At 32.5% G+C, this 72,089-nt stretch overlaps 1 long non-coding RNA gene across 1 annotated transcript; it reads right to left on the reverse strand.

Moving 5' to 3' along the window:
* Positions 1-30,896: 30,896 nt before the first annotated feature.
* Positions 30,897-37,108, reverse strand: LOC127732226 (uncharacterized). The gene is made up of 3 exons (XR_007996139.1): positions 36,701-37,108; positions 33,227-33,321; positions 30,897-31,471 (listed from the first exon to the last, which is right to left on the reverse strand). It is a non-coding gene; the product is annotated as an uncharacterized LOC127732226 (long non-coding RNA).
* Between the last annotated feature and the right edge of the window lie 34,981 nt (positions 37,109-72,089).

Consider the following 72,089-nt stretch of genomic DNA (forward strand, 5'->3'; position numbering starts at 1 on the left):
GACATGGATACAGATGATGGGGGGATGGACAGTATGTTGTTTTTATGTCTATGTAATTTCATTTGAAAAACATTATAGATTAATAGTTTGTAAACTTTAATCCTTTTGTATGTGTTCTCAAGAAATTCTTAAATGTAAAATAACCTTTGGTGTAATTAAAATTTAGACTAGAAGCAGAAATTGTTAATTCTCTAGATCTCTTCGAATGCATACATTTTATTAAATATAATGTTTGTGTTAAAGCACTGCTGCTACTTTTTGTTAAATATGCTGCAAGAAATCAGTACAGCCGTGAAGCAGCACGATTTTAAATCAAATGTGAAGATTGAGATAAATATTTTAGTTTTTTGTGTCATTATCTCATTGAAGATTATCCAGAAAAGATATGACGACTCTGGTAACTTCCAGAGAATGTGGACAGAATACGAAAACGGATTTAGTAACGTCAATGGAGAATATTGGCTTGGTAGGTTTACATAAAACACATAACCAATGAGCATTCTAACATATGATTAAATCGTATGACAAGATAGGTCTACCGACTGACATGTGCCATTCCATAATTATTGATTTCAATAATCTGAATGACTTTTTGTGTTTCTGATAGAACAAAACAGACGTTTTTATTTAAAAGCTAAGTTAAACACAGTATTGTTGCTTTGCACACGTGACATTTTCTATCCGTAATATGTTTTTGATTCTCTATTTATCTCGTCATTATAGAAATATTAATATATAAAACAAGACTATAAACGTTCATCCCGTTCGTTCATTGTAAACGTCAGTCATATACGCAATATAAAAAAAAATTTATAATTTTTTATAGTCTATATTAAGGTAACAAACATATTCATCGTTTGACGTCCAGTGGTACATACGAGCTGAGAATAGACCTCACTGATATATATAACAACAAGAAGTATGCTAAATATAAGACATTTGTTGTTGGAGATGCAGCATCACAGTACAAGCTGACGATTGGAGGGTATAGCGGAAATGCAGGTAAGATGTTTGTTGTTTAACATGCACTGTTTCAGTACAAGGTGACGTTTACTGGTTATAGCGGAAATGTAGGTAACGCAATTTGTGTTAGCAATTTAAAATCACAGTTGAAATGGACGGTTTCGAGGTTATAGCGGGAATGTAAGTGAGGCAAGTTGTGTTAGCGGGTTAACACCAGAGTTCAAGCTGACAATTGAAGGCTATAGCGGAAATGCATGCATAATATTTGTTGTTTGAGATGAAACATCACAGTGGAAGCTGACGATAGGAAGTTTTAGAGGAAATACAGGTTGCCAATTGTTGTTAAAGACGCATCTTCAAAGTACAAGTTTACCATTCGGGTAAAGAGCTTAAATGTATGTAATTCTTACATGAAAGCTAACGCCGGGCACAGTTATAGTTTAAATACAGGTTAAATATTTGTCGATGGAGATGAAACATCAGAGTGGAAGATGAAGATTATGGTGATATCTAAGTACAAACTAAAGATTCGGGAACACAGCTTAAATGCAGGTAATTTGATGGAGATGTATCATCAAATCACAGGATCATGGTTGTTGCAGAAATGCAGGTAAGCCATTTGTCACTAAAGTATAAGATCACAATGCCATCTGAATTTTGGATGTTGGGCTATATATCAGTTTATGGTATGTTTTTTTTTTATTTCTCATTGTTGGAACAATACTATGATTTGTAGCTGTCTAAATCTGTATTTTTATTATAAGGCAAAGCGGATAGTTGTTTAAGCTGATAAAGTTTCCTTACCCCAAAAACAGGTGACATTTCGAACGCTTGGATAATGGTTATATATTTCCTGTTTTGGGGCACCAATCGGATTATGGCTTCAATTACGAAGCAATGCTAGAATTTCCATTTATGAAATGTATGATACAGAACAAATACTATGCGACATGTCAGAAGTCTCCTTTATGAAACAATAAATACTTATTTCAATACATGGTTTCGGTTTTGGTATTGAGAACACTATACTTTGTTATGTAATGTTTCATGCATCCGTTTCCTCAATTACAGATTATGTTTCATACTATATTGTAGAAACATTGATTAAATATTCGTACATTTTACGATCAAGTTAAACAAGCTTGATATAATATCAACATTATGTCCTTTACATTATTCTCATTTAACAGTTCTGTTATCTTTAATGTAAATTTCACTCATATATGCAGCTTCTGGGCCAATTTGTATCGTTAATGTTCATGTATTTTTTTTTTGGTTGATTCTTGAAATGAAAATTTATTTATTATTCCAATTTAAGGAGATTCGTTGAGATATCACAACGAAATGAAATTTTCTACTGTTGACAGGGATAATGATTTGAGCATTAGCGATTGTACCAAGGATCAAGGACCATGGTGGTTTAAAAACTGTGCTCATAGTGCCCTAAACAGTCATTCAAGATACAAATGGTACTGGCATCATATAAGTGGTAACTACGTGAGGACGTCGGTGATGATGATACGGAAGGTTTAGATAATAAAAATAATTTACATATGCATTGTATGAAATATTTCGTTATGATCTAGAACAAGATACATATTTAGCTATGCACGCGTTTATGAATCTGATAATTTAAATTATAAAGGAGCTAGGGGAATGTCGACTAACTGAATTAGATGAGTTTTGTTATTTGATATGAAAAAAAGTTTCTATTTATGACGCAAACAAGTAAACCAAGATATCTCTGAATAAAAGATAACCAAAACAACGAACAATACAAAACATGCAATTCAACAAAGATATTTTTACTTATATGGAATCGTGTTTTAAAAAACAGGACACATTTAATGTCGGATTGTGAGATTTTCATTGCGCTTCACATTGTTTAACTCATCTTCAAAAATAATTCGGTATGATCTTGAAGTATAAATTCTAGGTACTGAATACCTTAATAACGTGTAATAGTGTTCCTTTATTTGTTCTTGTAAATTATTACTTTTACTGTTTAGTCTAATTTTGGTAATACCCATTTTACGTGGCTTGATACGTATACATTTCGTCATTGTGTTATTGTGCTACGGTAATTTTTTTTAATTTTTGTCTTCCGTTTTTACTGCTAGGCTTTGTCTATATGCCTTTTTGTTTTGTTTTTTTTTGTTTATTTGTTTTTGACAATTTTACCTATGACGGCTATCATCTCTGTTTGTTTTGTTCACACATTTTTGTCGATATAATGGAAGTTTATGCGTCTGTCATAGAAGTGAAAGTAGCTAGCTATACAACCAGGGTTAATCCACCATTTTCTACATAAATGCCTGTACCAGGTCAGGAATATGACACTTGTTATCCATTCGTTTTAATGTGTTTGAGCCTTTATTTTTATTTTGATTATAGGCTTACCGTTTTCAATTTTTCTCGTAGTTCGGTATTTTCTGTTAATATACTTTGTAGGTATTCATACGAACAATCATGTAACTAAAAAGATATGTTGTGTATACTGCTGAAGACTGTATGCTGCATGTTGTTATGTTGCTAGTTATTTATGTTGTCGAGTAGTTGCTGTCTCAATAATGTGTAATTCTTTAACGATCAAATACATGTACAAAGTAAATATATAACAAGAAAGAAAACATAATGAAATATTTTTGTCCATGTTTACAATGAACAAGCAAAAAAAAATAATAATTATTATTAACAAAAACCAACACGCCTAAAATTATGATTCAAGAAATGAATCATAATACAAACGACCGGACCATATGGAAGGCTTTTAAACAATTGATAATGAACAATTATAGTAAACATATACTTAACTAAATTCATTGGGTGTGTACTGATTGATATCCCTTAAACCGAAAAATACGATTTATTTATTAATTGTAACTCATGTAACTGTCTTTCGCTCGGTTGTAGTAACTGTTGGTACTTTGAGTCTTTATTCCATTTGTTAGTTGTCTTTCATGTGTTGATAGGTTGATTCAAACCTTTTTTCTATCGAAATTTTATTGTTGTACATCTTGTGTGCCAATCAAAACTCATAGACAAGGAAAGATATGTCTGAACAGTAAAAAATATAAATATGATAATCTTAAGATTAGATATAATTGTCAATGAGACAACTCTCCACAAGAGAACAAAAGACACAGACATAAACAATTACTTCATTTTACGATTAGAAAGGCACTTTGACCTCTGATTATAAAAAAATACACCTATACCCATATCACCCACAGCTTTCTTAATCACAAATCAATTTTCTAAAAAAAGTTAACAAAATGAGCGGAAACCAACATTATTGTGTCTATAGCAACTGCTTATCATTAAAAACTAAGCAAAACCCTGTATTTAGTGATGAAGAAGTTTTTGACATCATCAATTTCCTATGATTATGCCTACTTCTAACTAAACAGCAAATCAGAACAACTCTTACAGTTTCCCAAAATACCGCCATCTTTTAAAAAACTGCTTTTACAAATTAGTCAAAATATTTACTAAATTTTATCATCGGTACAAGGACATCATTCGTAAATATAAATCAACATAAAATTGAGAATGGAAATGGGGAATGTGTCAAAGAGACAACAGCCCGACCATATAACAGACAACAGCAGAAGGTCACCAACAGGTCTTCAATGCAGCGAGAAATTCCCGCACCCGGAGGCGTCCTTCAGCTGGCCCCTAAACAAATATATATACTAGTTCAGTGATAATGAACGCCATACTAAACTCCAAATTGTACACAAGAAACTAAAATTAAAAATAATACAAGACTGACAAAGGCTAGAGGCTCCTGACTTGGGACAGGCGCAAAAATGCGGCGGGGTTAAACATGTTTATGAGATCTCAACCCTCCCCCTATACCTCTAGCCAATGAAGAAAAGTAAACGCATAACAATACGCACATTAAAATTCAGTTCAAGAGAAGTCCGAGTCTGATGTCAGAAGATGTAACCAAAGAAAATAAACAAAATGACAATAATACATAAATAACAACAGACTACTAGCAGTTAACTGACAAGCCAGCTCCCGACTTCAATTTAACTGATTGAAAGATTATGTCTTCATCATATGAATATCAGGCACAATCCTTCCCGTTAGGGGTTTAGTATCATACCATCATAACATACATGAGAAGAACATAACCCGTGTCATGCCAACAACTGGTTTTTAAATAAATGTGTTTAGTGCCGATGCAAAGACCCTATAAGTGAATCAATATTAACGCCAAAATATGCAATCTTTAATGACCTGACAACAGTATCGTAACTATATCCCTTCTTAATAAGTCTATTTAAAGGTTTTGTTAGCTTCAGAGGTGAATACTGACATTTTTGTGCTTTATAAAGAATATTTCCATAAAAAATTGGATGTGAAATACCTGAACGTATAAGAAGTCTGCATGTTGAGCTATATTTACGAATGATGTCCTTATACCGATGATAAAATTTAGTAAATGTTTTGACTAGTTTGTGATATCGAAAACCCTGGTGTAATAATTTTTCAGTAATACATAAATTTCTCTCGTTAAAATCTAAAACATTGTTACATACACGAGCGAATCGTACAAGTTGAGATATATAAACACCGTAAGATGGTGACAAGGGAACGTCACCATCTAAAAATGGATAATTAACGATAGGAAATGAAAAATCATCTCTTTTATCATATATCTTAGTATTAAGCTTTCCGTTAATGATATAGATATCAAGATCGAGGAAAGGACAGTGGTCATTGTTAGTATTAGCTTTATTTAAAGTAAGTTCAACAGGATAAATTTCTTTAGTATACATACTGAAGTCGTCATTATTGAGAGCCAAAATATCATCCAAATATCTAAAAGTATTATTAAATTTGTGTATCAGATGTTGTTTCGATGAGTCTTTGCTGATTTTTGTCATAAATTGTAACTCATAGCAATACAAAAAAAGGTCCGCAATAAGTGGTGCACAGTTAGTCCCCATTGGAATTCCGATAACCTGACGATATACGGAATCTCCAAAGCGAACAAAAATGTTATCTAGTAAAAATTCAAGGGCATATATAGTATCAAAGCATGCATACATCTTATACGTTCAGGTATTTCACATCCAATCTTTTATTTGGTAATATGGTTATATTTTTTACAAAGCACACAAATGTCGACATTCACATCAAAAGCTAACCAAACCTTTAAACAGACTTATTAAGAAGGGATATAGTTCCGATACTGTTGTCAGGTCATTAAAGATGGCATATTTTGGCCTTAATATTAAATAACTAATAGTGAATTTGAATCGGAAATAAACACATTTATTCTAAAACCAGTTTAGACATCCTGAATTCTTTGAATGACCTGTTCCTTTATTCACAGAAGGTGACTCAAACAAGAGCTTCTTAGCAGGGGCGGATCCAGGGACGGATCCAGGGACGGGAGTCCGGGGGTTGGAACCCCCCTATAAAAATGGCTTGGTACGTCCCTGCTTTGGACGAATGAAAAGCAGCTACATTTATCTTTAAAAATCACTTTTAGCTAAATAGATTATGTCCACTCACTGATTAATGCAAAGTTTGTTACTATGTTGAACGCATATCCCATCGAAATTGAAAAAAAAGATTCAACAGATATTTATTGACCTTCTTCTAGAAATTGACGATGAGAGGCGGTTAAGAACAAAACATTACGACAAGAGAGATGATTTCAGCTCCATAATTGTGAATTTTCATTTTCTAATAGCAACATTCCAGAAGCGCCTGCATATGGAGTATGTATCTCCGAGATGATACGATATTCCAGGGCTTACATTTACTTTTATGATTTCCGTGATATTGGGTAGCTGCTCACAAGGAAACAGCTAAACCAAAGTTCAAAATGCGAAGTTGAAATTATCCCATCGAAAATGTTATGGACGCAGTTACGAGTCGGGCGACCGTTATGGAACATCTGATTCACAGATTACGACAGATATTTTCAAATCTTTGTGACTACAATCCTGTCCTCTCTGCCTCGAATATGAACTACCGAATTAGACTTATCACTGGGTAAGTAATTACATGAATCACAAGATCGGTGCTACATGTGGAGCAGGATCTGCTAACCCTTCTTGACCCCTTGAGTTCACCCCCAGGGTTTGGTTAGGGTCTGTGGTGTTCAGTCTTTAGTTTTGTATACTGTTGTTTGTCCTTTTGTAGTTTTTTTGTTTTGTTTTTTGTCCCAGCTTTGTCAATTTGTTTTCAATTTATGAGTTTGAGTGTCCTTTTGATATATTTTGGTAATGAAAGATTTAAAAAAAATGTGGTTGAATGTTTAATAATAACGAATTGGTTATATGTCCTCGTGAGCAAATTGCCTTATTTTCGCAAATATTTGTCTTATTTGCTTTTAGTCCTCTTTATTTACTGCGAGACTGTTTGTCGGGATATTTTCATTACTGCAACTAATAACCTTCAAAGTAAACTGATAACATGGGGAGAGTCTTAGATAAGATAAAAGCCCAACAGACGAACAACAGACCACAAAACACAGCACTGAAATATAAAAACGAGCACTCCTTAAAACCGTGAATAGTCTTATGAGGTCTTAAAGATTATTCAACCTTTCATTTATTCAATACCACAACTACTAATAATGTAGTTACATACAAAATAACCTGCATTTATGTTTCTTAAAGCGTATGGTGAAAACACTCAAAACAGCTTTCTTTCGAATAATTAACTAAAGGTGAGAATGGAAATGGAGAACGTGTCAAACTCGATCAAAGTGCAGCACAAGGCCAACGATGGGTCTTCAACGCAGCGACTTCCGTGAAAATGAATGCCAAAAAGCAGCAGCAATATATCTAGTTCGTTTATAACACGCAAAAGACAACTGAGTGTATCAAAACGCTGGTTACTTATTTGAATAATGCTACCGATTTAGTCGCAAAGTGATGTTTGCATTTCAACATGATTTCAAAGGGTAAATAAGTACAACTTCGGAAAAAAAAACTTATATCTCCCTCAATCAGCTCGCATATTTCTTTTCGAACTTTAAATAACACTTCTTTTATTATGGAAAATAATTGTCCTCCCTGATATTGACAATTAGCGATATGCTATCTACTGGCAACTGCAAACACTTGAAGGTTGTTCCATGAACAAAATATATTAGTTGCATCTTAAAATTATGAACAAAATATTTCTTGACTTACAAACAACACATTTATCTAATTTTTAAATGTACAAATATCGATCCCGCAATATATTTTTTTAATTTCAGAGCATGTTTGTCATTTTTGTAGGATTTGTTAAGAATTGCAATATTTGGGAAATATAGTGCTACTAAACATTATTTTTTTATTTAAAATAACTGCATCATTTTATATATGGTTCATATGATCTTCTGGGAAATTTGATCGAAGAAGAACCAGAAAATGGCTTTTTGTTTAATTTTCGCAAAAATTTGGAATGTTTTTTATATGACTTTTGACCTTGGTTTAACAGAAATTGCACCGTACGATTTTTTTTACGACCTAGCAAAACAGAAAGTGTAGATAATAAGCTTTCTCAATTTTATTTCGAATGATATATAATACAGCCGTGTGTTAGGTGGGTGCATTAAAGTCCTTAACTAAGAGACTTTTTGAAAAATGTCACTCGCCTATAGCAATGTATAGTTTTCGAGATATCAGACAAAATACCAAACTTTGGTAAAAATCTTAAAAAGAGCAGAGACAAACGCTAATAACATATGAATGATGAGTCGATTAACAATTTTGGCCATTTGGCCTCTTTGTAGATCTTGTCATGCTGGTCATATTTACTAGTAAAAGTTTCTCTCTTTCTACTATATTACGAGATAATAGGCTAAATGACAAAAAAGGTAAAATTTGTTATTTCAGGGCGATAACTCGTACAAGAAGTTGTCTGACAGATGTAACGTGAACAGACATAAAGTAAAGCTCAACATTCTGAACATTTCTGACACGTCGTATCTGTTCTATTTAAAATAGTATTCAGTAATTATTAGACAACTTGAATTGCCCGCATGTTCTAATTTTTAGCCATATCGGTGTTTTGTTGACAGGCAAAATTAGGGTTATTGAACACATCTTTATAACTAGATACCCCAATGATAATTATGGCAAATTTTGATAAGACTATCAGACGACTTCTTATCGGAGTTTTGTTTGGTTAAACTTCGGCTATTAGTTTCTGAGGAGAAGATTTTTTAAAAAGTTAAATACGACAAACGATGAACGGCGGACGCTGAATGATGAGGTAAGCTCCCTTGAGCCACTTGGTCGAGCTAATGAAAACATATTACAGTGTACCAGCACTGACGAAGAAGGCAGGTGTAACAACAGAAAACGACCATGACAAAGCAGACACATTGAATATACAATTCACTAAAGTATCGACTGATAAGTCATCAACTGAGGATGTACCAATAAAGAAACTAGTGTATTTTTGAAACAAAATAGTTCCTACGCATAGCTGTGATAATATGTGAAATATTTACGCAGTTTTGGTATCTCATGAAAGCTTGGGGACTTGTGATTACTGTAGAACCCTTGTTGAAAGTTTCTTTTTAACAGTAACAAAGGGTATAAATTATAATAGGAGAGGACATTTACTCTGTTGTTCAGACCAGAAGTACATGTTTTTGCACTAACAAACTTCCAGGAACCAGTACTTTCTAATATGCAATTAAAGGTATGTTGAATATTTTGGCACAAGTCAGAAAAAGGTATAGTTTGGCATGAAATGACTGCCATTTTATTTGAACCTAGGTCAAAGCAGTTATTAATGCTTGAAATTGCAGAATTTAACATAGACAGCAAGGGGACTATGAATTAGTGGGTTTATACCAAAAATAAATATCCCAGTTGCAGAGATATAGTACACCAAACAGCTACAATGTTACTAGATTTTGTAAAGGCCTTCGACACAGCTCCACATGAACTTCTTAAATCGATATTATACATTAACGGGATATTAGGTAAAACACTATATTGGATTGAATACTTCTAATGCTGCCACAAGCAAAGTGTCGTCACGGTGGTAAATTGTTCAAAGTCATACTGGTCCACAGTTGATTCTTTGGTACCTCAAGCCACTGTCATGTGTCCTGTGTTATTTATTCTACATATCAATGATATCTTGGATAATATGGTGTTTCGCCAGTAGAAACAACCAAAACGATCAGAGGCGAAGTTTAAATTAAAGTATCTTTTTCGTCATTTAAAAAAATAAAAAAGATCAGAGAATAATGATTTTTCAGTTATTTTATAAAATAACTGCTATAAGATCTATTAGTAAAAATAAAAGTAACTTTCAAATTTCAACTTTTTAGTATGAATTAATATAAATACATGTCTATGTTAGTGTTTTCTAGTATAGTAAAATGCTTAAAACATTATACTGAATGAGTGACAATATTTTCAATTTACTATAATAATAAATAATAAATAACGTTCGCAGTCATTTGAATGAGACTGAATTTGCAGACAAGAATAAGGTGGCATGATATTTAAAACACTGTGGACAATTTGATATTGGTAAATATTAAGACATTACTACGACTAGTATGAAAAGGGGCACTTTGCGAATCGTTTATCCTTGTACTATTTTTCGCAAGTTTCTTAACACCAATTGGTATTTATTGATATTCAAAAAGTCCAGGAGGGCATATGTTAACGCTTTTTTTTACGTTAATTTCAACAACGTACTTCCGTATTGTAATCGGGACGGAAAGACTTTGTTTATTGAGTGATTTTGTCAAATGTAAAAATTAAGTTTACATATATCATAGTTTATATGTCTATATTGTAGTTTTAAATTGAAATTAACACAGAAACAAAGAAAAAATGATGAAAAGCTTTTTTGCCAAAAAATAAATTACTCCATAACCTATCTAGAATATATAAAGCCGTGATCAAGGCATATGTCCATAGTTTTAGGCCGCATGTAGAAATTGTTTTGTGTTGTTGTGTTACTGTCTTATTGACGTGTTTCGCACATCTCTTTTATACATTGTTTATACGCCCGTTTGAGATTGTATGGTATAACGTTGTTCGTCTTTTCTTTCGTTGTCATCATTTCGTATGATAACTCATAAACGCTTTCACCAGTATGAATCTTTGGTGAATTGTTTATATAAACTGACATCAGTTCCTTTTCAATTTGAAAAAAAAATTAAATTTATATATTGGAGTATTTGAATTTCATTCATAAAAAGGGTGATTTTTCAATTTTGGAAAGTGATTAAAAAAAACCGCATTGAGCAGTTTTTTATGAAACTTTGGTGTTTTTTTTTATATCTATTGAGACAAGCTCCATTTAAAGTTCAAATCATGCGGTATGCACTGTAACCCTGGTTTCCCCTTTATCAGTAGATGTGTCATCTTCGAAAACAATGACTGCCTGTAACCAACAACAAAATGATTGTCAGAAAGGTCAACCAATTCCATTGGGCATGTTTTGAGTTATGTTGTTTACCTTCTGATTTTGCCTTTGTCCCCTCCATTACCAGATTACAGTGTGTTTTGGCAATTATACGGTTTAAACTTTATAACTTTATTTTATTTTTGTGCTGTCGGTTCTTTTGCATGTCATATTATGGGAAATATGTATGGCATGAATCTTTCTGCCATGGCATTTGGCGATTTGATTGCAGTTGACTTGTGAACCGCAAATGACGTTGCGTTATCAAATTCTTTTGACGTGGCGTTGTCGCGTCATATTAAATATTGATCTGGTCATTTGAAATATGTTTGATGTGAAGTGTGAAGAGACACTACGCATTGTATTGCTACATTGTGTTATATTTAGTTGCATTTATAAAGGGTTACCATCAGCAAAATAACTATACTACCCAATTAGATATTGTTTTTACTGATCCACATGGGTAGGAAACTACCACCATGTTTGCCAACTGACAAAAAAATTAATAGAAAATAAAAGCTAAAAGCCAATCCAATTAATAATAAGGTGCTGGATAAATACAATTTCAGATTAGCGTGAAATTGGGATAAATATATGTGGGTGAATACTGGTAGTGGATAAGGTTCTCCAACTTCGTTCCTTGTTATGGCATTTTAACTTTTTTTCATTCGAGCATCAATAATGAGAATTTCGTAGACGAAACGCGCGGTTCGCGTTCAAAATAATATGACTGTTATCTATGATGAGTTTTCATATTTCATTGCGAATAGTACATCCTTCATTAAAATACATGATAAGGTCATGATTTTTCTGAGAACGGTTAATACTTGAATAGTTTAGAATCAGTTAGGATACGATTGCTGCACAAATAAATATACTGTTTTGTTGGTTAAATGTTTAACATTCCTGTCAATTTGTATTCTAACCTGAACCCCTCTTCAACCGATAAAATTTCAAAATACCAGCTTTACACACACATATATACTAAAAGGGGTACGTTAATGCCTCGAACAAGTTGAATTATCATTTCTTAATTTTAATATGTTTTGACATTATCTTAAAATAGAATCATATGGTTTTGTAGTTAAAACTATTGAATAATCAATGTTTGTTGTGTTAAGTGTACGAAAACAATGTGCAACATCTGGTTATTGTGATAGTTTATTCTTTTTTGAAAAACTAGTTTACTGTTCTCGTTTGTGTCTTGAAACAGCATTATATCGATATGTTACAGAGTTGTCTTATGTTGTTACTTTTGTTCGCCGTAAATACTTCCTCCGAAACAAAAGACATTTGGGGTAAGATACTTCTATTTTAATCTTACTTTAAGAATACATTCAGAATAGATACCAGGGTCGATAAGCCTAACATTAGGAACAGGAACGTTTATGCGAATCTTCATTAGGTCATTCTATACTAGGGTTAAGTTTACAAATCTGTTTTGATAACAGTGTGTATGGAATATTCTAAAGATGATGAAAATCAAGTGTGCAATGCTTTTGACAGAATAAGGCAAAATTTCAAATTTAGCACCGCATTTGTAATGAAAACAACTAAAAAATGTCACACAAAAGTACACTAACCTCGTTAAATTAGTGTTACATGTAGTACTCAACACTAGTTTTCAACTAATCATTGAAGAAAATCTCACACAGAAACGAAGGAACATAAACTTAACTTGTTATCTTTTCATATAGATTCAACTAACAAAAAACTTAAATTTGATCGACATGAACCACTAACAATTCGAGATGGACGCAGGTGCTCTGAATGCATAGGGATAGCCTGCTTAAAAGTCCATAAATTAAAGCATGGGAATTGTTATCTTTAATACAGTAGATTCATTTATTTCGGTTGATACCAACTTTTGTGAATTGAAGGCAACTGTATTTTAATAGAACTTGAATGTCCTGGTTATCCCAAAATCTGCCTACAAGCCAATGGAAGATTTGTATCCAATGATGTTGATATAAAAAAGAAGATGTGGTATGATTGCCAATGAGACAATTCTCCACAAGAGACCAAATGACACAGAAATTAACAACTATAGGTCACCGTACGGCCTTCAACAATGAGCTTGTATTCCTGTCATGTTTCCCCCAAAATATGACAATTTGATTTTCTGAAAGGAAGGCGTTTTTGAATCTCCGAAAAAAATAAAATAAATGATCGTCCACCAAGATGTTCAGACATATAATACACTTGAAGTTTTCCAATCTGCTGTCATATTTTCAGTATATTAAGTTATTCAATCACGTTATACTTTGATTGCTTTTTTTGAAAAAAAACTTAAATCAAGACAATGAATAACACTCAATGTAGTTCATCCAAATATATTATCTGCTCAAATAACTTACAATACAGCAAAATGGTATATTATTTTACCGATATCATTAGGTACACACAGATATTAAGGTTATCAGACATTTTGGTCTTTATCTTTTAATATCCTTTATTTGAACAAGAAAATTGCTCAAGAAAATGCCAACACGACCATGTGATGTCAAATAATAATCTAGAGATACTCAGAGATATGTATTACCGAGTTTTTACTAACATGAGCAACGTGAAAGTGCCATATGTGAAGCAGGATATCCTTACCCTCCAGGAGCACAAGATATCATCCCCGATTTTTGGTATGGTTCGTGTGGCTCAGTTGTTAGTATATATGTTGTGTATTGTGTACAGTTGTTTGTCTTTTGTCTTTTGTTTCTATTTTGTAAATATTAATGTATAATAGTTTGGCCAGTTAAAGTAATCAGTATGGATATAGCATCTTGATTTTGCAACAATTTAATGTTGCATTCAATTAAAAATGATTGTTTAAATCTGTACATTTACACATTCAACAGGTATGACGTTATTTTGCAAATGCAAGTTCAAGGTCATGTTTTTTCTCTATTTTCAATGTTTTGATTTTAAACAAATATATAACATGTCTTCGTCAGACCGATGTTGCAGTTATATTTTGTATTTCCCAGCTATTTAAATTGCTGTTGGTAAAGGATAATTAAAAGATATTAAAAGTTGTTTCTCGAACACATTTTGGGGTAGAAAGCCAGACAAACCATGTACCCTACATGAATAATTTTATCCAAAAATTACAAAAATCGAGATCGTGTCATTTGAAAAAGCTATAAAGGAAGATTTTATTCCTGATGATTTACAGACCTTTTGTTTATGTTCTAACATCTTGCAATACATTAAAGATCTAGCTTAAATAATGAGCGAGGAGATAGACAAACATTATATCCAGTTTTGGGCGAATTAATGGACAATCGAAAAGCAATATGTCCAACGAAAATGGTCGCTTCAATTATCCAATAACGATTGATAATAATTAAATCGAAAGGTGTTAGTGCACAATGTTTATGCTTTTGAAAAATACAAGGGAAAGCAACGGTTGATGATATTTCAAGTTCAACAGTAACATGGAAAAAAAACATTTGATTTGAAACAATGTAATTCTTTTTTGCTATGACATTGCAAAGCCACGCGAAAATAACTGTAATTAAAAACAAAAAAAGAAAAAAAATGACTGACATATCATACACTACTGCATACACATGTAATCACCCATTTATCAACCATGTATAGCTACCATTAGATAACCATTAAAATTTCATTAAAAACCCATTAAAAACCCCTTAAAGGTACAAATTAAAGACCCATTAAATCAGTGTTCCTTATGTTAAAAACCATTAACTACAGTTAATGGCCTTGAATTTTGACAGTATATAAGCCATTAAATATATATTTAAAAGTCATTAATCAGGACAAAATGAAAGCCATTAAAACTAAAATTTATTTCATGGCCATCACATTGTAGGTTTCAACCCATGAAATTTACAACCAAAATTTAATGCCCATTAAAACAGTTCTATTTAACGCCCATTAAGAAACAATAAGTTAATGGCCATTTAAAAACATGATAGGAAATTAAAACTTAACAGTCATTATAGGTACAATATTAAGACCCATTAAATTAAAATTACCGAAATTAATGGGTATTGGCCATGTTTAAAAGGTTATTATTTGAATGGCTGTCAAATTCCCGTTAAAATACAATTGTCTTGTATTTAATGATCCTTAAACTTCCATTAGAACTAGTTAATAGCTAATTTTGTTGACCATTTGTAATGGCTGTTAAATATCCCATTCCCAGTATAATGGTACCCCCTTCACCCTTCACGTGCAATGTCCACTAGCACCTGAAAGCAGTCCATTGTCTTAATTGTAATGGATACTCAATGTTGACCTTGGCTTACTGATGCTCGCTGTTCATTTTCAATAATTACAAGATTTTCTATATCTCATAATACTTGTTAGGCGTGTTAAAAGAATGTTAAGTGTTTTCTCACCTACTTTATTTTTTTTACAGAAAATACCTACCCTGAGATTTGTTTTATCATTTTTTGTTATATATTTAAGCAATGTTAAAACCCTAAATTTCCTCCCATTAACACTAGGTATTAGTATTTAAATCAAAATTTTGGATTGACTGAAAAAAATGCTTGGTTTGTATAGTACAAAAAAAATCTTGCTTGCTACAACACCTTACGTCTTTAAGCGATTTTCCCGCGAAAAAGCATCCAAAATGAAAGAAAATCGTTGGGAAACAAACGATGAACACAATTTTTCAGTGCACATGTACATGCCATAGTTTTGTTCAGGAGTAGGTAAAAAACAATTTAAAATTTTTAGTACATTAATTGAAAAAAAAATGTTTTATACACATCCAGTCTGTCTTTTTTTATTCAAATTTAATTACTATAAACCAAGTTGAGTTGACCCAATTAGAGTGATATCAAGAAATGAGTAAGTATGTAGATGTAGTGTTATCTCCCTTGTTTTGCTTCAAATTTCATAAATGTTAATAAATATTTCATGTAATGGCAGAAAGTCACACAACTTGTTTAATTTGATAGATGTAACTCTTTTAATTTGTTTATAGTTTTATTGATTTTCAGAAATTTTGATTTGAAACATTTAAAATGTTTATATGCCTATATACTTCTAAATGAATAGTATGTATTGTCTAATTTTTCCTGATATATAACTTATCATTTATTTCTTTAAACTAAGGTGGTATGTTAAGTGTATAGTATTATAATAACAACAGGTACCTTATCATTAGCTCTACAGTGCACCTTTTGTTTGAATCCACAACAGAACTGATCCTGCTACATATACTCATAAAATTAATTTCTTGTTGAGTACCTACTGTTGATGTTATGGGTTACACTTCTTGATATTTCAAAAATATTGGTTCAATATACACAGATCAATATCCTGACCATAAGTGAAAATTCATAAGAAAATTCCATTGATGTCAAATTTCATTGGAGATAATGAGGTTTCCTGTTAAATAGATACCCAATTCATTGCAAACAATTCCAAAGCAATATCATACAAACAAATAATGTTATTGCCTTAGACTAAAAATTCCCTAATTGACAATAGAGCAATTTGATTGGACATCACGATTCAATGTGTCACGTGGTATTGGCGCCATTAGAATTTAAAGGTAAACAAACGGGGTCAGCTGCTTCAGATTGTAACAACATCGTACATTCAGTAACTGAGAAAACCAATCTATTTTAAGTTTATGCTGCCAGGCTTTCTGATGTTGATTTAGTCAAATTAATACTATACAAATTTAAAAATGCCTCAATATATCATATTTTATAATCATTATATGTTAATTAAATTTCAAATATACTTACCTGAAAACATCTTCAGATCGGATTTTTCATTTTGAACCTCCATCAGCGTATTCACATTTTGATGACGTAGTTTATCAAGTACTTTCACATCAAAGTGTCATTCTCGCCCCATATTATATCGGCCCAAAGTTGATTCACCCCCGAAATGGTATTATAAGAAATATATCATTGATTGTCGCATTAAGAAACATTTTCCAACTTGACCAGTTTTTAAAACGTTTTCAAATAAAAACAAAACTTGTATTCATCGGTACAGGGTTCATTCGAATGAACTAGTAACCGCATTATCTAGGACGGTATTACATTGGGTCGTAAATCCCTTATTCTGTTCAGTACAATCACAAAAACAAACAAAAAATGTCACGTTGTCATGACTTTTTACATTTTACATGTTGAGAAAACAACGGTTATGATGGACCATTTATCATTGATCTGAGATTTTTCTAAGTTCTGTATATGCAGGACGACAATTAAAAGTAAGGCACATATGTGAACTTGGGGAAATTACAAATATACAATTTACCGAACGCTTCGAAGGCCAATAAACCTGTACACTATGTATCTTAAGGGTTTACTGATACTGAAGAATCCACTTCTTTGTTAATTTCAACATCGTTATCAGCCTCAGAAAATCTCGTGGTATTGCTGTTGGTAATGGATCTTTCGCTGGATCATTGCTTTTGAATCTTTCCACTGTTTACGGGAGATTACATCTGCTATGCAGTTGAGCCGTCCTTCGATAAAGCATGCTTTAAAATGCATATTATACACCATTGTTTGCAATACGAGCCGTCGAATCAACTGAATAACTAGTTTTGATTTTTGAATAGATATAGGAAGATGTGGTATGAGTGCCAATGAGACAACTCTCCATCCAAGTAACAATTTATAAAAGTAAACCATTATAGGTCAAGGTACGGCCTTCAACACGGAGCATTGGCTCCCACCGAACAGCAAGCTATAAAGGGCTCCAAAAATTACTAGTGTAAAACCATTCAAACGAGAAAACCAACGGTCTTATCTATATAAAAACGATAACGAGAAACACGTATGAACTACATAAACAGACGACAACTACTGTACATAAGATTCCTGACTAAGGACAGGTGCTAACATTTGCGGCGGGAATAAACGTTTTAATGGTACCAAACCTTCTCCCTTTTCTGAAACAATAGTATAACATCACGACATAGAAAGACACACTATAAAATATCAATTAGAAGACTTAATTCAATAAAAAATCGTAAATTAGCACACAATGAACGAATAAATTTGATCTGTGATACCTGAATGCAAATACATAGTTAATAAAAATTATAAGGAATAAATAATTAAGGTCAAAAGTAAATAAACAGGTTTAAACAAAGTTAAAGTATGATACCACTGTGAAATGTTAAACAATATTTAGAAAATCATCACTTTTGAAAAAAACCTGCGTCATATTGAAATTATTTTGAAGACTTTTTATTCAAAATAGCAACCAAAGAACAGTTATCTGTGTGAAACATATTTTTTTTGTCTCTCAATTCGAATGTAAATACATATATGGCCAATAGTATTGGTACAAATTCTTGATTGTTTTACCCCAAATCTCCTTTTAAACATATTTCATAGTAACAACTATTGACCATTAGATTCCAAATCAACACACTGAATAAATTATACATGAAAACATCAAGAAATTATATTTTAAAGTATGTTGCTATTGAGCTTTAATGACAGAAATAGTATCTCTCGCTCAACGCTCAGTAAATCGCTTCCGTTGGATTCCTGCTGGGAGGTCCCTTGCCCTGTACCCCCTGGGGACCCTCAATCCCCTCGCCGAGGTTCGGGCGTACATTTAAAAGTTGCTTAGCTACGCCACTGACCACACCTTATTATTATATTGTAAATGTTTAAAATTTAAATCAGTGTGATAATGGTGATGTTTTGATGTATCTTCAGGGTTTAGAATTACAAATGTATTGGGGCCAATCTGCCAATGGCCACTAAAATTAGGTGCTTGTTATATGGTTATTTACTTATTATTAAAAGGCTTTTCTTGTACAGGAGGTTATATAATATGTTGGCTACAAAATGTAAGCTGATGATAATGATTTTATTAAGGAATTTGTTGACCATTAATGTTTTGAATGATTAATGTCCAGTGAGCAGTATTTCAGCTTATTTCATGATAATTCAAAGTTTTTGTTTTTAATCTACATGTATTGCTAGTAAAAATTTAGAGGTGTGGACAAGCATGATGCAAACAAAATTTGTTAGCTCATGCACAATGGGATGCTTGTTTTTTTTAAATCGAAAAGAAAATAATATAAACCGACCTTCATGAAATCTATTATTTTCTATCGCTATGCATTTTTCTTCCTCGATTGCACATTTCAGATCTTCCTCTAGCATGTTCTCCCACCAATGGTTGATTTCATTCTCAATTGTTAAAAAGATTTTTTGAGTCATAGATGGTGAATCCATTGTTGACATTAACTCATTCAGTTGCGCTAGTCCATTACCACTTGTTAGGGAACCCCATGTAGCTCTTACATTAATGTCGTAATGGTTGCTTCCCTCTGTTTTTAATTTTGGACTAGTCTCCAACACAAACTGTTTCTGACAACCTGTACAACGTGCTGACAGAATACAGGATAAGCCAAAGCTTGAAAGTTGTGATTCCAAATTTATAGCGCTCCCTCCATTAGAGGTAATTGTTATGGCTGCTTAGCAAAACATTGTGTGGGTAGTAATTTCAGTGAAATGGTCTTGCATTGATTTTAAATTTATTAATCTGTATCCAGAGGCAGTAATATTTGTAATTTTATGCTTTTGATACTTTCCTTCTTTACTACGGTATATATAGTAGTTCTTCTTAGAACACTTGTGCCACAGATTTATTCTCTTTGCTTTGTTTCGATTAAATGACCTAAACTTTTTAATAAGTTTTGTCTTAAAATCCTCCTGTACATTTAGGTGGCACTCGAACTCGCTTTTCTGACGTCCACTAAACAAGCTTACACTTTTTCTTGTGGAACTATGTCTGCCAGAAGGCAATCTAAACCTGCTTAGTTGTTTCTTCTTCTTTGCCATTGACTATAGTTAAGTTTTGAGATGTGATATCGAAATATATTTTTATAGTGCTCATAGTGATAGCATGAACAGGTGTCCATATAATTGTAGGTGTGTAAACACCAGAAATTCAAAAATAAAACCATTTTTTTATTACAAATATTGAAATTTTTCACTTTATTTCAGTGACAAGGGTACAACTCTACAGATAAAATAAAAAAATAAATACCATAAAAAGTGTAATTTCAAAACGAAACCGACTGGTGATCAAGAGATCATATACCTTATTTCAGCTGATATAAGTGATCGCAAGGGGTTGTTAGACAAAATGTAGTAACCATATATACCTGACTTATAACTTACCAAGTGGAAGTGTGTAATTTTATAAAATTTCACCCAATATTGGCTTTTAGTCTACTTTCACTTTCTGTCTTGTCAATGATCAGGGTTGTTTGCACTTCCGCCCAATCCGGATATGACTTCACAAAATATAGTTCCTACAAAATCATAAATATTAACCCTTATTTTATGATCAGAAATTGTAAATGGTAATTTGATAAATATATGTTTGTTTACCACATCGAAAAATCAAATCATTTTAGTGATAAAAATTATTAGTTTTGTTTTGCGGATGTATTTAATACTTTGCGGAAACAGCATGGAAGAAGACGAACCAAAACAAACACAATCACATAAAAAATAATGTCATGGTAAACAATTTTATGGGTTTCTGATGTTTAAATCACTGAGTTAGTACTGGTTATGATGTTAAAAGTTATAATTTTCTACATTTTTGTCCATCAATATTGCAAGGATTTTATTTCCTCTCCTTTCAAAGTTTGAAAGCTTGGATTTTCGTCAATGGAAGTCCCGCATTTGACAACATTGGAATTTTATAAGGAAATTGGACAGTGTAATGCATAAAAAAAAAAGTATAGCATGCCCTAGCTTAGATCACAAGGTAATGTTTTATATAAAAAATATGTAAAAAATAGTACGCGTGAATGCGGTTTACTTTTTTTCCTCGAAGGTGTATGAAATCTATAACGGGTAAAATTGAGTGTTTAAAATAATTAATCAAATTGAAGATGTGGTTTGCATGTTTTTGCAGAAGAAACTATGCATGACAAATTTTCATATTAATGTTGAAATAAGTTTATAAATTCCTCACAAAAGTACAATTGAAGTGTCTGAATTTGTTATGATTTTTGGCAGACATTTTTTTTCTGTAGTGTCCACATGAACCTTAAATAGATAGTATGGTAGAGCTATGTTTATTTGTTGAACATGCATCATTCATTCATTGCAGTCTCTTGAATAGTAAATTAATAAATTCAAAAACAGGTCTATGCATTGGTCAAGAATTAAAACCAGAAAAAAATATAATACTAGGTCATGTACATGATGTAGGTAAATACAGTATGAACTTATTTTCTATTGTTATAGAAAAAAAAGAAAAAAAATAAGAGATTTCCTTTAAGAGATGAAACTATTTGTTTATTCAATAAAGTTGTATGCATGTGAAATCCATTACTTCTTCAAGAGTACATTATGAGTATTATTTGACTATTAAATACATAATGTCTTTTTGAAAGTTTCATAAAAACTATGATAACTTTTCATTCATTTCAAATAGTTTTCTCAAACTTAATACCAAAAGCATTGTAAATGTCACATTAAACTGAAAGTCCTTATCATAATGCATACAATACTTTCTTGTGGTTTTCCATGATCCATAATAAATGTAGAAATATATCATACTGCTGATTTTCATATGTTAATGTTGTACTGGAAAATTCTTTATTCCTAAACTTGTCTTTTATTTCACATACATGTATATAACATGCAAAGAATATTCCTATATACATGTAAAATATTGTGAATTACAATATATATATGCCAGTAAGTAGATGCAGTTACATTACCAGCCTGAATTATAATTCTCACTCAGTTCACAGTTTTATGAATATTTCCAAAATTATCTCAATAACTGGCATATAATGAATAATGATATGACCATTTCCTTTGGTGTGATGATCTTACAAGAAAGAAGTGCACAGTCATTTCCTCTTGTGTAATACTTTTATTTCTTTGTCTTCAATGTTCCAGAGTCAGTTTTAACAGTAATAGTGTAATCCTTCCTTTTGTTGTCATACTGAAAATTTCTTCATTCCAAAAGTCACATGTGACATGGCATTGGGTTCTTTCATATTCAGCACTGTTATAGTTTTGTTATATGACCTCAAGCTTTTATCTTTAAAACATTCATTTCACTTTTTTTCATGTATAGATCTAAAACTATCCCCATATATGGTTATAAATTGTCTGACAATTTCCCTGTGTGTGTTGATCTTTAAAAGAAAAAAGTGGTTACTCTTTTTCTCTGATAACTTTTTCCAATTTCAGTTAGTAAAAACTTGTATAACACCATTGCCTCCAAGTCATCTTAATACGGATACTGAAAAAATATGTGTAAACATTTAGTGACATTTTAAAGTTATTGGTATTCATGTTATGATACAAATAGAAACCTTCAGTCAAAATTGTGTGTTCCTAAATATTATTGAATGAAAAGTAAACTTGACAAAAATTTCTACATTGATTTAAAATGAACTTTTAACTTATGAATTTTCTGTAAAAGTACAATAAAGTTTGTAAGCACAACTTACTTCAACTGATATTTACCCATCCCAATGTTTTACCAATCTGTTATCAATTAATATGACTGAATCAATATTGAGTGGGTGTGACTCAATACAACAGGCAACTTACATATACACCTTACCTGGGGGTCTGGATGGTATTTACAGAATAGATAATGATCCTTATGGGCAAAAAGTGCAGAACAATGGGCTAACAATTAAAGAATAAAAAAATGACTAATAATAAAAGAGAATAATGGGGTGGTAAAACACAAATAATAGAGAATAATGAGCAAAATAGATAAAGAATATAGGAAATGGTATAATAGAGAATAAAGAACTAAAGGACCCCCAGCAAGACTCATACATTATAATATTAATACTTACATTGTGTAGACCTCATATTTGATATTATAGAAACTACACTCTTTAGGCATTAACATGTCAACTTATATGTGTCAGGTGTAAATCAATCTGCAAAAGAAGTTACAATAATTACTGAAAGGAATCAAACTAAATTTTATACACACCAGATTGTAAATAAACATAATTAAGATTGATGTGATGCTTGTCAAGATTTGAAAATATCTACACAAAGAAACATAGACTTCAGATACACATTTTTTTATAGTGAATCAATTTTACAAATACACATTTTATATAATTTAATGACTATAAACATAAGAAAAATGAACAAATAATAAAGACAAAAATTTAAATGTACACTAAAAGGGATGATTTAAAATGATAGTATGATGACTAATTTAAAACCATAAAAGAAAAGTTGTTTATCAACTATGGCCATGGTAATAAATAATACTTCTTACATATAACAAATCATGTGCCTGCCTAAGCAATTTTATTAAATGCAGGCAAACGATAGCCATTAGTATGATGCATGCACAGAGTCATATGTATGCATATATTTTTGATATTTTTGGGGTTTTTTTTGTAATATACTAGAAATTGGAATAAACACCTAAATAAGAAATGATTTTGCATGTGCAAGCAGGGCAATCTGAAGATTCATGTTCAGATATACCTAATAAATCTTAAACAAAAACAATGTGTAGGAGTTTGCCTCCAACATAAATTCGAATGATATGACATACATACGAGACAAATTAAGGGGAGAGTTAGAGGGGGGGGGGGGGGTCGAGAGAAGCTGTACTTTGATAGTCGAATTTGGCATATTTATACACCTTTATTGCTAGGATTTCAAACTTCTGTGCTTTTCTACAGACTATAGCTTCATTCATACTCAATCGTGAATGAAATGAATAATGACGGTGCTCGGCAGTAGAGGGCTTGAATAATTTAAAACAAACTTACCTCAAAATGTAAGCAACACACTTCTATATTAACGTGTTTTTGTTGGACTGATGACAGTAACTTCTATCATAACAAGGTGCCCGACCAGCTGTTCGTGACAAGCTCAAAAGTGACGTCGACGGAACGTTCTAGTCAATCACGTGTCGAATAGTAAAGAAAATGACGTCAGATTTAGATTGCGATGCAAACACCGAAAATCATTGCCAAATGTTTTGAAACTGCATTAACCTGCCTGCGCATACGTCAGCATTGTGTCAAAAGAGGATTTTAACCTTACGTCAGCATGGTGTCAAACAATCCTGTGAATATGCACCCTCTTTATCTGTAAAACACTCAGTACAATATAAAATTTCCAGCTTGTAAACTTTACATAAATGGAGCAGTAAGCCGGACTACATGTATGTACTCTGCATGCCTTATATTACCATGCCTTAATCATGTTAATTACCAGAATGCGACAGTTCATGCAGAAACCTGTAATTTTTTTTTGAATTCAAACCAAAATTCTGACAATAGCTTGTAAACTTTACATAAATGGAGCAGTAAGCCGGACTACATGTATGTACTCTGCATGCCTTATATTACCATGCCTTAATTACCAGAATGCGACAGTTCATGCAGAAACCTGTAAATTTTTTTTTGAATTCAAACCAAAATTCTGACAATAGGCAAACATTTCGTACATGCATGTATTAACACAAGGTACTTATAGTTTAAAAGTTGTAAATTGAAAACTGTAGTCATAAGGGATTAGCCATATAAACCCTATATACTCAGTTCGTTAGGGATGGACAGACACGGGTAAAACAACCTGCCCCGGCATTTTGTCGAGGGAGCAAAATAAAAATTAGTCATAAGATGATGTTTTATTTTATAAGGCGTTTGGTGACAAAATCTTTATGAATAAGCAGATCATATTGGAATGGTAATCGGGAGATCTTAAATGTAGCAATGTAAGCAAGCTAACATCTACGTCATTTGGTCTTTGATGGAAAGTTGTCACATTGGCAATCATATCACATCTCCAAATTTTATAACATGTATAATGCTTTGATATTCTCCTGAAATGCAAATGCTTTTTAACAAGTATGTACTAGGAGACTGAAATGTGTTACTATTAAAATCTGACTATTGTTGTGAACATGGGATGTTATAATTTAAAATATATAAAAATTTGCTTTACTACATATACGTATTAATTTTCCAATTCATGGGGCCAACGAATATCTGTTAAAACTAGAAATTAGCAGTACAAAAATACTCGTCCATTTTGCATTAGTCACGTGTTATCTAGGTGTCTTTGATTTTGTGTGTCGTTAATTGTAATTTTCCTTTCGATTGTTTTGCTCACATTTTACATTTGAATAGACGAAAAATCTTTAAACTTCATAAAATAAAATTTTCCCTTTTCAAAAATTTCGTTTTCATAGTTTTGCCTTAAATGGAATCTATTTTGTCTGTCAAATCTTCAAGATCCACGTTGACAATTTGAAAATGACATACATGTACTCATTTATAAAAAAAGACCCAATAATTATCATTTTTGTCATCAAACCTAGAGCATTAATGTGACAGAGTATATTTATACATATTTCATTTGTTAGTATTTTACATTTTATTACATGCCAGATATTAGACTTTATTACTTCACTCTGATTATTTGACCTTTTGATTTATAGTCTATTATCTCTTCACACTTTAAATTGTATGAGACTTCTAGTCAGTCATACGTCATTGAGCAAAGTTGTAATTGTTCCTAGGTTTCGTTGGCTACTACATGAAGTTCATCAAAGACTTCTCAAAGATTGCTCGTCCTTTGACAAATTTGATGCCTACGACTGTAAAAAAGACCAAAGGAAAGAAATCAAAGAAAGACCACAAGCAAAAACCATGGAAATGGAATAGAGAACAAGATAAAGCCTTTCAACAGCTGAAAGGTCATCTTGCATCAACACCCATACCAAGCTTTCCCGACTCCGAACATCCATTTGAGCTGCACACCGACGCTTGTATTAATGGACTTATAGATGTTCTTTATCACACACAGGAAGGAAACCAGCGAGTGTTAGCTTATACCAGCAGAGGGTTGTCAAAATCAGAGAGAAACTATCCAGTAAACAAACAAGAATTCCTGGCGTTAAAATGGGCCGTCACAAAGAAATTTAAGGATTACCTATATGGCCAAAAGTTTACAGACTACCCAGACAACAACCTTCTGACGTACACACTTACCACAGCTAAGTAAGATGCCATAGGACATCGTTGGCTTGCAGCACTAGCATCCTTCGATTTTAACATCATTTATCGACCAGGCAAAAACAACGCAGATGTTAATGGACTGTCACGTCTTCTTGGTATTCATTCCAAACCAGATAACATCTCAGAGGAATCTTTCAAGGCCATATGCAGATAAGTACAACCTGTTGCATACGTAGAGTCTCTATCACACCAACCAGATGCTTTAGACAACGTACCTGATATGCTCAAAGAACATCAAATCAACATCAGAGATGAGCAGATGAACGACTCTACAATAAGATACCGGATAGACAAAGTCAGTAGCAAGGTGAAACCCAGAAAGCATGATGTAACGTCGTCACCATTCTACAACATGCTGTATAATAATTTTGACGAGCTGTAGATCAAGCGTGGTATATTATACAGAACAACTACTGACAACGACACTACCAAAGATCAACTTGTACTGCCAGTGTCTCAGATCTCAACAGTACTCAGATCACTGCATAATGATATGGGACACCAGGGAAGAGACAGGATAACGTCATTAGTCTGGTATGGTATGACTAGAGATATTGAGCACGCAGCGAGGTTAAGGCACATTGAAGGAAAATCAATTAATTTTGGCCATAATTTGTATCTGCATAAAACACGCTTGTTATCACCAATAACTTTGTTAAAAGTATATGCCAATGTCTTTATTTCCAAAAAAACAAACGTGTAAACAGTTTTATTACATTGTAAGGTCTTGCAGTAAAGTGAAAGTAGTCACGTGACCACTAATCCAAAAACAACCTTAGCGATCACAAAAGTGAAAAGTGCAGGTTGAAGATAACCACGTACAAACGCCAACCAAGGAATTCTAGACACTACTAGGTACACTTTATATAAAAACCGCTGTTACAAGTTCAATATTTACGTTTAAATTGAAAATCGATCAACTTTTACGAGTAAAATGGCATAAAAAGGCAAAAAAATACCCTCCCGATGGCGCTAGAAAAATGATCCACAACTATTTTGATTTGTAACAGCACTTTTTATAAATTGCAACATCTGCTGAATCTATACATGTCTGCAACTAAGAGGTACCCATTGATCTTCAACCTGCACTTTTCGTATAAAAAATAGTTGTTGATTGTTTTTAGTTTCCGAGATAAAATACAAACGCACAAAAGACGAAGAAAAGCAAAGACGGAATAAGACGGGCCAACAACCCGGAAACGGGGAAGTTGGGAGTATAAAATTTTATTATTACTATATTAGAGTACCATCGATGAAACATTCGTTTTTTCAATTAATTTCTATAAAAATAAAATATTTGAAGATTTGCTCAAGTTTTCCAGTTTTCTTGGAAGATTCCAATATAAGGATACGAGGTCGTACAAGCTAGATAACAGAGATAAAAATATTACCCGAGAACTGGTTGGCGAACAAAAATAATAAGATAAATATCCTAGCACTACCCCTCCTACACAGTATGTGTTCCACAAATTTTGTATACCAATGTATTAATTGCCAAGTATTTTCATGTTCGAACCTCTGGTGTATCATCGCAAATGGCAGAGGCGGATTCAGGTGGGCTTGGGCCCCCTTGTGGATCAACCATTATATGGTTAATACATACACTTTTTACATGTCCCACTCCAAACGTCGCTTAGTGATGGGGGACCCTGAGTCCCTACTTTTTTTTCAAAATCTGGATTCCACATCTGATCAGGGGTCCTAGTGTAGTTTTCATTTTGCAAATGCAAGTTCATTATACAAATTAAAAGCTACTGATGTCTCTCCTAATACATCAAATATGTATATATTGTAAATCATTATATTATTAAAAAAAAGTTGCATTTTCACAAAGAACTCACCAAATATCATGAATTCACTTGTATTATTTGTTTGCTCTTCGTCATTGATAATGTGTAAATAAATTATAAATATAAACTTCCTACCTGCATATAAATATTCAGATTTTACTTGTTGAATGTCTCAAGTGAGAACTGGTATCAATTTGTAAATCATGATTGGGAGGTCTTTTTGAATTTCTTGTGATTTTTTGCCTCTGAATATTCACCATGCAGTTACCAAGCCAGTATTAATGTACAGCTTGCACTTTTTGATTTTGTCCCCAATGATTTCCTGCATTTTGTTGGACAGAAGATTCCTTTTCATCCCATCTGAAGCAATATTTTTCTTATTTCAACATTTTTACTTGGTAAAATCATTCTGCCCTCCTTACTTATTTTTGTTTGGAATATTCAAAAGCACACAACAGCATTAACATGGGGGATACAATTCCCTTTTCCTAGAATGAGTAACTTTTAATATTAGCACTTACTATCTTTTTGGGTTAAGGATCAGCAGCCGAGACATCGAGTAACCCATCCTTAAATAAATATACCTTTATCTCTCATGCTTTATGCTTGCACTATATCATGGAGAGATAAACAGATTTGACAAATATCGAATGCATTTACGACTAATTTTAATCGCATTTGTGAAAAAAACCCAGATTGGATTAGTTTCAGATACATGTACCTATGCTTCAATCAGCAACCTTGTCATATATATCATCTTAAATTCTCAACATTATAGTATACCATGAAGCTGCAAATAGTGATCTATTTTTTCAGCCGCCCATTACATGTTAAGTTTCTCCCTACCCGAGTGCCAACAATAAAAATGGACAGACACCGAAGAAATAGCCAGAAGTGCTAACTGACATCCAACACAAGCAATCAATTGTTTTTACATGATAAAGTGCCATATAATTTTAAAGTTCATCGTTAAACATGTTAAAATCAGAAAACATATTTCCCATGACCTGCTGAAATTGGAAGCAACTGATTGGTAGCTATGGTAATTAAATTTTTTTTCTGTCAAAATAAAACAAGCATTCCGAGAGTATTGCATGGCAATACATAGCGATACACAAGTCCGCTACCGGTTAAAAATTAATTGTAATGGAACAAAATGCTAACCTTATCTATAACTTGTCATGGTGTAAACTATATAACAAATATTAAATCAATATCTTCAAGCATGACAAAAAAAGTGCGGAAAACTGAATATTTGAGTGAAAGTCCAAAGACCATAACTCTGCACAAAATTATCAGACCGGAACAAAATTCGAAATTGATCTGTAACTTGTCATGATAAAACAATATACCAAATATCAAATCAATATCAGAAAGCATGAAGAAAAAAAGTGTGGAAAACTGATTTGCCGGACTGACGGATGGACAACAGAGTGCGGTAGGGGACTAATAAATTCTATGTACCAGTATATATATATATATAATAAAATATAAATATACAGAAATGACTGACTGAATCACAATTTTTACATATACATGTAAACAATCCAAAAGTTTCAAGTGAATGAATCATGACATAGGTGACAGGGCAAAATAGTCAGCATGGAAATGAAAATATGTATTAAATGCTAATAAAACTACATACTAGTACTGCCTACAAATATCATTGACAAGGGTACAATCAGTGGATAATCTTAACCTGACCCAATCACAAAAAGTAAAATGACTTAATTCATGTAACTGTTAATCAAAATTTCATTGGCAATTATACCACATCTTCTTATTTTATATTAAATTCTAGCTGTATTACCAAACATGTACGCAATTTCAAAGTTAGAAAAAAACAATTTCTGTCAGTGTTGGGGATGCTGTCTAATGGCCATACATGTATACCCAACATATTTTGCTAAACAGACTAGATATAAGAATCTCTAATACTATGAAAATATTCCATCACATGTTTCAAAGTTAGGTATCCTTCAAAAAGATATAACCTGCATGACCTGATAACTATTGTAAACTCGGAAACTTTTGCGTAAATTTATTATCAAGATAATCATGATAATTATAATTATTGAACAATGCCAGAACAAAAAATGCGAGATTAATTATTGCAGTTTCAGAAAATGCTGGATACAAATAATACCATCATTTAAATAAATTTACATTATTTTTTTGCAAAACATATAACCAATTTCAATTTAGACAAGAAATGAAAACATTGCAAAATTTTCTGATTTCCAAGTATCATGTCAGAGTATATAGACAAAACTAGATACATGTATGTACATGTACATAATGGCAGCTACATGATATATATATAAGCAAACAAAATTTCCAGATTTCTTTTTTCAAACATTCTGTGGCTGTTCCAGTGGTCTTGCTCAGTATTGAAGGCCCACCTCAATGTGACCATAAGATGAACAACAACAATTGCAATAAAAACACTTTTTCTATGCTTTTGAACTTTTTGTATACCTGTATGCTGTGTTATGAAATGAAATTGAAATGTAAGTCGTTTTAAAATATGACTATTTGTTATCTGGTGGAGAGTTGTTTTATTGGCAATCATACCACATCTTCTTAGTTTTATATTTACATGTATATCCATTAGTGGTGCATCAGTAAATTGTATGCCTATATCTCATGTATATCTGTAGGTATGAGTAATGTTTAAATCAAATTGCTTCATCTTTCCCGTAATTGCCATAAAAATAACAAAACACTTATCATGCTTATATAAGTCTTATAAATGAATATTTCCTTCTTCACAGTTCAACTGAAATTCATATGTCTATCTGTAGATCTCTCATTTGGTTAGGTATTGCTAAAAATATATTGCTGATTTTTCAAATATTTCATGAAAGAGACGACAAATTTCATCTGTGAAATAAATATTTTTTTTAAATGAAATCCATTTTGAAACTCCAATTGTAAGAAAATTCACAAATCTCCAAACTGCCTGTATTTAGAATTCATTTTAACTGAGGTAAAAGCTTTTTAAGATGGTAAACATCAACTTCTGTGACACAGGAAAAAGAAGCTAAATTGTCCAGTTAATGTTCCTCTATCATGTCTATCTCTCAGCATCAAAATTCTAAATTCCAACACTGACATTCAGGTATTGAAACAGCCAATGCTTCTGCTAAGTACTTTACATAGAATTGCTGTCTTTTTTCTACTTTTCATAGACATATTTGGTGGCTTTCTAAACATAATTTTCATCTGATCTGATCTTCCATAATGGTCATGATGAGTTATATGTAACTTTCTACTGCTGTCTCACTGCAGGTCATCATCCCTGAAATATGAAAATGCATATATAATAATTATATTAAATGAAATTTTTAACATGGGAAAAGTGATCAAAAGTTCAACTTCAACAAGTTACTGTGAAAATGCTAACAAAATAATTCCCCTGTCCTACATGTCTTAATTTAATAATGTCTTCATTGAAGTTCATTCAACATTTGAACAAGAATTTAATTTCCTCATTAGTCGTACACATTTTAATAAGGTGCACTACTTTTATTTAATTTTAAAATTTAACACATAATACATCTTATAGGCAGCCTATAAAATGTATCATGAAATAAATTAAACAAGAATGTGTCCATAGTACATGGATGCCCCACTCGCACTATTATTTTCTGTGTTCGTGAAATTGGGGTCAAAACTTTAATTTGGCATTCAAATAAGAAAGATCATATCATAGGGAACATGTGTACTGAGTTTCAAGTTGATTGGACTTCCAACTTCAGCAAAAACTACCTTGACCAAAAGCTTTAACCAAAAACTTAAATCTGAAGCGTGACATACTGACGGACGAAAGAACGGATGCACAGACCGAAAAACATAATGCCCATATTATGTTTAACTACATTGTTTTGTATCTCCTTTCCCAAATGTAAATTATGACATGAATAAGGCAGGGTGCTATACTGCAATATCAATATAAGTAATGCACTAAAACCACAGATAAGAACTTTTAGCAATCAAGCTTAGTACATTTTTTAATAATATCTGTGTAAACTAGACATCATTGAGATGGAAGCTATCTCTGTGGGCCCCGCTGTGAATAACGTGTGGTAAAAAATTTGTATCTTTACCATAGGACATGTGGTTGTCATCTGAAACCAAAGTTTTTTACCTTGACCTTTGACCTAGGAAGTTGTACAAAAATTATGACCCACCCTCTGATGTTGGTTAATATACATGTCAAGTATAAAGTATGAAATCATAACGGTTCTCTAGATATAGAGCGGACACAATTTGTTACGTATGGACCGACGGACAGACTGATCACTATAGGGCGACCAGCTATTCGGCGGGGCTCTAATAAAGTTTATTGCTGGTAAAGATACATGTACGTTATTAAAATCAGAAATTATTGTGTGCATTTATTATTGCAATTTTTGAAGAATGGACAAAAATGCGATATTAATTATTGTGATTTCAGAAAAATACAGTTATATGTATTGGATATCAGAATGTGACTTCTTATTATTGCGATACTCACAAAGTTACCTTAAAAAAACATTGCAATAATTTCTGAATTTACACCATACAATATTCTTACATTGTACGACAACAGAAATTTATTTGCACAAATTATAAAAATGGTTGGTAATATTTAATTATGGGATTATTAATGTGTACCGATTCTTTTTGTCTTAGAAAATTGCCCTTTCTATAAGTTGTAATCAGCGTTGAACTAGCTTTCAGTAACTGCAAGTACTTTGTGCCTTTTTTTTGTGCAACATGTATGTGTTGATCTGACAAGTTAATGTCAAGCCTATTTCAATAACTTTTAGTTTGTTCTTATGTTGTACTGTGACACCACTGTTGTTGAAGACAGCAAAGCAACCAATATATAGATGCTTTCATCTACATCATTTGGTCTCTGTTGGATAGTTTTCTCATTGCAGTCATACCACATCTTCTTATCTTTATATTAAAAGTAAGGAAAAGATTTTGGTGCAGATTGATTTGATATACAAAAACAAGGGATAACCAGTTTTAATAGCGAGCAAAAAGAAAAAATACAACAATTTACCTGTCTAATAATAAAGCTTTTCAAATTCAAACCATTACTTTATAGTTCATCAAAGCTCAGGAATAGCATTCTGTTTCTTATATTTGACAGGTCAGCTAAAAATAAGAGAAAGTAATTTTTTTAATACAAATACAGATACTTTTTTTAAAATAAGGAGCAGATTAATTACAATGAATAACACACGATACATAAATAAATATAACATATCAGATAAAGAAATTACGTCTGCCACCCAACCCCGAATTGATATCTGGATTTCCTTCATAGAAATAATGCCCATTTTTTTCTTTGATTTCTAGAAGAATTGCTTCATCATATTTAAAATAAAGAGCTGCGCCATGAGCACATGATATGTCTGTTGTCCTTTAGCTCGTCTTTATGCCTTAAATCAATCTTTATGATTAACTAGAAATACTGCTCAAAATACCCCCCCCCCCCCCCAAAAAAAAAACAAAAAAAACATGCACACACCAGCACACAGAGGCACAAATCATGAATAATTTTTAAGAATAAAATCCCATAACTCGAAAAAGTAAAAATCTTAAATATATAAAAATTGTATGGGAGCTAATATGTTACATTTCACCAAAGTTTCATGAAAATTTGTTAAAGCATTTATGAGTCATTTTCCGAAAACTGGAGAAAAAAACAACCCTTTTTATGAATAAAGTCCCAATACTCAAAAGCGAGAAATCAAAAATAAAAAAAAAATGGAAAGGAAACTTTTGTCAATAAATATAAACAATTCACCAAAGTTTCATGAAAATTGGTGAAAGCGTTTTTGAGTTATTGACTGAATGATTCACCAGCGATGTTTCTTAGCTTATTTCGACAAAATTGAACCAAACTGGGTGCTAAACGTGAATTATTATTTCACTATTGCACTTTCATTAAATATTGAAAAAATAATAATCATATTTTAATTTTTTGTATATCTCGTAGCTTAGATGCCCCATTAAAGGCAGGCGTATAATGACTGCAGGCTTTATTTTGAACATTTCTAAATCATTGTGTGCATTTAATATTATTGTGATTTTTGAAAGGAGGGACAATAAACTGCTTCGCTGATCGCAGCTGGATACGCCCGCAGAGGTCCAACCCTGAACAGTTGGGGCAAAAATGGACACAATATTCAAGCTTGATACAGGTCTGAATTTGGATTGTAATTAAATATTTGACATGTTATAGGTTTCTGAATAAATGCAGTCAAAGAACTTGAAATTGGTTATATGAATTGAATTTATATTCAATTAAAGATTTCTTGCTGTAGTGCAATACACTATGCTGTTGCGCAATACTTAGTAAATCTGTTGTCAGACTATAAACAAATAAAATTTATAAAATTCTAAAGGGAGCTTACATCAATAGATATAAACAATTCACCAAAGTTTCATAAGAATTGCTGAAAGCATTTTTGAGTTATTGTCTGAAAACTGGAAAATCCCCCCTTTTTCAATGAATAAAACCCCAGAACTCGGAAATGAAAAATCTAAAATTTATAAAATTCTAAAGGGAGCTTACATCAATAGATATCAACAAATCATCAAAGTTTCATGAAAACTGCTGAAAGCAATTTTGAGTTATTGTCCATAAACTGGAAAATCCCCCCTTTTTTTATGAATAAAACCCCGTAACTTGGAAACGTAACATCTAATAATAGTAAACGGGCGTATAAAAATGTGAGGTTAATTATAATTGCGATATTCATCGGATTAATCGCAATTCTTCTGAATTTATAGTACAATAATTTACTGCCTTGTCAATGTCTGTTGTAACAGTATATAACGTGAGCCGAGGGTACCCAAATTGCACCTATTTTGACAGTTTTTTTCACATACATTTTTTAAAGATCCAGACAAAAGTTTCCATTCTGTGTTTATTTTGTGGATGTATCCTTATTTACTATTTAGTTCCACCAATTTAATTTTGAATCCATATTGAATCATAGAAAAATGGGTTTTTAAAAACCGACCTCCAAACAATCCATGATTCTGTAATGAGGAGTACCCAAAATGCATCCATGCTTTAATTCCTATCCTTGAAATTCGAATAACAGATGCTTTGTTTTATTTCTTAAAATATTTAGAACAATTTGACATTTAAGTCCATGCTTGCTATTCAATTTTTAAGAAATTAATACTCGTATGGCGTAACATATTTTATTTGCTCATTTTTAAAAGATGACTTTTTGTGGACGTCACATGCTAATGTTTCCGTAGATTTTACTTTTCCAGTGAATACTTCATCTGTTGACATATACTGTAAACGTTTTGAGAATATTTAAATATATATACCTACAAAGTGTATTAGAAAAATGTGCATAATGTCAAATAATTTAAAAAAAATACAAATTGTTTAGTGCCTTAGAAAACTTGCAAGATTTGCTAAATAGGTGCAATTTGGGTAACGCAAGACATCATCAGCATGCAAGCAGTGCTCTTTTTCATTTTAATACTGATGATAACCATATCTAAAAAGAATATGTCAACGTGGGCAGTCATGATATTAATAAGTCTATTATTATTGTCTCATGAGAGGCTTTCTTAATTTTTTGCTAGAATGACGGTCATATGAAGTGTCACAGTAAATCATGAAAAGTTTTCAAGAAAAATAATATTATTTGGACTATCATGTTCAAAATTGTTCTCATGTATTTTATAAATAACAAGTATATAAACTTGCAATTGGTCATATTGCTGCAGACTTCACTGGTTCTGGATTTTAAAAATATTGGTTCAAAAATAACTTATTCAAGGTGCAGGCATTTTCCAGAGAAAGACGCACAGTCCACGATAAGTCCAAATAATAGGCTGTTTTTAATATTTCCGATATCGGGGAGGGCCGTGGCGTTAACGCTCACTGCCCGCCGTAAACTTCCAAGTAGGGATCTATAAAATTCAAAGTTGAAATATACCATCAACACTCGGCAGAAAATATTATATTATGGGACTTCACATTTGAATTGGTTTGGTTGGTTGGTTGGGGGGGGTTACACCATATGTGACCGATCTCCAAATTACGTGTTCAGGGTTCCTTTGAGCAAGTTTTTGTGCCCTAAGCTTCAAATTAAGGGCTCCATGATTTGAAGGTAGGGATCATGGCTCCAGCAACGTGGGCTCCGGACGGAAGTCAACGGTGGAGCAAACTTTGTTATAATTTACAGATGTACCCAAACAGGATACCTGCAAAACGTAAATTAAAAATGAATTTCAGGGTAAATGTTGAGAATGGGCTCTTGGTATAATGCAGGGAACTTGTTTCATTCGATATTCTGTTCATTTACTGACGGGACTCGATACATTATTCAAATTTCAGATATTTTTTGCAGTCTAGTTTCGTTTTGACCACGTGTGTAACATGCTTGCCAACACTGAACTCGTTTTATCTAATACTGTGTCGTTTTTCGCCTTCTGAAGTGAATGATTAACAAAACAAGCAACGTATGTTTCATAAAATTTGGTGGCTTACACTTACTTTTCTGGCTAGATTTTCACGTAGAAGTGATAATAATTTCCGCTGCAAGGTGCTTTCCATTCTGCAAACTACAAACATCTGTTCGACGGCGATCGTCTACTGATTGGTCGATCATCAAAAGGAGGCGGTGTCCACAAGCCGACAATCTCGGCACAAAAAACAGCTATTGCAACCGTTTACCATAATAATTAAAGCACAAACATACAATATTCGTGTTTCAGTAAACAAATTACACCATATGGATACCTGTTTTTAATTAACAGGCATGTATGTAATTTGATTTCATACAGTTTTATCGATAGACGCAGCTTAGGTACTCTCCGCCATTAATGAATATATGAATACATAATGAGGTACCTGCGGGGTTATCTGCCCCTGACCAAATCTAATCGAAATTGCCTTAACATCACTGCGCAGTGGATCCAGAGATGTCCAAGATCTATATGGCGTAAGACTCCAACCAACGACAGAGCTCCAGTGACCAGTATCAGAACTACTCAACTCATGGAGATAGTCTGTATGGACTTTCTGAAGTTAGAAGTTTCCAAAGAAGGATACCAGTACGTATTTGTGATTACAGATCATTTTACCCGATACGCACAGGCCATTCCAACGAAAAACATGACAGCCCGAACTACTGCTGAAGCTTTCTTCAAGAACTACAGGGTACATTATGGCCTTCCAGAAAGAATACACAGCAATCAAGGTGGTAACTTTGAGAGCCCTCTAGTCAAAGAGTTATGCGATATTACTCGCATCAAGAAGTCTCGTACAAAGCCATACAAACCACAAGGCAACGGAAAATGCGAGAAATTCAACAGAACACTGATCAACATGCTTGAAACTCTTGATAAAGACAAGAAAGCAGACTGGAAGTCTTACATTGGTCCTATTGTCCATGCCTACATTTCGACCAAGCATGACACCACAGGCTTCACACCGTTCCAGCTGATGTTTGGTCGACAGCCGAAACTACCAGTAAATTAAGCTTTTGGGATTGACAGCGATAGAGAACCGAAAAGTAAGACGAAGTATGTTGAAGATCTGAGACAGAAATTAAAGAAACCTTACCAACTTGCATCATCAGCTGCAGAAAAATCACAGGGTAGACAGAAGCAAGCTTATGACATCAAAGTTAAAGGAGCCATTTTACATAAAGATGATCGAGTACTTGTGAAGATGTTTGCCTTTGATGGAACCCACAAGTTACAGGATTAATGGGAAGAAGAACCATATGTAATCCTCGATCAGCCCAATACAGAACTGCTTTTCTATGTAGTTAGGAAAGAGAACGGCCATGGAAGAAAACGAACGCTTCACTATATACCATTTACTACCCATTGGAAGCATGAACGAGGAAATTGTGGAAGAGAACACAACTCACCAGATGCCAGTTCCTTTGCAAATAAGAAGTAAAAGAAAACCAGCATCACCAAAGAAGAAACCTGCTCCAGTAGAAGTTTCAACAAACTCCAACAGAGAGAGTGAGGATGAATCAATGATGTATGTCGTGGTTTAAGAGCCTCAGCAAGATGTTCAACAAGATATTCAACCGGATGACATTATCCAAGCAGATGATGAAAGAGCATTGGTTGAGGAGGAGGCTACTGTTCCTGGTAACGCTGATGACGATCAGGACCGCACCGAGTAGCAATCTGAATTAGAGGAGGACGCTGCGAGGAATCAGGAGGTTCAGACCACAAAACATCACTAGATGATCAAGTGCATGATTTGGCAGCAATTGCTTCAACTGATGTAACAGATGATGATAGCACGGAAGATGAGAACATTGATAATGAAGAAGAAAAAGATGATGATACCCCAGAGCCACAGCAAAGACAATCTACCAGAACTAAGACATCGACAGCTACAACCATGTAAAAGGATTTTGTTGTACCACCTGTCTCCAAGAGTGCACAACCAGAATGGATGGTTCGTGCTGACTACCTTAGGTCTGTAGCATCCTCTGGAATGTTTATCAACATGGCTTATGAAGTTTCCAGAGCGATGTTGAAGCTGATCACCAAGACAGACGATTAGAAGATATATTGTATTTCAGTTTTGTCCAGTATTAGACGAGGACGTCTTTTCCTCACACCGGGGGAAGATCATTGTTGTATTTTTTTGTTTATTGTCACCATGCTTATAGTTATGTCTTGGAAGACATTCTCGTAGCAGGGGGAGAATGTGACAGAGTATATTTTTACATATTTCATTTATAAGTATTTTACATTTTATTACATGCCAGATATTAGACTTTATTACTTCACTCTGATTATTTGATATTTTGATTTATAGTCTATTATCTCTTCACACTTTAAATTGTTTGCGAATTCTAGTCAGTCACACTTCATTGAGCAAAGTTGTAATTGTATCAATAGTAAATTAATTGTCTCACATTGTTTACCTTTATGGTCAGTTCTTATTGGTCATTCTGGACATACCTCAGATTTTGGAAAAGAAGTAATGGTGGTTAATTCTTGAAAAAAGGAGACAAACAGATTTAATATATACTTCTTATTTAAACCGTATATAGTGATGAAACTTATATAGAGACATTATATTTAGTGCTCGTTATTACTCACTGAAGTTTCCATACTTTGGAACGACTATAGTTATTGGAAATTACATTCTTTACATCTGTTAAGTAGATTTTATGTTCTTTGTGGTGTATGACAGGCGTATGCAGTGCATGCTAAACAATTCTGCCCGTTTATAGGTAAGTATGCCTATAGACCTTAGATATGATAGAAGTAAGATAGTTTTGATTAATCTGAGAATATATGATTTGAATTTGGATGTAGAAAGGGAGATTAACGAATGAATTTGAAAGTGACCTTGACCTTTCAGGTATTGATCTATGACGTCACATTGACAATTGCGTTAATATTGCCACATATGGTTATTTTGTGTAATAGCTTGATGTTATTATATCAGTCTTCAATATGTTGTATTTTGTATAAGGGATCATTATTTTCCTAGATCCTAGTATTTATTAATGTGTATTATTATCAGGACACATAGATTATGATGTTCCTGTAACATACTGGTTGTACTGTAGATGTTATATATATAACCTGGTTCCACAGGTTGGTAAGGGTCATATTATATTGTACCTATATGTCAGTTAACTTGAGTTCGATTATAGATATGAAACATTACAGTAGTGCATACTAACTTAATAGAATACTATAGTGAACAGTTAATAACCTTTGTATGGTAAAGGTTTTATGGGTAACACTCGTTTATAAAGAACGATACATTCGACTTGTTTATAAGACGCTTGGTTGATTATAATGATATACTATTTGATACGACTTATCGAAAGCATGTATTTGTATTTAGTAATAAATAATTGCAAGTTTATTGCATATTGTGAATGTCATTGCATTCTTGATACTCAGTATAGTTTATTGTACATGGAATAGAATATTACATACGATCTTGTAACTTTGTTATTAGCACCAGTGTTTATTTTATTCTAGTATAAAACTTCGATAAGACTGTTATATTGATAAATGTTATAATTATATGCTATTGTTATTACAGGGTTATTTTCCCTATGTTTACTTGTATAATAAAGTGATGTCCGAACCCTAGACTTGTCGTTCATGGAACTCCGTAAATAAAGGCAACAGTAGTATACCGCTGTTCGAAACTCATAAATCGAAAGAGATAAAAACAAATCCGGGTTACAAACTAAAACTGAGGGAAACGCATCAAATATAAGAGGAGAACAACGACACAACAAAAACACAAATTAAAATGTCACACACACAGAAACAAACTATAAAATAACAATGGCCATTTCCCTGACTTGGTACAGGACATTTTAAGAAAAAAATGGTGGGTTGAACCTGGTTTTGTGGCATGCCAAACCTCCCGCTTTTATGGCAACTTCAAACACAACACCAAAACGACAACATCACATGACAGGACCACAATTCAAATAAATTGAGAACATATAGGACAAAGAAACACACGAAAAATAGCTAACAAAAGGTACTTGGCTTAAAATTCAATACGCCAGACGTGGGTCTCGTCCACACAAGACCATCCAGTGACGCTCAGATGAAAAAAGCTTGAAAGCCAAAACAAGTACAAAGCCAAAGAGCACCGAGGACCAAAACTTCCAAAATGTTGCGCCTAAAACGGCCAGGGTTTTCTGCCTGGGACAAGAACATCCTTATTATTTAGAATAATTTATAATTTTGCAAACAGTAAATTTTATAAAATGACTATATAATAGATATACATGATAAAACTGAAGTGGGGACTAACTACAGAATAAACACCGATACATTACATAAAACAACTTAATCCAACATATAAAAATACACAGCCGAGTTAGCCAAAGCATCAACGCACAAAGTGACGTCACATTTGAAATTATAAAAAAACTCACAAAGTGACGTCACATTTGAATTTGTAAAAATATTTCCCAAAAATAAGATAGGATTAGGATTGATTCAAGATTAGATTTGTAATACTGACATTACATTTATTAATAACAATGAAAATTACAATACTTATTAATATCAAATTGTGGTAGTAATTAGATAATTAATTGTATTATCTAGCTATGTCGGTGTTTCTTCTGAATCAAACTGTGAACCAAATATATCGTATAAATTTCGTTGAACCAAACTAAAATCTAATAAATGAAGAGGGTGAATAATTATCTTTACCATAACACACGAATATAACAGAAAAGACGTTAAGACATTTGACAAAATCCGACGAGAATAACCAATATTACATCAAAATTAAAGACATGAATTTGGGATAGAAAGGTACCGTGACAAGTCTTAAAGCAATGCGGTTTCACACTCAGTAAAACAGTCACAATCGGAAATAAGTCACGTTCGGTAATTAAAAGATCAGACGACGTGATGACAAACCACAATCTAACACTTGGTAAAAATGTCCTTAGTTAGTTTGGACAAAGACACATCGTATGGACTAACCAATTCGTGATGGTGTCCGTAAAATTTACGGAGTGTCATTTTTAATCTGTCCTTCTCATAACTTTAATGGAGCAGTTTCTGTGTAAGGAGCACACTCCTGTATATGAAGTCCGTATAGTGTGAACAAGCACGAGAATAACGTATCAATTAAGATATGTAAACACCATACGAAGGGGCAGAGGGTATGTTACTGCTGAGAACTGGGAAATTGATAATTGGGAAGTTGAAATCGTCCCGTTTATCATAGATTTTCGTGTGAAGTCGTCCATCTGTGTCAATATTGAGGAAAAGATCAAGGTATGAAGCAGTCCTTCTAGTATTAGTAAGATCCTTAATTTCAAGTTAAACAAGACTATTATATTATATTTCAAGAATGTCATTGAAATGTTAATGGTGTAAACATTTTAAATGTGTGTTATCATGATTAAAATAAACAACGTATCAGACATATACTTTAAAACTATTTATTTTTGTTTTCGGATATTTAATGCGTAATTTATTTGCGATATACTTCAATGTTTATAGATACATTTAAAATTTTTATTTTGTATCAGAAAAGAATGCCGTTTTATCGTGGAAATGTAATATATGCTCCCTTTACGTTCGTTAGTATCTTTCGTTAACATGTGAGAAATCACTAATAGTTCTATTAAAGCGTCTGGTCATGTTGGTTTATTTTTGGCCATGACGTTGTCAGTTTGTTTTCGATCTATGAGTTTGACTGTCCCTCTGGTTTTTTTCGTCCCTCTTTGATAGTAAAGTAGTGAATAATCGGATTGGGCGGACGTGCTATGTTAACATATTGTTTCGTTTACACAGACATCACACAGAGATGAGATTATATTCAGATTTGTATTACAAATAGAACGCCTGATGTATAATTGCTAATTAGGTGAATCGCTAAGAATAAAAATCCAGGTTACAATCTCATAACGTGACGAGATTGTAGCAAATACATTGCACTTTTTTCAAGCACATGAATGTTCCTTAGGTAATCGTCAACATGCGTGCAGTTTGTTTACCTGCCATAAATGGTACGATATGACGACTATGGATGCATTATTTTGTGAATATATATAGCAATTTTTTAAAAAGAAATATAGTACTGAATGGCATGATAATCAAAGTGTGTGCAGTGGTGGTTATGTTATCCTGTGTTTGAGAGGTGAAATATCCATTCGCTCAAAAATTAACTTACAATGCAAAGTCGAACGAAATAGAAATAAATAGAGCTTTTTTCAGTTACAATTTTAATGTGTTATATCTGAAGTTAGAATTACATTTTTATGGTAATACCGTAATCCAGATACTGAGTAGCAAAAGATATAACATACACATTTCATCGTCTCCTATTTAGTAGTCCTGATGATTCATGCCTGTTATAATATGGACGGCCAACCTGACTAGCCCTTACTAAAACCGGAGAAGTCTGTTTGCAGGTATTTCAAGAAAAAAGTACATAGGAACCATATACTTTAGAATTTTAGAATTTTAGAATTAGTGTAAAGCAAGCTATCTTACGACACCGGGATGACTTTTTGTAATCCGGCGATTGATTATCTCTATTATTTCTAGAAAAAAAAAATGAAAAAAAAAGTTCAACAAGATATTCAACCGGATGACATTATCCAAGCAGATGATGAAAGAGCATTGGTTGAGGAGGAGGCTACTGTTCCTGGTAACGCTGATGACGATCAGGACCGCACCGAGTAGCAATCTGAATTAGAGGAGGACGCTGCGAGGAATCAGGAGGTTCAGACCACAAAACATCACTAGATGATCAAGTGCATGATTTGGCAGCAATTGCTTCAACTGATGTAACAGATGATGATAGCACGGAAGATGAGAACATTGATAATGAAGAAGAAAAAGATGATGATACCCCAGAGCCACAGCAAAGACAATCTACCAGAACTAAGACATCGACAGCTACAACCATGTAAAAGGATTTTGTTGTACCACCTGTCTCCAAGAGTGCACAACCAGAATGGATGGTTCGTGCTGACTACCTTAGGTCTGTAGCATCCTCTGGAATGTTTATCAACATGGCTTATGAAGTTTCCAGAGCGATGTTGAAGCTGATCACCAAGACAGACGATTAGAAGATATATTGTATTTCAGTTTTGTCCAGTATTAGACGAGGACGTCTTTTCCTCACACCGGGGGAAGATCATTGTTGTATTTTTTTGTTTATTGTCACCATGCTTATAGTTATGTCTTGGAAGACATTCTCGTAGCAGGGGGAGAATGTGACAGAGTATATTTTTACATATTTCATTTATAAGTATTTTACATTTTATTACATGCCAGATATTAGACTTTATTACTTCACTCTGATTATTTGATATTTTGATTTATAGTCTATTATCTCTTCACACTTTAAATTGTTTGCGAATTCTAGTCAGTCACACTTCATTGAGCAAAGTTGTAATTGTATCAATAGTAAATTAATTGTCTCACATTGTTTACCTTTATGGTCAGTTCTTATTGGTCATTCTGGACATACCTCAGATTTTGGAAAAGAAGTAATGGTGGTTAATTCTTGAAAAAAGGAGACAAACAGATTTAATATATACTTCTTATTTAAACCGTATATAGTGATGAAACTTATATAGAGACATTATATTTAGTGCTCGTTATTACTCACTGAAGTTTCCATACTTTGGAACGACTATAGTTATTGGAAATTACATTCTTTACATCTGTTAAGTAGATTTTATGTTCTTTGTGGTGTATGACAGGCGTATGCAGTGCATGCTAAACAATTCTGCCCGTTTATAGGTAAGTATGCCTATAGACCTTAGATATGATAGAAGTAAGATAGTTTTGATTAATCTGAGAATATATGATTTGAATTTGGATGTAGAAAGGGAGATTAACGAATGAATTTGAAAGTGACCTTGACCTTTCAGGTATTGATCTATGACGTCACATTGACAATTGCGTTAATATTGCCACATATGGTTATTTTGTGTAATAGCTTGATGTTATTATATCAGTCTTCAATATGTTGTATTTTGTATAAGGGATCATTATTTTCCTAGATCCTAGTATTTATTAATGTGTATTATTATCAGGACACATAGATTATGATGTTCCTGTAACATACTGGTTGTACTGTAGATGTTATATATATAACCTGGTTCCACAGGTTGGTAAGGGTCATATTATATTGTACCTATATGTCAGTTAACTTGAGTTCGATTATAGATATGAAACATTACAGTAGTGCATACTAACTTAATAGAATACTATAGTGAACAGTTAATAACCTTTGTATGGTAAAGGTTTTATGGGTAACACTCGTTTATAAAGAACGATACATTCGACTTGTTTATAAGACGCTTGGTTGATTATAATGATATACTATTTGATACGACTTATCGAAAGCATGTATTTGTATTTAGTAATAAATAATTGCAAGTTTATTGCATATTGTGAATGTCATTGCATTCTTGATACTCAGTATAGTTTATTGTACATGGAATAGAATATTACATACGATCTTGTAACTTTGTTATTAGCACCAGTGTTTATTTTATTCTAGTATAAAACTTCGATAAGACTGTTATATTGATAAATGTTATAATTATATGCTATTGTTATTACAGGGTTATTTTCCCTATGTTTACTTGTATAATAAAGTGATGTCCGAACCCTAGACTTGTCGTTCATGGAACTCCGTAAATAAAGGCAACAGTAGTATACCGCTGTTCGAAACTCATAAATCGAAAGAGATAAAAACAAATCCGGGTTACAAACTAAAACTGAGGGAAACGCATCAAATATAAGAGGAGAACAACGACACAACAAAAACACAAATTAAAATGTCACACACACAGAAACAAACTATAAAATAACAATGGCCATTTCCCTGACTTGGTACAGGACATTTTAAGAAAAAAATGGTGGGTTGAACCTGGTTTTGTGGCATGCCAAACCTCCCGCTTTTATGGCAACTTCAAACACAACACCAAAACGACAACATCACATGACAGGACCACAATTCAAATAAATTGAGAACATATAGGACAAAGAAACACACGAAAAATAGCTAACAAAAGGTACTTGGCTTAAAATTCAATACGCCAGACGTGGGTCTCGTCCACACAAGACCATCCAGTGACGCTCAGATGAAAAAAGCTTGAAAGCCAAAACAAGTACAAAGCCAAAGAGCACCGAGGACCAAAACTTCCAAAATGTTGCGCCTAAAACGGCCAGGGTTTTCTGCCTGGGACAAGAACATCCTTATTATTTAGAATAATTTATAATTTTGCAAACAGTAAATTTTATAAAATGACTATATAATAGATATACATGATAAAACTGAAGTGGGGACTAACTACAGAATAAACACCGATACATTACATAAAACAACTTAATCCAACATATAAAAATACACAGCCGAGTTAGCCAAAGCATCAACGCACAAAGTGACGTCACATTTGAAATTATAAAAAAACTCACAAAGTGACGTCACATTTGAATTTGTAAAAATATTTCCCAAAAATAAGATAGGATTAGGATTGATTCAAGATTAGATTTGTAATACTGACATTACATTTATTAATAACAATGAAAATTACAATACTTATTAATATCAAATTGTGGTAGTAATTAGATAATTAATTGTATTATCTAGCTATGTCGGTGTTTCTTCTGAATCAAACTGTGAACCAAATATATCGTATAAATTTCGTTGAACCAAACTAAAATCTAATAAATGAAGAGGGTGAATAATTATCTTTACCATAACACACGAATATAACAGAAAAGACGTTAAGACATTTGACAAAATCCGACGAGAATAACCAATATTACATCAAAATTAAAGACATGAATTTGGGATAGAAAGGTACCGTGACAAGTCTTAAAGCAATGCGGTTTCACACTCAGTAAAACAGTCACAATCGGAAATAAGTCACGTTCGGTAATTAAAAGATCAGACGACGTGATGACAAACCACAATCTAACACTTGGTAAAAATGTCCTTAGTTAGTTTGGACAAAGACACATCGTATGGACTAACCAATTCGTGATGGTGTCCGTAAAATTTACGGAGTGTCATTTTTAATCTGTCCTTCTCATAACTTTAATGGAGCAGTTTCTGTGTAAGGAGCACACTCCTGTATATGAAGTCCGTATAGTGTGAACAAGCACGAGAATAACGTATCAATTAAGATATGTAAACACCATACGAAGGGGCAGAGGGTATGTTACTGCTGAGAACTGGGAAATTGATAATTGGGAAGTTGAAATCGTCCCGTTTATCATAGATTTTCGTGTGAAGTCGTCCATCTGTGTCAATATTGAGGAAAAGATCAAGGTATGAAGCAGTCCTTCTAGTATTAGTAAGATCCTTAATTTCAAGTTAAACAAGACTATTATATTATATTTCAAGAATGTCATTGAAATGTTAATGGTGTAAACATTTTAAATGTGTGTTATCATGATTAAAATAAACAACGTATCAGACATATACTTTAAAACTATTTATTTTTGTTTTCGGATATTTAATGCGTAATTTATTTGCGATATACTTCAATGTTTATAGATACATTTAAAATTTTTATTTTGTATCAGAAAAGAATGCCGTTTTATCGTGGAAATGTAATATATGCTCCCTTTACGTTCGTTAGTATCTTTCGTTAACATGTGAGAAATCACTAATAGTTCTATTAAAGCGTCTGGTCATGTTGGTTTATTTTTGGCCATGACGTTGTCAGTTTGTTTTCGATCTATGAGTTTGACTGTCCCTCTGGTTTTTTTCGTCCCTCTTTGATAGTAAAGTAGTGAATAATCGGATTGGGCGGACGTGCTATGTTAACATATTGTTTCGTTTACACAGACATCACACAGAGATGAGATTATATTCAGATTTGTATTACAAATAGAACGCCTGATGTATAATTGCTAATTAGGTGAATCGCTAAGAATAAAAATCCAGGTTACAATCTCATAACGTGACGAGATTGTAGCAAATACATTGCACTTTTTTCAAGCACATGAATGTTCCTTAGGTAATCGTCAACATGCGTGCAGTTTGTTTACCTGCCATAAATGGTACGATATGACGACTATGGATGCATTATTTTGTGAATATATATAGCAATTTTTTAAAAAGAAATATAGTACTGAATGGCATGATAATCAAAGTGTGTGCAGTGGTGGTTATGTTATCCTGTGTTTGAGAGGTGAAATATCCATTCGCTCAAAAATTAACTTACAATGCAAAGTCGAACGAAATAGAAATAAATAGAGCTTTTTTCAGTTACAATTTTAATGTGTTATATCTGAAGTTAGAATTACATTTTTATGGTAATACCGTAATCCAGATACTGAGTAGCAAAAGATATAACATACACATTTCATCGTCTCCTATTTAGTAGTCCTGATGATTCATGCCTGTTATAATATGGACGGCCAACCTGACTAGCCCTTACTAAAACCGGAGAAGTCTGTTTGCAGGTATTTCAAGAAAAAAGTACATAGGAACCATATACTTTAGAATTTTAGAATTTTAGAATTAGTGTAAAGCAAGCTATCTTACGACACCGGGATGACTTTTTGTAATCCGGCGATTGATTATCTCTATTATTTCTAGAAAAAAAAAATGAAAAAAAAAGTTGTAATGAAATCTACAAAATACTTAAAATTGAGATGCAACATATTCATACTAATATATTTGAGTTGCCTATTTGTAGGAGTCATTGTTATCCCGCCAAACTGTCTCTTTTGAAAAGTCTATCCATCTGTCAATGAACATTGAAGCACAGCTCCTCCCACATCGCTTTTTAAATTTCATTGACAGTTCACATTTTTGTAATGACCATTACTATGACTTAAAGGCATTTTGTTTTAGAGGAGCCAAATTTAAATAGTTATATTGTGAACCATTCTATATTCTATGTTCCTGGGTTAGTTTCCTCAACGTCTCCGAGGTGATTTGATTGTAAAGATGTGAACTAATGGAGGATAACTTTTATTGGGATTTATATTTTGGTCTGTGAAACATACAATTGGGCTTAAAACTAGCTTTCAGTTTCTGCGATTTCATAGATTGGTACGGTATGCCTTATGCTATTGTGTTCGTTGTTTCTGTGCTTAGTATCGATCTGGTTGGACATATCATATTCAAATTAAAGTTTACATTTGTTCTATTGTTGTGCGAATAACATTGCTTCAGTTAAAAAGAAAATTTAGCCCCTAGAAACTGATATTATTTGTAGGCCTGTCCTAAGTGTAGTTCAACGACAATCGTGGACTGCCGTCTGTCATATATTTTATATTCTATTCTTTTTTGTTTGTTTGAATAAGGTCATACGTTTTCTTCACTTAAACTGAATTAAAAAACAATACTTTATGTTTTGACACTTGTAGCTTTCTATACATGTGATGTTTTCTCATGGTCGAAGGCCCTACGGTGAATTGTAGTTGTATGAATACGTATACTTAATATAGTTTTGTATCATTGGCACACACAGGATCTCCTAATTATTATATAAAAAGTTAATTATTTTTATCTGATTGATTTTACTGCGGAGAAATTAGCTTTACTTATTGTTTTATATATAAATGGCTATAGACAAAACTTTCCTAAGCATAATAAAAAAGATAGAATTACGTCACATTAAAGGAAAATTTTAACCTTTCGCTCAAGATATATATACCTCGTTTGGTTATATATCAAAAGACATGGACAGTTACAGATACAAATGCGCAAAGTGTTACCGATAGAAAGTTAGTTCACAACAACTCTGCAAATGAATTCTAAAGATATCTCTGACTTTCTTTATACATACTCGATTTTATATTATTTCATTGTAAGTAATATAAAAGATTTGTTGTAGTAGTACTTTATACCAAGATAACACCCAGTTCTAACTTATAAAACATTTTGATAAAGAAAGATGTTTGACTTATATTACATGGTTAAAACTGATCAAATTTGTTGTGTGTGGAGGGGAGGTTTGCGCAACCGTTTAATTATATATTTATTTTTTTTTTGAAAAATACATTTTGTCCCCTTATACTACAAACATTTTCACTTTTCAATAGGTCACAATAATTATAGTGCTTGAATTTTCAACACAAAGATTTATGATTATAATGACTTTTACTTTGGTATACACAAACTCATCTGTTATCAAGTCTACAGGTTACGATTGTAATGTTTTTTCCCAAAGGATACCAGTGGCACTCGAAATTTTATTTCTGGAAAAATAATCTACTTGTAAAAAAATGGTAGCAGTTTCTGTTAATAGAAATGTTAGCGTAATGCTGCGGAATGTGACATAAAACATATAAAATGCGATCTATTTTTTTCACTTAACGGAAAGAAAATTCGTAAAAACATTGAATACATTTTCTACACTTTGTAAAATATGAATTCAATTTTCTGTATTTGCTAAACCCAAATAGATAAGCTTTCAATTAAAAACTCATCCAACCCTGATTCGTTTAATCAGCAGTCGCACAAGCTTTTAGTCTGAGTACAATCTTTTGGTGAATACTTTTTCTGGTAAAATGAAAACAAATAATTTCGCTCTTGCTCAACTGTGATACTGGAAATTGATACAATGAGAATGTTCGATGTATCTATCATTTCAGCCACACATAGGAGTTAATAATTTGCACATAGGTTAATAGTTTTTTTTTGTAATTGAACGTTAGAGTTGTATTATTGTATTACCTCGAGTGTGTTTTCTTATATGTTGCATGAGATGCCAGAGTGATATAAATTGAAAGTCAATTAACGCCAGCATATCAAAAGTCTGTTTTGAGACGGAAAAAATAACGTATCATTACATGATTTCGTCATCCGGACAGGATAGGATGCCACTACCATGTTCTGTATATTAGTGTATGTTTCCTACCACATCGTCGATGATTTTACACATTATTGTGGATGTTAACGATATTTATACAACATGTACAGTGCACAGTAAAGTGAACAAAACTAATGAAACGAGTCGTCCAAAAAGTATAAAAGAAATGATTTCACATATGATTGAACATAGATATAAGAAGATGTGGTATGAGTGCCAATGAGACAACTCTCTATCCAAGTCACAATTTGTAAAAGTAAACCATTATAGGTCAAAGTACGGCCTTCCACACGGAGCCTTGACTCACGCCGAACAGCAAGCTATAAAGGGCCCCAAAATGACTATTGTAAAACCATTCAAACAGGAAAACCAACGGTATAATCTATATAAAAAACGAAAAAAGGGGAAACACTTATGAACCACATCAACAAACGACAACCACTGAACATCAGGTTCCTGACTTAGGACAAGTGCGTATTTTCATGTATATTATGTATACAATGTACGGTAAAGTAAAAGACAAGTCGTCTTGTATTGTATTAAAGAAACCATAAATTCAATTTGATTTAATCAATATACTTTTTTTGTTTCTTTTTTTACGACTGACTTTTTTAATCAATGTCTTGTTTTTTTTTAAAAGTACAAGTTAATCCTGAAGAAAATACAGTGGAATGCTGCCCTGCTCGTAATTACAAAAAGTAAAACAACTAAAATACCTTGCAAGGAAAATTCAAAACGGAAAGTCCCTTAACAATTGGCCAAATTAAAAGCTCAAACACATCAAACGAATGGAAAACAACTGCCATATTCCTGACTTGGTATATGCATTTCCAAATGCAGAAAATGGTGGATTAAACCTGGTTTTAAAGCTAACGTAATCGTTACTTGTATGACAGTCTCATAAAATTACATTATATTGACAACAATGTGTGAACAAAACAAACAGACATAATATGTATAAAATGTCGAAAATAGGGGTACACCAGTTAACATTGTGTTATAATCTCAGTCACTATAAAAACAAGCAAATATGTCAACAAAGAAAAAACAAAATGGCATATTGACAAAGCATATACACAAATATGAAACACAAGATTACAAGAAATGACCACAGCACAACAACACAATGACGAGATGAACAAGTTCCGAGCCACGCTTAAAGGATATATCCAAACATGGACCAAACAGTAAACGTAATAATTTACAAAGACACACAAAAGAACACTATACCACGTATTTAAGATGATAAACAACGTCAGTACATAAAATCTATACATCAAGACCATCATGTATTATTTGTGTAGTATTTATCAACAAGGTCTTGGTATCTTCTGATGAACGTTTTTAGAAAAAGGACGAGACGTTCTTTTACATAATCCTGGTTCATTAACTTTCTGTACAGACACTGGTGACGTTTGACAAAACAATTTCATATGAAAATCAGCAAAACAAGCAAGACATATCATTTCTATTTGTTTCTTCAAACTTAGACCGTGTTTACCATGTTCACATTGAACTGAAAGTCGATGTGTTGTTAGTGTCCGCAACACGAAAACATAACTCTGCTGCGATTTCATTTAAAAAATCATTGTTCACATGCTGCTTAAATCATGTTTTATTCCATGCAGTTAATGTAGGCAATGTGTGGAAAAGGTGCACCTATAAATAGATAAAGAGAATGACAATTCCGCCCTCCATTCTAGTCGACGTTTTGAAAAAATATTAATTATCAATCTGCTTGTGTCTTAAATATGCATGAAATATTCGATACGAAACGTAAGGCAGCCGAGAGACAACCACTGACTTATTTATAAAACTATTTGTTATTACCTACATTGTTCTGAAGGGACGATTCTTTACATCAAACCGGAAATACTACAAAATCAGACGAGTGTGACCACGTTTCTTTGTCTTAAAGATCGAACGTAAGCATTTGTTTATCACAACAACATTGCTACAAAATAAAATTTAAATTACATCAGATGTTCTTTATCTACAAGCCACACAGGTTATCATTTGTTTACCAGTAAAGATGTATCCACTGCAGATGTTTCTGATCTTAAACAATTAACTGGCTGATATTAAAACAATAGCATATACATAGTGTAATACATTTAAAAATTGACTTGGAAAGATGAAGTGCTATTAGAATTTTAATACAATTCTTGTGTTATTTGTTTATCGTGTATTCCTGCATGGTGATACACATGAATATGTAACAGCATTAGGTTCAGATGCCGTAGAAAAAGGAAGAGAGGATTCATTTTCTATACCGTTGATAAACGACAAAGGAGCACCACTGGTTGCCATGCTAGACACCAATACCATTAAGAGGAAAATTAAAAGTTACATTAAATCACCCATAAAAAATATGATTCAAAATACATCACAAGGAAATATACAAGAATTTAGTGAAAGAAAACTCGACTATAGATTTAATCAGAAATATAACCCTGCATGAACTCAAGGCGTTTTGAAAGATCAAGAAAAAGATAAGTTGTTGCGTCCGCTAAAAACTGAAAATAATATTAGTACATTTTTTCTAAATGAAACAGATCAAAAACAGGAGACATGGTCCCTGTAGCACTTAATAAAACTTTCGAATGTTAGTCTTTTGGATTTTTTCATCAGAGTTTTAAAATATCAACTTTCCAAATTTTGGATTTTTTTTTATTTTGATAATTTCACCAAATAATTAAATTTTAAAATCATAAAATTCGTTTTAAAATTTTACAGTTTAATTATCAAATCAAACTTTATATATATTAATCTTAACGTGCAGTTTTGATTATTTCGCTTTTTTTGAAAGTCTGATTTTTTTAATTTTTTTTTTGATTAAGAAATTAAAAATTGAAAAAGGGTGAAAAGAGAACATATGAATCATTATCGCGTTTATGGTACCTGTAAAGTGCTAAACGAAAAAAAACGGAATGAAAAGAAACAAAACAAAACGAAACGAAACAAAACGAAATTAAACCTAATTAAAGCTTCATTAAAGAGATTAATTTTCTTATATAAAAAAAAAATTCTGACAGAAGCTAAGCTTTTCTGAAAATTCATTCAGTGCGAAAGGAGTTAACTATCCAACCTAGAATTCCTTTTATCCGTTTCGATCAATAAATCAATTTGCTGTTAACTTTTGATTAATTTTGAAAAACCAAATAGTTTTGAATGAATTATCTAAAATGCTTGGCTTCTGTTAGATATTTTTTATTATAAGTAATATTAATCTGTTTAATACAGCTTTTAATGGGTTTAATATATTTTTTAATAGATGCAAACCTTAAAAATTTCAGGATACTGATATCTCATGTGATGTCCGATTTGTTAAAAGAAATACAATCTCTTATTTCATATTTTTTTTTTGGCAATTAAAAATGATTAAATTCGTTTCGTTCTTCCTACTAAAGAATGAGAATAATCAAAGTGTTTCCTATTTTGAAAATAATTCTCCGCTTTTGAGAAATATTTATTTTGTAGTTACTTTTTCTCCCCTGAAATCCGTCTGTCTCTTGTTTTATTGTTTACATTAACTTTTAAGTAAAAATAAATGTTCATTTTTATTTCGTTTCGTCATATTTGGTTTTGTTACGTTTCGTTTCGTTTTGGCAAATTTTGTTTTATTTTGTTTCGTTTTGTTTCGTTCCGTTTTTATTCCGTTTCGCACGTTACAGGTATCCCAAACGCGATAATGATACATATGTTCTCTTTTCGCCTGTTTTTCTAATTTAAATTTCTTAATCAAAAATAAAAATATGACACTTTCAAAAAGCAGAATAATCAAAACTGCACGTTAAGTTTAGTATTTTTAAAGTTTGACTAAATATCTAGACTATCAAATTTTCAAAAGAATATTATAATTTTGAAATTTTAACAATTTTGTGAAATTTTTAAATTAAAAAAAGAATTAAAAGAATGGAATGTTGATATTTTATTACTTTGATCAAAATAAAGAAAACAAACTGAACTTTAAAAACCATTTTAAAATTTTTAATTATTAAGTGTTACACGGACCCATTATACATGAACATTGTAACGTTGCTAAACTGTGAACTATTATTAGCTATTCAATTTATTCAACGTTACAGATATGTCAGACTTGTTCTAATAAAATATTGCTTCCATCGGATACGATGAGTAAACAAATTACCCTTATGATGGTTCAGGCCTAATGTTGCCTCAATTTTGTCATAGTCGGAGAAAGTTTCGTTTACAATTCTATCGTTTATGGCCTTAGACAATTTAACATCTAAACACTGTTGATTCAACCTTAACAGATCGGCTCGGATAGTACCAAAACTATCCCTTCATTGAAATAGTTTTGAATATACACCATTAAACAGGTAGTCGTCCATAATAATTTACCAAAGTCTTGTTGAAACCCACCTTGGTATTTTATCTGTATGGAAAACTTGATTTTACCAGCTGTTTTGTAGTTTTATAATTTAAACCAGTCAAAAACACTATTAGGCGTACATTATTGTGTGTGTTGGAAATGTTCTCGAATAGTATATCCATGACTGTTTAAATGCGTAGTAGACAAATAATTCAAAAAATCATTGCTATAGTTATTGCCTGAATGTAAGTAAATGAAAATATCGAAAATTGTCGTAACTCAGATGACACAAAAATTTCCAGTAACAATTCTGACCCTATTTTCCTGCAAAAAAACTATTAATCAGTTATCGTTTACCTACTTTTGAAATCACGAAACGTACCCACCCTGTTCTTTAAGATCTAAAATATCTTGGTATCTCAATGCGTCAAGTGCAATTTCATATCATCGAATCAGAGGAGACTTTACTCTTCAAAGAAGACGGAAGGTAGAATATGTGCCAACCCCACTGGTACGGAAAATTAGATTGCGATCAATTATTTCAAGAGATGTCTCTTATATATACAGGCTATTGCAAATTGATTAATTGTGAATTTTAAGTCTTATCAATTTTTTATCTTTCTGTTCTTCTATGGTTTGTCCTGTAACTTTCTGTCCGTTTATTTAATATGAATACAATGATATATGGGGTATTAATCAGTGAGAATGTAATCCAACAACCGAAGAAACAAAAAGGGGCCTTTATTTTACTTAATAAGCATTTTACATAACTTGTATAATGAAATTGTTACAGTAGATTAATATGTTAATTTGTAAAACGACTTTAATTATATAAAATAAAATTTTGAAACTAGTCCGGATGTTTCAATTTATCAGAAACATTGAAATCATGGCGTTTTTCATCTTTGCTAATTTTGAGTCGTCACCAGTGAAGAAGCAATATAAATCAGAATTGAAACGTTTTGATAAAGGCTCTGTTATTCATGTTATTACGTTTGCGTCCTCTGCCTCTCTTCGCTAATTTCCATACAAATGCATGCTTAAATAAACTTTTGACATAGCAGTATGTCTTGCATGTATTTTATTTTGAAAGCATAATGCAGAAATCAAAATGGTAGACTAATGGATCGTAAATGGTGTGGTAAAATAATAACATAATTTGATGTGTTAATACATCTGCATATCAAATATAACTGACTTACCATTAGTTATGCCCTAAACCTGGTCTTATCACTTACAGTAACATGCAAATTATGCAAAAGAGTCAAAGTAAATGAACCATGATTAATGGAGTAGGATACATTAATGTCTTAAATTGAAATTTAACAGTGGTTATGCATCTACGTTAAATTGTCATCGATTTATCATAAGTGATCCGCCTTGAAATGACCTTCTCACAAAATTAAGCAATTGCCAACGCCTTACCTCAACCAGATTCGGCACCCCACAAGTTAATAAGTTGCTGTTAGGGATGGATATGAACTATATATGATGGAAACGAAGTGTGAAAGTGGCACATGAAAAATCTGTTTTCTATAAAAAAAAAGTCTAGGAATTTAAATTCCCCCTGTGGCTAGAAGACTTATTTTGAAAACTTCATAGTCTATATTTCATGTGCATTGACGATATAAAAATACTTAATCATGTAAAATATCTATAATGATTAAGTGGGTTTTATATGTAGCATTAAATCTTACCAAACACAAGCATAAACAAATATCCATGGAATTGAGTAAATAATAAATTTTTGGCTAACATTTTTCATATTAATATAGGCATAGGAACTGCGAAAGACTGCACCGAGTTAGACACAATTAGAGCTTCCGCCGGTGTCTACCAAATATTTCCTGCGAAAACAAAGGAGTTATGGTTTTTTGTCATATGGATACAGACAGTGGGGGATGAACTAAGTTTTAGTCGAAAAATTTAACTTTTTTGATGAGGCTATATATACCAGTAAGCTTTCATGATACTTAAAATTATGTCAAATTTTAATAGTTGTTAACATTAAATACACAACTTACAATAGAACGTGGTAGGTTTCCAAAAATAGAAAGAGATACGTGTCATTACATAACTGAAGTGTACTGTAACTGTAAGGCGGTTAAGAAGAACATTTTATTGATACAATATGATGTACCATAAATGAATAAACTAAATGATAGTGGGATTCAGAACACACTGATAACGAAAAATGCTAAATGGCATAAAAAATGTTGTCTGAAATTCAATACTACGGAACTCAAAAAAAGGACTGCAAAAGCTGAGGCATTTGTGAATGCTAGTCACGTAACAAGGACGAGACGTGCTCATCAGATATCTGCATGTTGTGTGTACATCTTGCTGAAGGCTGCTTTCCAAGAATACATTGCAAATGTCGACAGAAAGACTTCAGTTCCATTACTGGTTTCTAACTCTGAAACTTCAATTAGATGCGCTCATTTTCATGAGAGCCATACGAGAAGGACATTTTAAACTGTACATAGATGCACTTAATAGAATCGTCCCTTGATTCTTTGCACTGGATCATGTCCACTACTCAAGATGGTTACCGGTTCATGTTCGTGATATGACAGCTCTTTCCTTTACCACTCCGGATGCAGTTGTTGAGTTTTTATCAGGGAAATTTGTTCTTTACAAAACAAAAAGAAAGTTTTCTGCAATAGCAATACACCATGCTCATGAGCAGAACAATGGCATAATAAAGATTGATGGTGGTGCAGTTGGATTAACTGAAAATCCTGTAGCTTTACGGCGATGGACGAATTGCAGGGCTTGAAATGGCAAGGTTTACAAAAGAGTTTGAGAGCACTATAAGTGATTTAGAGGTAGAAGAAGACGAACATCACCACGAAGATAAGACTAGTGTTCAAAAGTCATTTTTGAAGGATGTTTGGTCGATGGTAGAAGTAATGGATGAGTTAGGGAATCCGTTCATGGAAGATGGTCAGGATTTGCTTGTCCTTGACACGAAGGATATAGCACCAACATCTGTCGTTGATACTATCCGCCAAATAGAGAAGATCGGTAAAACACAGTATGAAAAGTACACAGAAGACAGACTGATAAAACGAATTGTTCCCATTTTTGAACCAATCATGAAAAATGGAATGACATTACTTAGAACTCCTAATGGGAACACTGTTTCTGCAATGAAGGACAAAATAAGCATACTGAAAAGTGATGTGTCCCTATTTTCAAGGCTCTATATATCTTGTCAGACAAGAGGTGGCGACTTGGAAGACTTCTTTGCTCATGAAAATAATACAAATCCGCCAGCATTGAGCCATAATGTGAAAATACGTCTCGAAACCAAATCGGATTTTATCAGTAGGTGTTTAGAACCATTGACAACAACAACAGGTGATGTTCCTGAGGTGGATGTTTTAATTATTGACGAAGCAGCAATTGTGAATATGCTTAAACCATCAACATCTCGTACCTTTGACGATTATACTGATTTGGTATTCTGTCCTTACATTAGGAAACACATGGAAACTGTAACAAGAGCGGATGTAGTTTGGGATGCGTATATAGACAATAGTTTTAAGGCTGCCACGAGAAGCAAGAGGGGAAAGCAAATAAGTTATCTTAGAGATGACGACAATAAGAAAGAACTTTTTAGTATTCTTTCACAGCAGCTTGCCCAACAAAATTTTGAGAAAAAGGTAGTTGTAGCAACAAATGCTCAGGATGTTCTATGTTATCCACCACGTGATGATGTTTCAAGTTTAGCACCATGTTCGCATGAAGAGGCTGACACAGAATCATGGTGCATGTGTCTGATGCAGTGAAACACGGACTTAAACGAGTCATCATTCGAACAGTCGATACTGATGTTGCTGTCATTGCTGTTTCGCTATTCCGTGACATAGGGGCAGACGAACTATGGCTTGCGTTTAGGAGTTGAAAAAGCTTTAGATATATATATATAGATATATATATATATCCCTAACATCACTGAAGAGACATAAATTGTCGAAATCCGGATTATGGTGTACAAATTTTTGCACCTCATGATTGTGGTATACCATCTTTTCCACAAGTTTATTGTTTTCTGTTTGGTATTTAATTAATATTAAGAACCATTTTGTTAGATCTGGTGATCAATTTATTTGGCAATCGCCAATGGCAGTCAGCAGGGTTTAAGAACATCGGTTGTTCGACCTGTTAGTCAAATGCGTTTTGTTAAAATAGACTTTTTCACTTTTTTTGGTCTTTTGGAAATTGTTGTTTGTGCTGTATTTAGACCCCTCTACCAAGAAATTTGTTTTACATGCACACGTATAAAAATTGCGGTTTTTATCCAACGCAATCATAGGTTTGAACGTTGTTTTCAATTTAGACATTTATATATATATATATATATATATATATATATATATCCGTGGCTTTTAAAATGCACTAGACATTAGGCGATCACAGACACTTCCTGTGTTCCATGCCTTTACCGGTTTTAATACGATATCTTCGTTTACTGGAAAAGGAAAAAGGACTGCGTGGGAGACATGGATGGCATTTGAAGATGTGACTTTAGAATTTAGCATGATGATTGATCAGCCTACATCACCAGATATAGAATTGATAATGTCATTGATAGAACGAGATGTGGTTTTGATGTACGATCAAACAAACTCATCAGATGGGGTTAACGAAACAAGAAAACAACTGTTTGTGCAAAAGGGAAGACTAATTGAGGCTATTCTGCCGACTCGGTCTAGTCTTTTCCAGCATGTAAAACGTGCAATATACCAAGGCGGGTTTGTATGGGGAACGAACTTAGATTGGTTCCTATGCGTCCTAGTCCAGGCGGCTATGGATGGCGAAGGGACAAAGATGATCAATGGGAACACTTTTGGACAGCTCTTTCTGAGGCCTCGTCATCTTGTCAGGAGCTTGTACATTGTGGATGTAAGTAAGGATGCCGCGGTCGTTGTAAATGTGGAAAATCGGGTCTCCCGTGCACTGCTTTGTGTGCTTGTGGTGGTGATTGTGAATAGACATGTATTTGCGGCCATATATAAGTAATTTTAAAGATGTTTTAGTACTTTATTGACTCTATTTTTTTTAATCAATCTATCCAAAACTTTACATCGAGGATACAGATTGAGTACTCATCTCTGAAATTTACGCCATATTGTTTTTTTCCGGAAGTGTTAACTTTGTATTAAAACATTTTAAACATAATAGTGAATTAGTGGTTGGAGGATAACTTAAAGCCAAAAGTTTAATGACTGCCACAACAAAACACTTTTTTTACATTTTGAAAAAAGTAGAATATTAAAATTAGAAATTGATATTTCTATGTCCAACATATTGGATATTACCGGAAGTAGGGGTTTTAAAGACATATGTCCTATATATTGTATCCGTGAGAAGCACCAAAGAAAGGTTCCTGCACAATATAATGATAGTAGCAATACAGTAAAACAAATTTCAATTACCCTCCCTAAAAATACGCTTATTTTGGTACAATGTCCACAATATTGTATTTTATAGGAAGTAGGGTTTTAAAAGACATATAATCTATATAATGTCTCTAAAAAAGTAGCACAGAACAAAGGTTTGTGCCGAATATAATGATAGTAGCATGATTATAACACCTTTTCACATACCAGCCTTCGATATTGGGCTGATTTAAGTATAATGTTCGCCATATTGGATTTTACCGGAAGTGGTGCATTTTTTTCAGATTGCCTCCCTATCTGAAATCAAAGAGTAATACTAGAGGAAGCTTTGTGCCAAGTTTCATGCTTGTAGCAGGATGTGCAAAATTTTTCACAAAGCCGCCGTACTATATGCTGATATTACATATTTGCTCAGAATCTAAATTCAGAGATGTTATTGGACAAGTAACATAAATTTTAAGTTGGGTCATAGTTGAAAATAGATATAACATCATAGAGAACTACTTTTGTGGTTTACATTACTGGTTCATGGAAAATAAATTGGTTCACAGACAATAACTTTAGTATAAGTATATGGATGTGTAAGAAATTTAAGCACAAAGTTCCATACCACAATAGGAGGGTTGAGATATTAAATAGTTAATTAAGCTCTACGTTTATAGATTTATTGCACAACTAATAGTTGAGTTAAAGTTTCAAATAGATTGCTTTTTCAGATATATTAATTATTGTGATAATTGTGTATGCATTTTGCTCTATTTAAAACGTTTGAATATTTTCTTATGGTTGCAAATTCCCTTGGAAATTAAAAGAGACCTTCGTCCATCTGTTGAAGTGGAAGTGTAGGTAAGTGAAGTTTTCCAAATACAATTGTGCCATACATTATGTGATGTTACATATTCATAAAAAATGTAATTTTTAGATAATAGTCTACTTCATTACAATACATTGTGTAGGTAAAGTTGCAGATATTAGTTTCTGACAAATGAAAGAAAAAATATGGGGAACTATTAATTATATATATAAAGTTTGATTACACTAAGTGTTTTTATACAATCTAAAATTTATTTGCCTTCTTTAATTTTTGTTGTTGTTTATTTTCCAGTATGATAACTGTGAAATACCATGCCTAGATTGAAATGAAAATCTATATTATTGATAAAAAATGATCGTAAAATCAATTACACAATTATAATTGGAGTGGCAGATGTTTTTGAAAAAAATTGTGTTTGCTTAGTGTTGTTGATGATAAGCTCTGTAGGACAATATAAATATAGTTTGAAATTTACTTTTCATTATTAGATATTTTGAAGATAATTACAGATAAGTTTTATATATTTTTTAAAGACATTGTATTAATGATAAATGATGTTTTCGAAATTATTTTTTTCTTTTCGTTGGTAAATTGTTTGAAGAATTTTGTTGAAGGTTTGTTTGTTATTCTGTATAAACTAATTTTCTGAATGCTATATATATTTTTATGCCCACGCCGTAACGGAGGGCGCATTAAGTTTTACCCATGTCCGTCTGTACGTCCGTACGTTACAAAATTGATTTCCGTTCTCTAACTTTAGTTTGCCTCAACCAAATACTATGAAACTTATACACAATGCTTATTACCACAAAATACAGAACACATGTTAAGTTTGGCGCAACCTTTACCGTTCTAGACTAATGCCCCTTTACAAATGGAAAAATGCTGAATTTTTTGTTTCCGTTCTCTAACTAAAATTTTTCCTCAACCAAATTTTATGAAACTTATACACAATGCTTATTACAACAAAACTCAGATCAAGTACAAATTTGGGTAGCGTCACTTTCACTGTTATTGAGTTATGTCCTTTTATAAAGTTATATGCAAGCGGGTGCATCATCTGTGTCCCAAGGACATATTATTCCCCATTTATTTTTTCTTTTGATGAAGCGAACTATTTTAAAAACTAAGCTTAAATTGTCTGTTAATAAACTTGTATTTAGATTTTTGATTGTGGGCCAAGTTTTCAAGTTGGTCCAAATATGGGTCTAAATTTAAACCGTGTTTGATTTCAACATGAATTGAACATGTTGGATTCTTTGAAATGCTGAATCTTAACCTGTATTTTAATTTTGGATTTTTGGGCCCAGTTTTCAAGTTGATCCAAATCAGGGTCCAAAATGAAACTTTGTTTGATTTCAACAAAAATTGAATTGATAGGGGTTCTTTGAAATGCTGAATCTAACCATGCATTTAGAGATTTGGGATTTTGGGCTCCGTTATCAAGTTGGTCTACATTAAGGCCCAAAGGGTCCTAAATTAATATTTGTTGATTTCATCATAAATTAAATTATTGGGGTTCTTTGCTATGCTGATTCTAACCATGTACCTATATTTTGGATATTGGACCATAATAGGTAAATGTCCAATTTCAAATTTTTCGGATCTTTAGATAGATAAAGGAAGATGTGGTATGAGTGCCAATGAGATAACTCTCCATCCAAGTTCCAATTTATAAAAGTAAACCATTATAGGTCAAGGTACGAACTTCAACACGGAGCATTGGCTCACACCGAACAGCAAGCTATAAAGGGCCACAAAAAATTACTAGTATAAAACCATTCAAACGGAAAAACCAACGGTATAATCTATATTAAAACGAGAAACGATAAACACGTATGGACCACATAAACAGACGACAACTACTGCAATCAGATTAGAAAAACACACTATAAAATATCAATTGGAAGGCTTAACTCAATCCCAAAACGTAAATAAACACACAATTAACGAATAAATTTGACCTGTGACACCTGAATACAAATACACAGTTAATAAAAAAATACAAGGGATAAATAATTAGAGTCAAAAGTAAATAAACAGGTTTAAACAAAGTTAAAGTATGATATCACTGTGAAATGTCAAATAATTTTAAAAAAATCATCACTTTTGAAGAAACCTGCGTCATATTTTATACACAGGTAAATGAAAATAATTTTGTTGTTAAGTATACTTCTTCTTCTGTGTGTATAAAATCTTCCGTTTAGGAATACCAAGAAATTTCTTTAATATAAATAAAACTAATCTAACACTTTGGTACATATGGGGTAAATATCAACAATGAAACTATACAATTAGTACTAGATAAACTTCCTGTACAGGTCAAAGAACTGCATCTAAGGAAAAATGAAATAATTTTGATGTTCATAGTACTAAGAAGTGAAAATTTGTAGTGATACCAAATAATCAAAGCTGGTATATAGACAAGATCCATGTTAACATTAAATAACAAAACAGCATTACAAATAGTGTCAACAGGTCAAATTAAAAAGAAAGTACGATTTGAGAGTACTCGCAGTTACTGACAGCTAGTTAAAAGCCAAAACAATTAATAATAAAAAATCATGCATCAGAGACTAAAATCAACTAAAACACATCCCAGGGATTTAGTATTTTAACGTCACGAACAGTCAAAGAAGACATGACTTGTGCAATGCCAAAAATAAATGTATCGACAGGAAGTAGGATAGTTAAGAGTGACTTCTTTATATGACCACATTCATTTTATGTCACAAACCTATGCTGTGGTGTCAAATATTCAAACACAGTTCAAATTCAGAGCTGTTTTAAGCTTAAAGGGTGTGTCCATACTTGCCCCAACTGTGCAGGGTTTGATCTCTGCGGTCGTACCAAGCTGCGCCTAGCGGAACATTTTATTAATTTATATCGTACTATTTCTGTTTAAGGTGATTCACTGAAAAACCAACATGGAATGAAGTTCTCTGCCGTTGATAGGGACAATGATCAGAGTATTTTTCACGTGTGTGGCAAGCTATGGGGATCATGGTGGCATGGAAAGTGTTGCCACAGTGCTCCTAATAACTCAAAAAGGGACAAGTGGTATTGGCATGAGATGATAAGAAAGACCTAAAATGAAACAGATAAACTCATTTAAATCTTTATTGTCTAATTTCTCTTTCGTGCACTTTCCCCACACATTGCATTTTATTATTCGAGATGACCGTATTTATATTATATATCAATCCTTATGGTCCTCAGATGGAGCAGCCAAGTCCGGCTTGTAAGACACTATAGTCAAAAAATATAATGACTTATAAACATACAGATATTCTATGAAAAAAAGATTCAAATTAATTTTCTCAGACACTGGACTATAATACAGGAGCTTTAATATTCATTAAAATACATTTTTCTTGGGAATCATTGTTTAATTTGATTTTCAGTATAACACATCGTTTGCTTAGGAGATCAGGATGGAATCTATTGTTATTTTAAGTTCGACTTGATTTCGCCGATCGCAATTATTTTTACATTAAAGCATATACAACTAAGGTACAACAACATTTTCATAAGAACTAACGAACCAATTCACTATGTAAAATGATAGGAAGCTTCATTGTGATATCCTATATACATGTGTTGCCCTGATTAGACCAAATACTATTTATGGAGCTCGAGAAAAATGTGTTGAAGTCTGTTCTTTGTTAGTCTTAACTTATTATTCTCACATATAGAGGTCAGTTTACAGCAACTCTTCTCTAGAAGATATATCTTTTTTGACAGAAATATGTTGCAGCTTAATATAAAAAAAGGTTCCAATGGCTATCTAGTTGCATTGACATCACAGGCTTGTTTGACAGTCTGTTTTCGTACACATATTTTAGATAATGGGCTCAATCAGTCGTTTCTTATTTTCTTAATTGACAAATATCAACCAAGTGTTCACCGTGCACATTTGTACACTTTAAACGTATACAATTATACGTTTTGTAATACTACATTGTTTTGCACCAACTATAACAATGAGTGTATTCCTTTTCAACTTCTAACGGAGAATCAATGTTATGTCTTTGCTTAAAGTCTAATAGAAAATATTATAAGCATGTTCAGGACAAAAAAAAAGTTAACAATAAACACTGAAGATAGGTTCTGCATGATAGGAATTGATCGGGACGACAGGCGAAAATGTTTAGTAACCACTAGAAAACAGCGGCATGTTGGATAGGGACAACAACTTGGCCTTGAAGCAGACCAACTATGGACCCCTTAAATGTGTTTAAAGTGGTTGCAAATTTACTGACAGCGTGATATTTTTCTAACAAGTGGCATCGGAACTAAAGTCTCTACTCTGAACATAAATGACTGCCCGTTTATATAGTAATCACAGCTTATCAGACACATCAAATGGTCTCTTTATTTCTGCTGGTCAGAAGAATACCTAGTTAAGATCATATTTCCATTACAATTTTTTGGCATGCTTGGTCTCAATTGTTGTCTTATTAGCCTATTACGTCTGTTTGGGAAGCTCACCAAATACATGCAATATAACCAGGTAACGGAACTATGAACAACTGTCAAAAGAGTGAGAGGTTTAGGTAGCTATAAAAAAAGATGTATCCTACCACTTTTTTTTCTTGAAAAATGCCTGTACCAGATCAGGAATTTGAGAGTTTTTTTTTTTAATTGTTCAGTTGGTTGATAACGTTTGATGTTGTCAGTTTTTATGGAACTTCCCATTTTGAATTGACCTTTGGATTCGATATTTTAGTTTGTAATACTTTTTGCTATACAGTACAACCTGTGACTTCCTCTTAGTTATGTCCACCCTCTTGTATGGTCACCATCAAAAGGTGGCCATTTATTGGGGTATTCAATCTTGAGATGTTGGCCATTTATTGGAGTCATAAAACATAGGTTGATGTTTTATCTAATTATGTTACCTGTTGAAATCAATCAGCATTGAAGTTTTCAGCTTGTATGTTTCATTAAAATTTACCTGTACAGGTACATGTAACTCAGGTTTCTTTTCAAATTGACATTTCACCTTTTCTTGAAAATGTAGAATAGAATGTTTGTTTTAGTCTTTGTTAATTCATATCTTTGTTGATTTTTCTGTCTTTAAATTTACATATTTTCCTTTTTTTCTAACGTTTTTATTTTTTTATATTTTTTATTTGTTTTTTTTTTGCTTCTTATTCTTTTAATTTCTTCTCGGAAAGAATCTTGATTAGATATGACAAAAATTCAAAGATAAGTTATTGACTAGCATTTGAAAAAAGAGAGAATCCTTTAAATAATTATTTTTTCAGTAAAAAAAGTTATTGTACATGATGTACAGTATTCTATTGTTTGTTTGCATTATTAAATGAATTATTATTAATCATAACTTATAATCATGCAAATGATATGTTTAAAGGAACCATGAAGCAAGTAATTTAACAAGCCAGTTTATTCACAAATTTAGATTATCAATATCATGAATATTATCAATCCTTTTACAATAAATTTTGTTAACAAAGTTGTACAATCTATTATCATGATTATTATTCAGGAAAACTACAAATATCATTATATGGTATAGGAATAAACTATTTATGTTTATCTTTGATATTTTTCAAATCTCAAAACAAGTTTTGCATGAAGAATCACTAAAGAGACTTACAAAGAAATTATTTATAGAAAAAATTGTCTTGCTATTTGAAACAATTGTAAACTTATCAAATATATATGTTATCTTCAATTTGGCTAATTTTGTCAGTTAACAGGCAAAATTTGTCTCCAGAAAAAATAAAGCACACTTCTATATATATTGTGACATTTTTATGGTCTATTAATTAAATCACTTTTTGTTCTGTGTATTATATAGTCGAAACTGCAGGACTGGCATATGCATGATAAATATTCTTGGTATACATTTGCAAAGAATATTTCATTCAATTCAGGCCTTTTAGATAAAGTTAATAATTGCAGGGACTTGAATGAATTAGATTATTTAAAGCCCTTGATTAAAAATGAATTTTAAGAAAAAAAAAGAATATTTTTGAAAATAAAATAAAAACTTATGATAAAAACAGTTAACTCAAATGCTTCACTATGTGAAGAATTAGTGGTCATAATTTAGAAATAGAAAATGGTGAATAAAAATTCCTATAAAGGATAGAATTGTTTGCAAAATTAACATAACAACTTAGAGATAATCTATTTGAAAATTGTTTACCTTCTCATATTAATGTCTCTGACCAGTTTATGAATAAAATCTTGAATCTTGTGAATAAAATCTTAACCAAGAACAAAAAGCAAAAGAAATGCTAAACCTCCTTAACATGGGACATGTTTAAAATATTGACTCCTTTATAAAAGAAAGTCATTAGAACTGAGGGCAGAAACCTAATAACTTTTTTCCATGTGTTTTGATTTCTTATAGAATTGTTATTTCTTTGCATTATAATGTTTGTTTTGTTTTTTTTGTCAGAAACTTGATTAAATTGTAATATGTTTATATGCCAATAAAAAAATTATCAAATTTTTCTGTAATGAATATTTTGAATATACATGTACTTATTCAATAAAGAAATAATGAATTGCCTAAATTTTATTTAGAATAAGTCCTAAAGATAATCTTAAACATTTGTTAAACAATGTTAAATGCAGTAAGTAATAACAATTTTGATTTTAGAATATTAATTTGAGAAACACCTTTTCAATAGGAAAAGGCAGGTGTTGTGAAAGTTTGCATTATATTAGAAGATGATATTCATTTATTATTCACTTGCCAAAAAATACAATATGTAAAAACTAACTTAAATTGATAGAATTATTTAAAAGTTATAACATCAAAACAAACATTTGCAAACAGTCATGAGAAAATTTTTACAAAAAATAAGTTAGGAAGCTATATATATGTTCAACTAGTTTTATTATTTCATTTCATTTTAAAATTTTCTTGTCATAATCACAGTTATTAAATTTGACAAACACAAAAAGTCATATATTTTCCCTGAGACACTTTACCTGAAAGTTATGTAATTTTAACACTTCAATGCAGTCATGATTTCTCTTTATCCTTGACTAGTTTTTGATTAATACCTTGTGTATTAATTAAGCAGCAGGGGGTATAATGATGGACATTTAGGGCCATCATGGTGACCATTTTCCAGGGTTGAGAATCGTTGTGTCTTGTTGTTGTTTTTATTTCTCAATAATATTATAATGTTATGAAAAATTAAAATTGATAGACAATAATTGTCATAACACATTTGCTGTTAAACATATCAACATGAAAAAGAAACATAGAAAGAAATGGTAGGTGATATGATAGTAGATTGCTGTGTGTCCAGTGTCAAATATTCAATCCATATATGGACGAGAACAAATTAACATTAACACTTAATACAAAGTGTACGCTATTAGAATTTGGGCTTTTATTTCTTCTTTTGTCAAGCATTCCTGTTACTTTATAATTATCCACTGTGTCAGGATTATAATTGTATGCATGTTTAGTTATCTTTTCTGTGTCTATGGACTCCTGAAAAAAAACCGATGTTTTGAATCGAGTCCCTTCCGACTGCTGTAGAAATTACTGAAGTAACAGACTTTTGAACCAGGCAACACTTAATTCATGAATTTTACTTTAAGGATGTTCTTAGGTGAGGGTTAGGAATTAGTACCAGATGTTCGGACTCCTTGGTTTTTTTCCTTCAATACAGGGTAAAATATTTTGCCCCATAACACCCATTTTTCTTTTCATAAAAGACTTCAATAGCTCTTAAAAAGGTCATTTACCAAAATTAAAGCAGATTCCTGATTTCTTTTCTTTCAATTTGAGACCCAAATAATACCAAGGCAAATATAAGGTAAAATTCCGAGTCAGTCTTTTCCCGCCATTTTTTGAAAATAAAATATCTCGAATAGGAGCTCCATAACCTATTAATATTTTTAGCTTATTTTGTTTCTTAACTAATGCTCTTAATATCCCAAAATCAGGTTTACATTCGTAGGAGTTCCGTGAAATTATCCATTTTCTAAATTTAGGTTTGAACCAGAGAACACTCAATTCATGAATTTTACTTTAAGTATCATTATTATTTTTTTTATTTTTTATTATTTCGCCTTAATGATAGTCTGCACAATATATCTTTTGGAGTTTCACACGAACTTGCCTTTCTGTATCGATGATAACACATTGATGTATGCAACCGTGCTCAGTACAGCCACTTATGTTTGGTAGTAGGACGAAACATTTCTACAAACAAGTAGATACTTACTTACACATGTTACAGATTCTTACATTGGTTCCAGTGGATTATAGGAATTATCCAATTGAGATATCTATAAAGTCGTTAAAGTCCGAATCATGGCGAGGACTTTTAAAATTCGATAATTTAACTATCAAAATTTGGAAAATCCAAATTATTTGATTCTAAGTATACAGTCCGCCAAAAGTTAAGCACCACCTATTTTTATTGCATCAAAATTTTTTTTCATTTAAAAAAATCAGTTAATCCTCGAAAAAGAGAAAATATTCATGTAGCAATTTTGCTAACATATACCATAAACAAACCGTAGACTTAAGTTTGTTTACGTATGCAGGTTCTATGCATTTGAAATTTGCGTTCATAGAAATAGTGAAAATTACACAAATCAGAAACGGAATTTAAGTTTCACTGTGATTTTATTTTTTTACAACAATTAATCACCCAATATCATTAAAAGTCTCTACAAATAATCTTTGGTATGTTCAGCAAATTTAATGTCAATAGGATGTGTAACACCCTCTCTTCCGGTACAGTTCCATAACACGGAGTCTCATACTCTGTACAAGCCTTCTGAACTTTAGTTGAGCAAATGTATTCCATTCAGCAACAATTGCGCTTCCTAAATCGCTAACATTTTGCAAAGGTGGATCTCTGCGATTGAGATTTCTGCCAATGGCATCCCAGACATGTTCGATAGGATTCATGTCTGGAGACATGGAAGGCCAAAAGATAGTGTCAATGGCTTCTTGCTCTTTGTACTCTTTGTACTCGGTTACAATCCTTGCCCTGTGTGGTCTAGCATTGTCGTACATGCACAAGGGTCTTGAAGCAAGTGGAGGATTATCAAAATGAGGGACTACAATGTTTCTAAGCACCAAATCACTGTATGTCTGTCCGTTCTTGTTACCATGCAGAATATGCATACCCACCTTACAACAGTATGAGAAGACACCCCATACTGTAACACCACCAGTAACGTATGCAGTCGTTAGGCAAATATTGTTTTGGTCATTAGCAGTTTTATTTCCACAACAAACTCGTATTCTGCCGTCTATTGGTCGTAACAGAAACTGACTCTCATTTGACCAATGAACATTTTGCCAGCTTCTCATGTTCCAGCGTCGATGGTCATTAGCCCTTTGAAACCTAATTATACGGTGCCTGGCTGTTAGGGCAGGTCTCTTGACAACACGACGTGCTCTTATGTAGCCTCTATGAAGTCGACGGACCAATGTTCGAACACTAACATGACCATCTTGACGCCAGTGGTGTCTAAGTTGTGGGGCAGGAGTAAATGGGTTGGCTTTAGCACAACCAATAAGGAGTCTGTTATCACGATCGGTAGTTAAACGGGGTCTTTCGGACCTCGGTCTATCATTTACAGTTCCTGTGTCAACATGACGTTGTAAAAATCTGACAATGACGATGTGTTTAACATTGAAATGGTTACCTATGCAACTAGTGCTCCTACCGGCATTTAACATGTCAATTGCTTGTCAAGGTTCAGTCACATATAAATTACCCCTTGCCATATTTCACAGTGACTTGGTGAAGGTCAAATTTCACCTGTGCGCGGGACAGTAGGAAGATGATTTAAAGGCATCGAAACAGTGTATTCGAAAAAGTGCAGATGACCTTTAATAAAAAATTGCTTGGCGTGTTTATCGGAGTTTTTTTTTTTTTGGTCGTAATGAATTTTCTTAGTGTATGTTATAGGTAATTCATAACACCAAATATAAATATTTTTTTCGCAATAGTTAAAAAAAATATTGCCAGTTATATTTAGGTGGTGCTTAACTTTTGGCGGACTGTTTACTTTTATAAATGAAACCTGTGCAGCAAGAGATTATTTTCAATTTACAAAATGTAATTTATGGTTCCCTTTCAGGGTCATATGTAACCTACCTAATGCCAAAGACTTCATAGCTTTATCATGTATTAATATGAATTTATAGAAAAGGTCAAAATCTAGAACGCCAAATTAAAATTTGACCTATTCCTTGAGGACCTCTAAGTAAAAGACCCTAGGTCTCTACTATATATTGATAATGAGTTATATCGTCATATAGAAAATTTTAAAAATAAAAGAAAAACTCCCATTAAATGTTAACGTACCCTTTCAACATAAAATGTATTTGTAACGACGACTTAACTAACGATTTAGTAAAAATATCTTGTCGATATCTTTTGACAAGGAACTCAAATCAAGAGACCCTAGGTCTCTATAAAAGATAGTTTACCAGATACAATACTACATTTCACTCATGTTAAAAATATCTGCGACGGGGTTAAACATGTTTTGTGAGATCTCAACCCTCCTCCTATGAATCTAGCCAATGTAGAAAAAACAAACACACAGCAATACGTACAGTAAAACTCAGTTTAAAAGAAGTCCGAGTCCGATGTCAGAATAGGTAACAAACGAAACTATGCAAAATGACAATAATACATAAATTAACAAATTACTACTAGCAGTTCCTGACATGCTAGCTCCAGAACTCAATTAAACTGATCGAAAGATTATGTCTGCATCATATTAAAATTAAGCACAATCCCTCCCGTTAGGGGTTAAGTATCATTCCATCATAAAATATATGAGAAGAACATAACCCCTTATCATGCCAACAACTGGTTGTAGAATAAATGTTTTTTATTTCCCTATGAGTAAATGTGACCAAAATCTGCCATCTTTAATGACCTGACAACAGTATCGTAACTATATCTCTTCTTATTAAGTCTGTTTAAAGGTTTGGTTAGCTTTTGAGGTGAACGCCGAAATTTTTAGCTTTGTAAAGAATATTACCATAGAAGATTGGATGT

The sequence above is a fragment of the Mytilus californianus genome, unplaced genomic scaffold (assembly GCF_021869535.1).
Source record: "Mytilus californianus isolate M0D057914Y unplaced genomic scaffold, xbMytCali1.0.p SCAF_22, whole genome shotgun sequence".
NCBI classification, from domain to species: domain Eukaryota; kingdom Metazoa; phylum Mollusca; class Bivalvia; order Mytilida; family Mytilidae; genus Mytilus; species Mytilus californianus.